The sequence below is a fragment of the Balaenoptera physalus genome (assembly GCF_965194825.1).
Source record: "Balaenoptera physalus genome assembly, chromosome: 12".
In the NCBI taxonomy this organism is placed as follows: domain Eukaryota; kingdom Metazoa; phylum Chordata; class Mammalia; order Artiodactyla; family Balaenopteridae; genus Balaenoptera; species Balaenoptera physalus.
This window is the reverse complement of record NC_138897.1, coordinates 23426689-23489538: the sequence shown is the minus strand read 5'-3', so window position 1 is coordinate 23489538 and position 62850 is coordinate 23426689. Positions and strand designations below refer to the sequence as shown.

General features: G+C 40.9%; 1 long non-coding RNA gene across 1 annotated transcript; it reads right to left on the bottom strand.

Annotated features, from left to right (window-relative positions):
- Positions 1 to 28515: 28515 nt before the first annotated feature.
- Positions 28516 to 61293, bottom strand: LOC309639458. Its single transcript, XR_014251665.1, has 2 exons — positions 39772 to 61293; positions 28516 to 39724 (listed from the first exon to the last, which is right to left on the bottom strand). It is a non-coding gene; the product is annotated as an uncharacterized lncRNA (long non-coding RNA).
- Positions 61294 to 62850: the final 1557 nt, after the last annotated feature.

Sequence of the window (62850 nt, the reverse complement as noted above, 5' to 3'; positions counted from 1 at the left end):
AGGCAGCAGAGGCTGAAACTCGGAGCCAGTAGGGGATTTCGCGCAGGCGCGTGCAGTCGAAGCAGACACCTGGGTTTCCTCGGTTCCCCGCATCCCTCTGGCCCACCTGGGTGGGGTCTTTTAACCCATAGTGGGAGCGGCCTTGGAGCGTAGCGTAGCATGGGCCCGGAGGGCGTTGTTGAAGAAGTGATTTCCCACTCTCAGGGTAAGGGCCTAGAGAGAGTCATCGAAGGCGGGGCCAGTGAAGTGTTCTCCTATCCAGCCGCGGGGGTGGTTTCCTGAGCCGCGTGGCTCCTGGGCCTTCCCTGCACCACTCCGGAATGCTCCTCCCGCCGGGCAGGGCCCTCCCACGCCCAGCTGGCCCGGCTTCCAGTACCAGGCCGGTTGGTTACATGAGGAACCTTAAATGCTGGACTTGAGTTCTTTGGGGCTTTTCAAGGAAATTAAATAATCTTTTTCTCCTCCAAGACGTTCTTCCCACAGTATTGTCCGGGTGATCCCACACAGTGGCTATCTTTTATAGGGGTTTATTTTTAAATGGCGTGTTAAAAACAAATTTATTACTTTCCTTCATCTTAGGCTCTGACCGTCAGCCCGCCCCAACCCGCTCCCCTTTACCTCCGCCCCTTTAGTACCAGGTGCTCTCCCCAGGTTAGTCTTAATCACCAGCGTTGTCTTAACAGAGGTAGAATGTGAACAACATAATGTAATTTTAAGGTTTCTAGTGTCCCCATTATAAAAAGTAAGAGGAAACAGTTTTAATAAATATACTGAGCTTAGTATATTAAACATATTATCATTTCAACATGCAATCGATATAAAATTATTGATATCTTTTATAGTTTTTCGCGCTAAGTCTTTGAAAATGGTGTGTATTTTACACAAGGATATCTCAATGTATGTTCGCTTCACACTAGCCATATTTCAAGCACTGAGTACTAGTAGCTCTAGACCTTGATTTTTGAATTATAAATTGAGATCCTTTCTATTTTGGATTTATTATATCTTTCTCCCTCAAAATCGTTTCTTATGTGTGAGCTTGAATGAGCACCGACATTTCTAAACTGTCTAGGGTGTTACAAAGACACCCTGAGAGAGTCCAAGAGAAGGCTGAAACTATGCCTTCTGTTTCTCTGTTTTGTGCCCTTATGGCCATGTGCACAATTCTACTTCAATTTATCCACCCCTCCAATCAAAGGCATAGTGAATTTTAGCTAACATTAACCTTTCCTGTTACTCCACTGTTTCCCTAGTCCTTCTATAACCCTGTATGTTGCTTCTCTAACAACTCATTTGTAGGAGTAGCCTCTGGAGCAGTGATTTCAACCCTGGCTGTACAACAAAGTCAAGAAGGGCTTTCAAAAATGGTAAATGTAGAGCAGGAAGAAGCAAACCCTGGATGTTGGGATTAACTGGATCTAGAGTGGGAGCCTGGACATGTTTTTAGAAAACTACACAGGTTGTTCTGAAGCTCACCCAGAGTTGAGAACACTGATCTAGGGTGTGAGTTTTGGGGTTTACAGGAGGAATCTTGCTATTTACTGAAAAGTGATCTTTTTCTCCCCTACCTTCCCAATTAGGTACAATTTTCACTGATTTACTATATCTACACCCTTTTGGTGATATACCCCAAGGACATAATGTTTAATGGCATCTTAATAAAGGTACTGATTTTTTTTTCTTATATTTACCAGTGGATATCTTGTATAACTAGACATTTACTTATAGAATATGCAAATATGCTTGCCGTCTGATATTTCTGTTTAAACAATAATCATTATTTGAAGGGTAGATTTCTCTAGCAAAGCAAATCTCATTTCAAGGGAGAAAGTAAACTAAAACACAAAGCAGCACTCCCAGTATATTTTTGTCAGGAGGAAATGCATAGCAGAATTACAAATGAAACTCAGAAGTTCCTTTCTGTACCTCTTTTCATGAGTTGTCATTTAATGCTCACTGCTGGTCTTACCTTCTCTTCCCAAGGATTCAAAGCAAAAGCTGTAGCAGGACTGATAGTTCCCCATACATTTTCCTTTTGAGAGGGAGAGATGTAAAGAATAGATTCCTGTAAATAAGATCCATTTGGCTAAGATTTTTTAAAATGCCAAGTGGTTTAATTTATGTGTTCATAATATAAGAATTGCTTTCTGCTTCATTCTCATATAGTAAATGAGGTTTCATAAGTTCCCATACACAAATGTATACATTCATGCATTAATTTATATTTGATCAATATTGTGATTTATGAACAAGCTAGGAGTTATTGAAGCTTGGAGACCTTCCCGTTTGGGTCTAAATTTATTGTCTTGTATTAAATCTTGCTTATGAAGCAAATTTAAGATTTTCTTTTGCTCTAAATATATGACTGGGATTCTTTCATTTAAATCCATTGAACACAGTAATCCCCTTCACCCTCCCCCAACCACACAGCACATTAATTTGCACCTGAATTAGTTTTCTCTTTCATTCCTATGCTGTTATGACATAGGTTGATAACACTGCTGTATGGAAGAGTTGCTTTAAAGATCTTAGGACAAAAAGGAAACTACAGAAGTGGCAACATTTTATCAACTAGCAGGCTGACTGCTAAACTAGCCTGAAGGCTAGTTTAAAAATGGAACTGTAATGATATTAAGGTTGGACCAGTTGCAAACTAAACGGACCTTAACAAAGATGTTTGTCCTAGTAAGAAAACCGAGATAATTAGATATAACTTTGAAGCAGTGCTGTAAAGACAGCCGCAAAAGCATGGTGAAAGATTTGGCTGACACCCTCACCTAGAACCCCAAAAGAAACATCTGTTTTGTTTTAAGGCAGGATGAGTTTCTTTATGGTAGGATGTCCCCTGGGAGCAGCAATACCCAGCTCTATAAATCTTCCTCAATGAACATGTCATTCTCTTGCTTGCAATGGCTCCCAGTTGTCTAGGAATAAAGTTTCCTACCTGAAATTCCAGGCCTTCTGTACTCTGGGACGTTCTTCCAAGTGCTCGAAATTGTTGCATAAACACACTCAAATCTCTCCTATATTAACAAATAGAAACTCTTCCTTGATGCTACATCCACCTCTTGGGACTTTTCTCTACTCCAAATCAACTTCTCCAACAGCTGCCTGCTCTCCTTTGCTGCACACTGCAGAGCGCCTGCGGGCTCTTGCTGCTTCATTGAAACTATCTTCATCTCGTCATTGTATCCAATGAGCACTTTTTATACTTATTCCATTTAACCTTTCATGGCAGGATTGACACTGATGACTGCTCCTCAAAGCACTGTCTTCCTTTGCCTTCCTTCTGCTTTCCTTCCTATTCCATAGTCCTGCCTCAGTCTCCTTCGCAGGCCTAGTGTCCCTATCACTCCTGGGTTATTTATCTAGGATTTGTCTTGGGCCTGCTTTCTGCTTACTCCATAATCTCCACCTAAACATCCTATCCTCTCCTAAGATATCTGCTACCTTGTTGACAAGTTCCAGACCTATATTGTCATTCCTGATCTCTCCATGGAGCGCCAGACCCAGAAATCCACTGTTTTATGGATGTCTCCACTTGGCAATTAAAATTCAACCTCAGCTTCCCAAACTGAAATCTCAGTTAAAGTGCTTTTTAGCTTAGTATTAGATAGCACCACTATCTACTCAGTTCCTCTGGCCTTGAGCCTGGTGGCCATTCTTGACTTTTCCTTCAACCTCCATAGCCAGTCAAGGCCAAATCCTGTGACTCATACCTCTCAACTCTCAAATCCATCTATCTTTGTCCATCTTTACCACTATTACCATGGTCTAGGCCACTATCATTTAGACCATGATCTATTACAGTAGTCCCCCAAGCAATATGTTTACATCCAGCCTTGCTTTCCTCCAATTCATTTTCCATGCTGCAGCTGGAATGATTTTAACTCAAATTTACTCCACCCACTTCCCTGCTTAAAACCTTTGTTGTTGTCCTTAGGGTAACATCCCACTTTCTTAACATTACTTAGAAGGTCTTCTACATCTGGGCCGTTTACCTCTTTAACCTCATTTCATGCCATTCTTCCTCTTCCATTCTTGGACTCAGCCATAGAGACATTCTAAGAGCCATTCATGTATTCTACATACTCCTAATCTGCCTCTAGGCTTGGAATATGGCTCTCCTCTGCCCACTCTCAGCTTAGCTAACTCCTACTTGTCTTTCAGAGCTCAGTTTATGTATCACTTCCTCTAGGATGTCCTCTCTAACCTTCTAGGTAAGGTTAGGTGGCCTTGTAGTGGGAGCCAATTGCATCCTGCATGTCCCTAGCCACAAGCTACATACCTTGTTTAATTGTCTCTCTTCTATTTTCATCCCAATGAAGACAGTACCTACATAGTCCCTGGCACGTAAGAGAGGCCAGTATGTACTTACTGACTAATTGAATATTCTGCCAAATAAACTTAATACTTCAGCTAGTCTGAGCTTTTGACCATTTTTCAAACATGCACTGTAGTCTCCCATATTTGGACCTTTTCTTGTGCTATTTTTCTGAGGTTGCTCTCACCTTTTATCCCCACCCTCCCCATCTCTACCTGTTTTAAGGCCCCAGCTTAAAAAGTTGACTTCTTTCAACATATTTTCCTAATCAGTACAATCAGGGCTAGTCCTTCCCTCCCTCTCCCCACGAAAATGCACATGAAGGCAACATTTTGCATATATCTTCTGAATGCTTAAACAGCTCCCTTTAAAGTCTATCCATGAATCTTTTTGGGTTCCATAGACCTCTGACTCAGACTGGCTAGATGTTCACTAACTCACTTCCTCTTCTTCCTGAGCACACAGCCAGACTATATTTCCTGGCCACTATTGCAGTTGGGAGCAGCCATAGACTGAGTTTTACCAAGTATATACCAATTACAGACCTAGACCTGAAAAATCCCTCACACATTATCTTCCACATTCTTTTCCCATCTCTGACGTAGATGAGTGTGATGACCACATGTTAAAAATGGCAGAGTCACAAGATGAAAGGTGCATCACCACATGGAAGAAAGGTGCCCTCCAATTAGATATAGGTGTTTTATTAGACTTTATGTGAAAGAAAAACATATTTTTATTGAGTTTGAAGTATTATATATTTTTGTGTACATCTGTTACAGCAGTTAACATATCTTAACTAATATAAAATGCTGGGTTAACAGGGAATTCGGCTCAGTATTCTGTAATAACCTAAATGGGAAAAGAATTTGCAAAAGAATGGATACTTGTATGGGTATAACTGAATCACTTTGCTCTACACCTGTAACTAACACATCATTGTTGATCAACTGTACTCCAATATAAAATAAAAATTTTAAAAAATGCTGGGTTAAAAACCTCTGGTTTGTAAGGAAAAAGTAAAATGATCAGTGGTTAAGGGGTTAAGGGGGAAGCAGGGATAAATAGGTGGAGCACTGAGGATTTTCAAGGCAGTGAAACTATTCTGTATGCAATTATAATGATGAATACATGTCATAATACTTCTGGCAAAACTCATAAAATACACAGTACCAAGAAAGAACACTATCGTAAACTATTGGCTTTGGGTGATAATGTGTATCAATGTAGGCTGTAGATTGTAACAAATGTGCATTCTGGTATAGGTTGTTGATGGCGGGGGAGGCTGTGTCATTTGAAGCCAGGGCATATATGGAACTCTTTGTATTTTTTCCTCAGTTTTGCTGTGATCCTAAAACTAATTTTAACTTAGGAAAAAAAAATACACAAAAACATATAAATATTTTACACATTTATGATATTTAGTTTGTACTACTTATTTGCTCTGATCACAGACTGCCTGGGACTCTCCCAATTTGTAGTGTAGAGCCTGATAGTATTTATTGTTAATCCACCAAGATGACATAGCAATCCTAAATGTGTATGTACTAAACAACAGAGCTTCAAAATGTATGGAAAACAAATGAATAAACAAAACAAAAAAACCTGATAAAGCTGAAAGGAGAAATAGACAAATTTGCAATTATAGTTGGGGCCTTCAACATCCCTTTCCAGCAATTGATAGAGCTATTAGCTGTTAGAAAATCAGCAAAAACATAGAAGGACAGAGTAACAGCATCAGCCAACAGGATCTAATTGATATTTATAGATTGCTGCATACAACAGCACAATACACATTGTTTTCAAGTGCCCATGCAACATTCACATACATACACCTAGGCTGTAAAACTAATTTCAGTAGATTTAGAAGAATTGAAATCATATACAGTATGCTCTCTGACAATAATAGAATCAAACTAGAAATCAGTAGCAGAAATAAAACAAGAAAGTATCTAAATACCTGGAAATTATACACTTCTAAATAATTCATGGGTTGGGACTTTCCTGGTGCTCCAGTGGTTAAGACTCTGTGCTTCCAATGCGGGGGGTGTGGGTTTGATCCCTGATCAGGGAACTAAGATCTCAGATGCTGTGGGGCATGGCCAAAAAAAAAAAGGAAAGAAAAACAAAATTCATAGGGTCAATGAGGAAGTCTCAAGGGAAATAAAAAAAATACATTGAACTGAATGAAAATGAAAATACAACATACCAGAATTTGTGGGACACAGCTAAAGCAAAGCTGAGAGAGTAATTTATGGCACTAAATGTTTATATTAGAAAAGAGGTGGTGCAGTGGTTAAGACTCTGCGCTCCCAATGAAGGGGGCCCAGGTTCGATCCCTGGCCTCGGAACTAGATCCCACATGCATGCCACAACTAAGAGTTTGCATGCCACAACTGAGGAACCAGCGAGCTGCAACTAAGGAGGCTCCAAGCCTCAACTAAGAAGCCGGCGAGCTGCAACTAAGGAGCCTGTGAGTCACAACTAAGGAGCCCATGAGCCACAACTAAGGAGCCTGACTGCTGCAACTAAAAGAAGCCCACAAGCCTCAACTAAGGAGCTGGCGAGCTGCATCTAAGGAGCCCACAAGCTGCGACTAAGGAGCCCAACTGCCGCAACTAAGACCCGGTGTGATCAAATAAATAAAAATAAATAAATAAATAAATAAAAACATTATAAAAATGTAAAAAAAAAAGAGAAAAGAGGAAAGGTCTCAAATCAATAATCTAAGTTCCTATCTTAAAAAAAAAAAAAAAAGTGCAAAATAAACCCAAAAACGCAGAAGGAAGGAACTAATAAATAGCAGAAATCAGTTACATTGAAAATAGGAAAACAGTAGAGGAAATCAATGCAAGAAACTGATTCTTCTAAAAAAAATCAATAAAATTAATAAATCTTTAGCAAGAGTGACAAATATGAGAGAAGACACAAATCACCAATATCAGCAATGAAACAGAGAGTATAGCACTACAGATCCTGCAGCAATTAAATGGATAAAAGGAGAATACTACAAACAATTTTATGTTCATAAATTTGACAACTTGGTAGAAGTGGTCCAATTCCTCAAAACCCACAAACTATCAAATTCAACCAAGACAATCTGAATAGTCCCATAATGATTAAGAAAATTGAACTCCTGAAAAGATAAGGAAAAGCTCCTGAAAAGGAAATCTCCAGGACCTGATGGTTTCACTGGTGAATTCTACTAAATATTTAAAGAGGAATTTAAGACCAGTGTTATACAGTGTCCTCCAGAAAATAGAAGAGGAGGGAATACTTTGCAATCATTTTATGAGGTCAGTAAAGATGCTAAAACCAGACAAAGACAATACAAAGAAAACAAACCTACAGACAAAATCTCTCATGAACATAGACACAAAAATCTCAACAAAATATAATCAAATCAAATCTAGCAACACATAATAAGAATCATACACCACCACCAAGTGGCATTTCTTTTTTTTTTTTTTTTTTAAACTGATTGGAAATTGAATGCAAACTAAGACCACTTGACTGTTACTGAAATGAATAGCCCAGTTTGCTTTTTTTTTTTTTTAAGAAATTCATGTTCTTTTATTTATTTATTTATTTATTTATTTATTTATTTATTTATGACAGTGTTGAGTCTTCATTTCTGTGCGAGGGCTTTCTCTAGTTGCGGCAAGTGGGGACCACTCTTCATCGCGGTGCGCGGGCCTCTCACCATCGCGGCCTCTCTTGTTGCGGAGCACAGGCTCCAGATGCGCAGGCTCAGTAACTGTGGCTCACGGGCCCAGTTGCTCCGTGGCATGTGGGATCTTCCCAGACCAGGGCTCGAACCCATGTCCCCTGCATTGGCAGGCAGACCCTCAACCACTGCACCACCAGGGAAGCCCGCCGGCATTTCTTTTATATATTTAAGGCTGTTCCAGTATTTAAAAGTCCATCAGTGGTAAACATATGTTCACACAAAAACTTGGACAGGAATCTTCATTGCAGCATTATTCACAATGGCCAAGTAGTGGAGACAACCCAAATATTCTCAACTGATGGATGGATAAACAAAATGTGGTATATCCATATAATGGAATATTATTCAGCCATAAAAAGAATGAAGTACTGAGATATGCTACAACACAGATGAACCTTGAAAACATTATGTTAAATTAAAGAACTAAGTCACAAAAGGCAACATATTGTATAATTTTATTTATATAAATATTCAGAATAGGCAAATACATAAAAGCACAAAGCAGATTAGTGGCTGCCAGGGACTAGGGAGTGAGGAGAAAGGGAGTGACTGTTGAAGAGTATGGAGCTATTTTTGGAGTAACTAAAATGTTCTGGGATTAGTGGTGATGGTTTGAAACTTTGTAAATGTATTACAAACCATGGGATTATATACTTTAAATGTGTAAATTATATTGTATGTTAATTATATCTTAAAAAGCCAATCAATATAATCTACCATATCAACAGTCTAAAGAAGAAAAATAATATTATCCTATCAATTGATGCAGAAAAACATGTCACAAAATCCCATACCCATTATGATAAAAACTCTCAGAAAATAAATATAGGGGAACTTCCTCACCTTGATAAAATCTACAAAAAGCCTTTACTATTATAATTAATAGTAAAAGACTGAATACTTTTCTCCTAAAATCAAGAACAAGGCAAAGATGTTCACTCTTACCACTCTTATTAGACATAGTAATAGGAGTTTTAACCAGAGGAATAAAGCAAGAAGAAGAGATAAAAGATACACAGATTGGAAAGGAAATAATATTTACTTACATATTTGAATTATCAAATATAAACAAAAAGTGGAAGACAATTTCAGTGAAAAATTTCAAGTTTCAAAATAAAAGGAGAAAAATCACCAGAATTGACCCCCAAATTATATGGAACTGATTCTAAAAAGCTCAATGTAAAGGAGTAGTTATCACAAAAAAGTGCAGTCAAGAAAAGCAACATAAAAAAAGAGAACTGAAAAAAAGAAAGAAAAAGAAAAAAGAAGAGCAACATATAGGCACCAAAAAGTTGAGAAAAGTAGAAAAAAATGTAATTGGCTAAATGAAGAGTTAAGCCCACTGAAACAGAAAGATAAGCTATGGCATATACCACACAAAATATGTAAAACAGTAATAATTGATTAAAAAAGTAAAACTAGAAAAGCTAAAGAAGAAAATGAAGTACAAGTTGTAGAAAACAGGGAAAGAGAAAAATAATGAAATGAATCTGGAATCAGTAGATAAAAGTTGATAGAGAAGCCAAGGAAAATCTCTTTATAAGATTAAAAAGGAAATCTGATAATACATTGCAAATAAACAACATGATTTGAATACATCTTAAGTTTATGTTTAATAAATAATTATGTAAAGAAATTTGATTAATACACACATAAGTAATTGCATTCTTTTTTCTTAAATTTCTGCCCTTATTTTGGATGACATCAACATAACTTAGGATTCTTTACTCTCCTGCAGTCTCCACTTCTGATTATCTACCTGTTTTCAAAATTTAATCATTCTGAAATGGTGGTTTTTCTAACTTCCGAGGTTCATCAATTCAGAATTCAGCATCTCTACCACTAAGTTCTAACCCACTGGGGCACAGTGCAGGTTTCAATAGGGTGGTCAGGGTAGGTCAGTTGAGAAGGTGATGTCTGAGTAAAGACTTAGAGGTTAAGCCGTTAGCCAAGTGGAAATCTGGGGGCAGCGCATTCTAGGAAGAGTGTCACATCTAGAGCAAAGGTCTAAGTTGGGAGCAGATCATGCAGGGCTTTGTAGGCTGTTTTATATAATAGGCTTTAGTTTTACTCTATGTGAAATGAGAAGCCGTTGGTGAATTTTCAGCAAAGAAGTGATATTTTCAAAGGTGTGGAGAATCTTTACTGTAGGAGGCATGAATAGGAGTGGAGTCATAGGAACTGTAGGATTCAGGACATTTTTTTTTTTTTAATAAAGATTTTATTTATTTATTTATTTATTTATGGCTGTGTTGGGTCTTCGTTTCTGTGTGAGGGCTTTCTCTAGTTGTGGCAAGCGGGGGCCACTCTTCATCACGGTGTGTGGGCCTCTCACTATCGCGGCCTCTCTTGTTGCAGAGCACAGGCTCCAGACGCGCAGGCTCAGTAATTGTGGCTCACGGGCCTAGTTGCTCCGCGGCATGTGGGATCTTCCCAGACCAGGGCTCGAACCCGTGTCCCCTGCATTGGCAAGCACATTCTCAACTACTGCGCCACCAGGGAAGCCCAGGATATATTTTTGAAGATGGTGCCAGCTGACTCCGAGATCTTGACCGACCTTGGTGGCCTCTGCTGTGGCTTGAGTCCAAAGGCCTGTTCTGTGATTTGATGTTTCTCATGATCCTTACTGCCAGTTCTCCTCTTCAGCTTCGCAACCTTCGAAGTCTTAGCTTTAGGGAGGAGGAACAGCCTAGTTTTCCAGGCAGCCTATTGGCTGGTTCCTCTTCCTTTAGTGCATAATTGTAAATCTCTCTGCTAAACATCCTCCTTCCGGACACTGGTCCTAGAGGGGATGTGAATGACTCCTAGTTGGGAAAAAAAAAAACCCCAAAACAAACCCTACTAATACTTTCAATTTTTTCCTTAAATTTTTTTCATAAGATTAATTAAAAAATGTTTTTTCTTAAAATTATATTTTACAATACTTTAACTTTTAGATGGGAATTTGATGCTCATTTTGCAGTACTAGAGGGTTAATTTCTATAGGTAAGGAGAATATGGAAGCATTTCTTCTTCCAGTTTTTAGCAGAATATTTGAACCGTGACCAAGAAAAATTCCTCTTAAGGATGAGCACGAAATATATGCTTTCTCTATCAATCTAATCTCTGACTCCTTTATTTTAGGTCATGTGTAGGAGTTGTTGAGTTTACAGTGGACAGAATGAATTTTGAAATATGCCAGCTGTCCACTAGGACCTGGGTTGAAACCATGAACTTATTTTATTCAGGTCCCTGTGTAATTGTGATAGAGTCATTGGTCCCCATGGTCAAGTTTGCACTAAAGTCATTGCACAGCAAAACCTCCCCAAGGCTACATTTTTATGTTTCATTTTCAGACTGTTGCTGCCAAAGGAGCAATTAAAATTTGTGAATAATGTCTGTTTCCCCCTTGATAAATAGTGTGGATGGCTTACAGTCTGTTCATATTCATGGAAAGGGATTTAACAGGCTATTGTGTTAGTAACAATGTGGATGCAAATTATAAACATTTATCATCTCAAAGTTTCATACAGTTTTCAAAGCAGTGTCAGTTGAAACAGATGCTCTAAACCCCCAAAATAAAACAATCTTTAGATGATTTCTCCAAAGTCTCCAAAAACATTTTGTCTCTCTGTAACTTCTATTTATTATATCAAATACTATTGTAAAATCTACTAGAAAGTGATGAGTAATGGATAAAAAGTTTAATGTAATGTCCTCTAAAATTTATTTCCTATCTCTCTAGATGCTGTGAGCTATTATTATATCAATAACACCTTCCATATGCTGGAATGTAATAACAAGTTCCCTCTGCATGTTTATTAGCATGTTTATTAGGAGGTAAACTACATATATGCTAGTGAAAATTACCCAATATATTTATCTATTTATCTTAGAATTTTACAATTGCTGCTGTCTTCACTCCTGAAAATCACTGATCCTAACAGGAAAGTCCAAAGATTTGAAAGTCTTAAAGTCGAACGGATATTTTGACAAGAGGGGAAAACTCTTTAAGAATCATTATTTAAATCTCCTAACATAGCAGGTTGGAGGAGACAGACATGGATCAACAAGTATTGACTAATTTCTTCTTTTTTTAAAACTTATTTAAAAAAATTTTTATTGGTTGCTGCACAGCTTGCGGGATCTTAGTTCCCCAACCAGGGATGGAACCTGCACCCCCTGCAGTGGAAGCGCAGAGTCCTAACCACTGGGCCTCCAGGGAAGTCCCGACTAATTTCTTCTTATAAGGCCTTGGACTAAGCATGTGGAAATACAAAGAAACATAAATCGTGGACTTGACCTCAAGAGGCTCATAATCTACTTGGCAGGATGGTCAAAAGTTAAAACGTACATGGGCAGAGAAGACAATCTAATAATTAAATGGATATCAGAGAAGCATATTTTAGGCATTTTGAAAGGAAATATTTTTGTGAGATAATCAAAAGAGACTTTATGGAAGAAGTGGAATTAGGCAGAGATTCAGGGGAGGTGAATTCTCAAGAGGTGAAAAGGAGGGCGTGGCAGCGTATTGGTGAGAAATACCCCACATGAAGGCAAAAGAGAAGCTTGCAGGCTTGGAAGTAGTGGTGGTAGGATTGGGAGGTGAGTAGACAAGTTTGATTAAAGTGAGGGATAGATCTTTGGCAATGAGAGGAAGCAAAACTTGGTAATATGAAAAAGGCGAAGACATTTAGACTCTACTCTGAGGCCCATCTACTGTGGGGAGGTTGGTTACTTGTGTAAGGATTCAGGCAGAATAGAGGTTAAGTCCCAGCTCCACCACATATGAACAATATGTTACTTAGTGATTTAACTTCTCTGAACCTCAATTTGCCCTCTATCCAATGGAGATTATGTCTACCAGGCAGAGTTGGGAGGGCTGCGTGAAATAAAACATTTCATTGTCACGTTAGCTGTCATCTCCTCCCTAGTAAATGGGCGGGGCAGGGAGGCTACAGTAAGTGCTTGTGAATAGGAAAATGACATCATTAAAGGGATGAATGTGGCATTTGGGAAATACTGGTTTTGTGATGGTGTGCGTGGTGAACTGAAGAAGGGGAGCATGTGTGTGTTGGAGATGAGGGGAACCAGGAAAACAAGCTTAGTAGACCGAACACAAAGACACAAGGTCCTAACTAGACATACTGGCTATGGACAAGCCAGTAGAAATGATGAAGTGATTGTCAGAAGGGAGAAATGAAAGGATTTGGTGAAAATAGAGCCAAATGTAAAAATGAAATCCAGAAGAAAAATTGATTTAGGGATGAAAACAAAGGTATCAAACTAGTAGAAGAAAGTATCAAGGTTTAAAAACTTCTAATGGATGTTTGTATTTGGTTTGTTTCTGCTTTGTTTTGCTTTGTCTGCCCAGTACCCTGTCCTACTCTTTCCTTTTGGTTAGCTGCTCTCTTCTCCCTTTGAACACATGTCTTTATCTGGCAAATCAGAGCCCTTTATTTTTTTAATTTTTAATTTTTAAATATTTATTTATTTATTTATTTTTGGCTGTGTTGGGTCTTCGTTTCTGTGCGAGGGCTTTCTTTAGTTGCAGCAAGTGAGGGCCACTCTTCATCGCGGTGCGCGGGCCTCTCACTATCGTGGCCTCTCTTGTTGCGGAGCGCAGGCTCCAGACGCGCAGGCTCAGTAGTTGTGGCTCACGGGCCTAGTTGCTCCGCGGCATGTGGGATCCTCCCAGACCAGGGCTCGAACCTGTGTCCCCTGCATTAGCAGGCAGATTCTCAACCACTGCGCCACCAGGGAAGCCCCAGAGCCCTTTATTGTCTTGGCACAGTGATTGGTCTGGAGGTGAGCATGTCATAAGGCTGGGCCAGTCAGAGTCCTTCCCCAGGACTTTTCTACATGAGGATAAAGACTCTTGACCTCTCTGGGTGTAGAAGCTAGAAGGATATCTAGAGAGAGCTGATGGTAGGAGTATATGAAGTCAAATGGAGAGCACAGGAGATTAGAGGAGAAGCAGAAGGCGGGATTTGGAGGTTTGGTGATGTTGATATTAGTTTCATTTCCCAAGATCCACAAAGTTGCCCTGATTTCTGTAGGATCTCTTTTTAAATTTCTGTGAACTACGATCCTTCTAACAAATCCCTTTCTGTTTAAGCTAGGTTATGCAAAAGAAATAACGATAGATGATAAAGTTTCTGCAAGCCAAAATATTATAAACAAAATCAAGTCAAATAAACTAGGAAACATTTGCAACAGATACAATACGTCAGAAAAGGTAACTATTCTTATTGCATGGAGAGAGTTTATGTATCAATAAGAAAATATTATCATTCTAAGAAAAAAATGAGCAGAGGCCATGAACAGACCATTTGCAGAAGAAGAAATACAAACAGTCAACAAGTAAGAATCTGCCTCTGGCTTTCCTGGTGGCACAGTGGTTAAGAATCCGCCTGCCAGTGCAAGGGACATGGGTTTGAGCCCTGGTCGGGGAAGATCCCACATGTCGCGGAGCAACTAAGCCTGTGCTCCGCAACTGCTGAGCCTGTGCTCTAGAGCCTGCAAGCCACAACTACTGAAGCCAGTGTGCCTAGAGCCTGTGCTCCTCAACATGAGAACCCCGCGCACCACACAAAGAGTAGCCCCTGCTCGCCACAGCTAGAGAAGGCCCGTGCGCAGCAACAAAGACCCAACACAGCCAAAAATAATAAAAAAAAAGAACCTGCCTTAATAACAATCACAGAAATATAAATCAAAACAGGAAAATATGCAACTTCACCAATCAAATTTCAAGGTGAAAAATATGGTAAAAATGCTTGGATATAATGTGGGTGTTTGTATCATTCTAGTTTTCTTAAGGACTCTTCTGCTTATGTATCAAGAACCTTAAAAATGTTCATAACCTTTGAAATATTCTTCTAGGAATGATCCTAAGGGTATAATCAAAGATGTGCACAAAGATATATATCCAAGGTTGTTTATTGCAGTGATATTTATATTAGCCTAATTGTCTAACTGGGTGATGGTTGAATAAATAATGAGGAATGGGTAGTCATATGATGAAAAATTATGAGTCAATATAAATCCCATTTTTGGAAAATACTCCTTGACATGGGAAATGCTCACTATATAATGTTAATGGAAATCAAGTAGGATGTAAAATAATGTAATATGGTCCCAATTATTATTATTTGATGTATGTGTATATGTATTTATATTTTAGGATGTGAAATGGGACTTCTTCTATTGTCTGGAACTTTTGGCCAAAGCCCAAAGCTGAGTAATTGATAACAAGTATCCTTACATTCTCAAGAAAGGGGTTAGGCACAGTCCCACAGTATTTAAATTAAAAAACAAAAGCAGAAAGGAAAAAGTGTAGTAGTCACTGTTCCTACCAGGAACAGTCTATATGAGATTTCTCAGAAAGGATGATTTGAAGTGAATTTTGGGGGATAGAATGTGCTTTTCAGCATAGACCCTTGTGCCTGATACTGCCGTGGAGGTATCCAAAGGTGGGAAGTTGGCTGGAGCGGTCCGCAACAGTAGGCTAAGAGAAGGGGTAGCAGTGGGACACAGGCCTTCCTTTCACCCTTGGGGTAAGGGTGTGTGGATTTTTCCATGGCGTGAGTGGGGTGGGACGAGGAGAATGAAATACCAGATCATTCACTGCCTCCTTTTCTGCTCCAAGTCCCTGAAGTACAGAAAGGCCTGGGCTCAGGGAAGAGAGAAGCATTGACTTGATCTAGATCGAATGGGACTTTTTCCTTCCTGCACACGAAACAGTTTCAGTCTCTGAAGGTGACAGAAAGGAAAGCTATGGGCTCCTTCTGGATCATGGCTAAGGGCAGAGAATGGAGAACTGATGGAGCAAACTGGATGGCAATGGTCGGAAAAAAAAAGTCAAGCCGCTTCATCTTTGTACTCCACCTCGCCCGTCCTGTTTACTCGTCACTCCTAAACGCATCCATCAATGTTGGAAAAAAACCACGCCAAAATGTTATCTGAAATCATCTCTGAGTGGTGAGAGTACAGGTGCTTTATAATGCTTTCTTTATATTTGTTTCTGTACTTTTCAAATTTTCCAAAATAAAACGTACACTTTTTTTTTTTTTTTAAATTTATTTCTTTATTTATTTTTGGGTGTGTTGGGTCTTCGTTTCTGTGCGAGGGCTTTCTCCAGTTGTGGCAAGCGGGGGCCACTCTTCATCGCGGTGCGCGGGCCTCTCACTATCGCGGCCTCTCTTGTTGCGGAGCACAGGCTCCAGACGCGCAGGCTCAGCAATTGTGGCTCACGGGCCCAGTTGCTCCGCGGCATGTAGGATCTTCCCAGACCAGGGCTCGAACCAGCGTCCCCTGCCTTGGCAGGCAGACTCTCAACCACTGCGCCACCAGGGAAGCCCCATGTACACTTTTATAAGAATAATAAAAGGCATATATCAATAAAAGAAAGATGGAGAGGAAATGGCTCAAGAGAAAAGCGAAGAACCAAGATCAAAATTTTAAAAGGGAAATGAATCGTCTCCTACTTAGTCTAATGAGCACGTTATAATTGTATTTCTGTTGAAATGCCTTTATATCTCTCCCTCTTTTCATTTTCATGCCACCAGCTAGTGCTGAGCCTTCCTCCTCCACCTTAGAAGACTGCAGTGACCTCATAATTGATGCATTTTCCTCCTATCAACATCCACACCACTGATGGAACCATCATCTCTAAACATGTTCTCCTCTTTGGATTCTTCCATTGCTTCCTGACTGTTCCAAAACAACCCCCAGCTTCAATCAAGGACAGTTTCTTTACAGTCTTTTTATAGTAGGGCAGTTTCTTTACAGTAGGCTAAGCTGAACCCTTCTTGGGCTCTAGTCAATTTCCAACATCCAAACTGACCTTTCAGTGTATTCAGGTTATAACTGTTTCCTGGAGCTCACCTCAGTTCCCACCCTTTCATTCATTTCAGGAGGCAAGAGGCACTTGGTTTGGAGGTTGGTTACATGTTAAACAGAATTCTGTACTTTTCTGAACATATAAATTGAATTTACCCAAAGACTTACAAATCCTACAAGTGATGGGACCATGCAGTATACTTTTGTGTGTATATCCCATGTCACATACTACATTGTTTAGCACATAATCATCTCAGAACATATTGTTGAATTGATTGAATTTAAGTGATTATCACAAAACTAATCTGTTAATTCATTACCAGAACTACTAGGATTCTGGTATTTAAAATAGCCCATTGGTTTCTTTCCTGAATGATGTAACCTTTCTAAATCTTTCTTTTCATTTGTGGTATGTGGTCATGTGAAAGTAATTTGACATCATAATATCTAAAATGTAGAGTAAGAGAGTGAACTTAGACAAGAGAAAACAACCCTTATTTAAATCCATTCGTACTTGTATTTGAAACTTAAAATGAATTCGTACTTTCATATTACTGTTGTCATTTTAAAATTACTTTTTTGAGCCTCCTAACAATAGTTACTAAAAATACAGAAAACTTTTCTACCTGTTTCCCTACTTGACCACCTAGGAAAACATTTTTCTCTTGACCTTTTTGAGCAGATCCAAGGGAAAAAAATAGAGGCTCTTACTTGTTTTCTCTACACTTATATTTTATTTGTAAGTAAGGTTACCCTGACTCAACACAAGCCAAGGGTTAATTAAAGTGCAAAAAAGAGAGGGAGATTGGACAGAGACTAAGGTCAAGTTTTCTCTCAAGTCTACAAAAGGGCTATGTCCAGTGGGACTGACACACACAATGTTTCTGTGGGCTGAGTATTTCAGAAGCCATGATATAGAGTATTAAATTTGATTTGACCTCATTAACAAACGTAGCACTGGTCACAATACTGATCTACTTTCGTTTTTTAAAGTTTTTTCTTTTTTTTGTAACTCCATATTTGACCTCAAATTGAAACCCATGACACATTTTCTTTAGTCCCCACCCCACCTTCTACTAGAACCCCCAACTCCATTGCCCTCAGCAGCAGCAATGCTGTAGACCAGGCCTGTCTGCTGGATTGAAGTTCAGGGGGGCAGCCTCATCTCTGGAGGACCCTGAAACCCACAGGCAGCTTAGCTCTTGCACCCCAACCCCTCTGAACTCTCCTCCCTATACAGCCTGGTTTCACCTCCCAGAGTCACACCCTTCCTACTCCACTTTCTTAAAAATAAAGCTCTCTAGACCTCCGGCGTTTCCCTACCTTAGGGTTGGCAGGCTGCAGAAGGTGAAAGCCGGGTTGTTCCTGCTGATGGCAGCGGCAGAGGTATGTTCATGGCCGGAACTCAGAACTCGTTTAACCGTAGAAACCGAGGTGTACTGTTAGGTATGTTCTAGAGTACACTTAGAACTCCAGATGAGGTACGTGAGTCAAATGGACTTGTGTGAATTCTCCTGGGCATCTGCCTACTACTTTAAGGTTGTTTCCTTAGGAAAATGGCTTTGAGTTCCAAACAATTGACCATAAACTGTCTTTGTGTAGAGGGAGCCTGAAGGGCAGAGGCTTAAGTTGTTTGCCCGCTGTGAATTGACACAAGGGTGGGTCCCTCTGAGGGGCTCAGCCCTCTCTACCCCGACTCCAGGCCCAGGACTTCTGAACAGCTAGGGAAAACCAGGAGCCAACTTAGAGTGAACACCAGAAAGGGAAACAACAGACCTGAGTGGGGAGAGGATGCACAGGAACTTGGTGCAAGGCCCACAGCTGGGGCAGGAAGGGCAGGAGCTCAGGGAAGGTATGGGTGAAGGATTCCACAAGGCCTTTTGGACCAGCCTCTAGAGACAGTAAGTGTGTGTGTGTGTGGCATTCCGCCGTTCAGTTGGAACATAATAAATTTGTAGCTACAATCAAGCCCACCCCAACCTGGTGATGACAGGAGGTGTGACAGTAGCAGCAGGGAAAGCAGGAACCCTTATGAAATGATGAAAGTTTTGGAGCCACCATAAGGTAGGAGGAAGAATGATCATGGTCATTTATGAATCTGTGTGGGGCCCCATAGGATCAGAAGGAAGAGGTCCAGGGGCACTGGGATCCAGGGATTGAGATGGAGGGGTCTGATCTAGGTTTAGCAAGTACTTACTGATCTGGTGACTCTTGATTGTGTCCTGGGAAAACCTGGCTGCTTTTATATTCCCCTTGGTGTTTAGCAGAGTGCCATGCATAGTAAAGCAGCCCTTAGTAAGTGTTACTGACAGCCTAGACAAAACTAAATAAAATAGAATTAATATATAATAAAACTAAATATTTTGAGGCTCAGACAAAAGGCAAAAAGTATTACTGCTGCAATACTGAAGACACATGGTGTAGGTTTGGAAGCTGACTTTAGCCTTCGTTGTTTATTATCATAACCGTTGAGTGTGCCCATCCAGTCTTTGCCTTCAGAGGAACTGAATAGAATTAGGAAGAGAAACCAGCCTTTACTGTGACAGTTTAACATTTGTTTTATGGTCTTTAAAAGTGGTCTGCTGGGGCTCTGAGCCTTCTCTCCTAGCTGAGAGTGTGGTGGGTAATAAGGTGGAAGACGAATCGATGGCAAAATCTCAATAGTGAAGGTGGCAGCGGTGGTGGTGATGCTGGGTAGGAAGGGATTTTTGATGAGAGGTGTAATGCGTATTCTAGCCATTAACTCCTGTAGCTGGAAGGAGCAGTTCCAGGTGCTGGGAGTGGAGTATGGCTGCAGAAATTGGCCCGTCTATCCAAAAAATTCAGCCTACGCATTACATCTTGGCATATGAGTTGGCGGTGGAGGGCAGAAACCGCAGACTAGCTTGCTCTAGTCTAGGTGGACTGTAATAGACAAAAATGTATGCAACCAAAGTACTTCATAAATGCCAAATGCTCTTACTCATGAGAAGTGCCATTTATCATCCTTTGATTTAACAAACATCTGTTGAGCTCATATTATGTTCCAAGACCGTGGTCAGCCCTCTGGAAGTACTGGAGATGGCCTCAAGTTTCTGTGCTTTTATGACTATAATTCCTCAAGAGCAGGGACTTAGACTATCTCATTCATTTTTTTTTTAATTTTTAATTTTTTAAAAATTCCTGTGGGGTCTCTTTCCTGGAATTTTTCAAAATGGTGGTGGAAACAGTAGCTCTCTTGCTTCTTAGATTCCAGAACTGCTGGCAGACATGTCCGTTGCCACTTGGAGGGCCTTGAGAGAATGAGCTCAAACTACAGCCAGAAGCCAAATGAGGGGGAGAGCAATACAGAGGGAAGAGAGACAGGGCAGGACAGAGAGTAAGTCCTGACGATTTTAGAATTTAGTTGTGAGGTCTTTGCCACCCCTACCTTTTCAGCATCTGGTTTTATGAACCTATGCAGTTGCCTAGGGTAATTTAACATGGGTTTCCATGACTTTCAGCCAGAGTCCTGATTTACACGATGTTCAACGCTGAACCCATCCATCTTCCTCTCCCAAAGCTGCATCTCTTCCTGTTTCTTGGTTAACAGTTATACTCACAGTCTTGTTCCTCAGGTCAGAAACCTCTGGAAGTCATTCCAGAATCCTTCCTTCCCATTACCCCTGATAGTTAATGATAATCACCAAGACCTATTGAGGTTGCCTCTAAATATCCCTTGAATTCATCTCCTTTCCCCCATTTCTACTGTCACTACCTTAGTACAGGCCCTCATGAACTTTTGCCTGGGGTTTTGCAGTGACCTTCTACTTGGGCTCCTTCTAGTTTCATACTTGGTAAATCCATCCTCGGTAAATCCATCCTCCCCATGGCAACTATATAAGATATCTGAAACGCAAACCTAGATTTATTAATACAATACCTAGCTTTCCCCTGACCCTATCGTCTCCAATTTCTCACTGCATTGATCAACAAAAGCTTATTATTTCACACACAAACCAAGTCCAGGCACTTGTGTCAGTAGCTATGACAGATTTGATAATGAGAAAGAGAGGTGGCCCGTTTCCATTGATTTAATCTTTAACATAGTCTTCAACACTTCATTTCCTAGAAGAGGAAGCCAAAATTTTGCAGGTTGTCATTCATTGCTGTTCCTACCTTTTTAACTCTACCCTTCCCCTCCCCCTTCCACCACAACTAAAACTCCATAAGAAGAATCACTGCTTCAGCCAGACTGTTCCATAATACAGTTACCTGCAAGTCTTTCCCCGATGGTGGCTTGTTTGCACAGATCTTTCTGCCTACAGAGCCCTTCACTTCTTTTCTGTCCATTCACTTGAACCTACCCTCAAGGTATTCTAATCCACACTGATTTCTTGCTCTTCCAGCACCTACATCTTATTGTTTGCACAACTCTTTTTATCACTTATCACATATTGCTTTATATTGATATTTGATTCTTCATGAGTATGTCCTATCTCTGTCATAAGATTTTAAGCTCTGTGAGGATGAAGACCAAGCCTTAAGCCTCTGAGTGCACCTAGCTCATTGTCTTGTGTATGGTGGGTACTCAGCACATGTTTGCCGATTTCCTTCTATTGGATCCATTCTCTTGAGTTATGACAGCCCCACATTTTGGTGAATTTTCAATAGAAGGGTTCAAAGAAGACAAGGCCAGTAAATTTAAATTTCCAAATGTAAAAGTTATTTGAGGTCAAATTCCTCAGTTCCCACAGAGGGGATGATCACTTCTGTGAGGTGCCTAGCCACAGTCCTAAGTTCTACTGAGCAAGTTCCAGGAGTCTGTAACTTTTATGTCAATGAAAATTATAATTACTAAGTACAATTACAATGCTATGGAAATCATGAATATTATAATTCATACATCTGTAAAATTGCCATTTCAAGGCTCATGAAAGATACAAGCTCAAGGCAAAGGAGAACAAGAAAACTTTGGAACTAGATTTCTGGTCATAATAAAGAAGTTACTGGAATTCCTCGGCAGTCCAGTGGTTAGGACTCTGCGCTCCCACTTCAGGGAGCACAGGTTCCATCCCTGGTTGGGGAACTAAGATCCTGCATGACGCATGGTGCGGCCAAAAAAAAAACAAACCCAAAAACAAACAAACAAAACAGGTTACTTTAAGAGTCTGGGATTATAATTTTTCTCTTTATATATATTCTTATTTATTTTTGAGTGTTTTACCTTAAATTAGAGTTCATGAGCATAGAAACTCTTCCAGTATTTCTATATATTTTATTTTTCTGCTCTCAAGATTCTCTCTCTCATCTGTCTTCATGGCTTTATTACAAGTATAATGAGAATTTCAGTCAATACCTTGACCATCTTGATATCTAAGGCATTTTTCTTCTAAAGATCTTAGACATAAGTTCCATTTTATTTATCCTCCCATAAAATTTAGTATTTTTTCCATTGTAAGTGGCATTTTGTACTTGGCATATGCAAGAAAGGAATTTATTGGCTCATCTAAGTTGAAAGTGTAGGGCTAAATCAAGTTTCAGGCACAAGTGAAGTAAGAGCCAAAGAGATGTCATAACTGTTTTGTTTCTCACCATCTTTCTCTTTTGCCAAGTGTTGCCTTTAGTCCTAGGCTTCATGTAGTAGCAAGATAGTAGCAACAGCTCAGGTCCTGTATCTTCTTAGGTTTTAAGACAGCGGAACGAGTGATACTCTCTTTCCTAGAAGTCCCAGCCAATGGATCTCATTGGCTCTCAGTGGTTTTGTGCCCACCCATAAACCAGTCACCATGGCCTTGGTTTCCTTGAACATGCTGAGGAGGCATGGTAAGCACCCCCTGGCCTCAAGGGTGTAAACTTCTCTGCCAGAATCTGATGTACTGATAGTGTGGGCGAATTGGCATTAATTTTTGTAGAAACCCACTTACTGAACTCTCAGGAGCCATCAACCTTGGTGACCACATCCTCTCTAAATAATGTATTTCCTTGGCTTTTGTGATGCTTCAGTCTCCTGGTCCTTCTTTTATCTTGTCACTCTCTCCTTTCTCTGGCCATTAAATGTTCAAGCCTCTCAAGGGTAGGTCCTAGGCACTCTTCTAAGTGGCCTCTATTCTAGGTGATTTCATTCATACTCAAGGCTTTAATGACCACCTAAAACCCAAGGATTTGAAATTTCCTCTGAAACCCTGAGGAAACTTTGCACTCCATCCTTCTATGTCCAACTGCCCATTGACTTTTCCATTTGGTTCTCTTCAAGTCACTTCAAACCAAAATGTTCAAAACCACATCCCCTGTCCCCCAAATAAACCTGTTCAGAGCACAGTGTTTTCCATTGTGGTGAATTGAATCTCTCCAACTCAGCAAGGCAGAAATCTTTAACACAGCTCTAGCCCTCACTCCCCATTGCTTAGCTGATCTATCACCAAGTCCTATGAGTTTGACTTCCTCAATATCTCTCAAATCCTTCCTCTTCTCTCCACACTTACTGCCACTTCCTTAGTCCAAGCCATTATCTTCAATCATCTAATTACTAGACATCTTCTCAACTCACTTTCAGTATGTTTCTGCCTTCTTTCAATCTATTTTTTTTATTTTCTGCTTAGAGCGCATTTTTTCAAAATGCAAATTCAATGACTTTCCATTGGTCTTAAGATACAGACTGAAATCCCTACCCTGCTCTACAAAATTTTGCTAATACGACTCCTCCCTATCTCCTCATCACCACGACTCTCCATACTCCCCTCTTGCCTTTTGCATGGCACTGCAGTGGCCTTCTTTTACTTTCTTGACACACCATGGTAGACACAGTAATGGCCCTCCAGAGATGTCCACATCCTATCACCAAAACATCTGAAAGTGACTTTACATGGCAAAAAGAACTTTGTAGATGTGATTAAGTTAGGGGTCTTGAGATGGGGAGATTATCCTGTATTATCCAGGTAGTCCCAGTATAATCACAAGGGTCTTTATAAGAGCAAAGCAGGAGAATTGAAGGCAGAGAACGACATCAGATGGTGGAAACAAAGGTCAGTATGATATGAGGAGGGGTCTCTGGTAACTGGAAGAGGCAGGAGACAGAGACTCCTCTAGAGTTTCCTTCCAGAAGGAATACAACCCTATTGACATCTCAGTTTTAGGACTTCAGAATGGTAAAATAAGAAATTTGATTCATTTTAAGACACTAGATTTGTGATAATTTGTTACAGCACCAATAATAAACTAATACACACACCCCTGAGCTGAATATCTTCGGTTTGTCCCTCCAGATTTATTCTCCACCTTTCTTTGTGCTGCTCTGTGCCTTGAGGCTGACCTGCATGTTCTACCTCAATGAGATCTCTTACCTTCTGACCCTGCTTGGGCTTGACCAATGGGAGATACACCCAGGAGGTTGGAGGGGAGAAGGAATGTGAAGTGGGGCTATTTATATCTCTTCCTACCACCTGTTGGGTCTCTGTGGGCTGGCTGCACCCCCTCTACTGAAGGCCACAGCTCCTGTCACATGGCCATATTATACATTTACCTGTTCTAGCTTCCAATAATTGCTTTATTCCCCTGTGCCTTTAAGCTGGGGGGCTGGTGGTAGTGGTGATGGTGGTGATTAACAGTTCCCTGCAGTTGCTAGCCTAGGGTACTGCACCATTCTGTACTGTTTTCCCTATACCCTGGCCTCATCTTATTAAATAGTCTATAAAAAACACTCCTTAAATTACCTAGTTCAAAGGGGCCATCTCTTTCCCCACATGATGCTGACTAATACAGACCTCAGTATTTTCTCTTATGCCTCAGGGCCTTGGTACATGCTTCTGCCTTTGTCAGGAAAGCCTTTCTTCCCATCTGTGCTCTCTTCCGGTATTAATCTTCAGATTCTTAAACAGAACTTCCTCAAGTCTTTCCTTCCGCTAGATGAAGTCAGGTATTGTACAATCTCATAACACTGTGTATCTATACTCCTTATCACTCATAGTTGTTTATGAGTTCATTTGATTATTGTTTATCTTTCCTTTAGAGCTGCATTATCCTATATGGTGGCAACTAGCTGTATGTAGCTATGGAGCACTTGGAAGTAGCTAGCTTAACTGACTGATTGAATTTTAAATTTTGTTTAACTTTGATTAATTTAAATTCAAGAACTAATAAAGTTATCAGAAAACTTTTAGCATATTTGGAACAGCTTAAGCATGGGGACCTACTTTATCAAAATTTATGAAATCTAAATACAGATACAATTTTTCTGATGAAAATTTAGTGTCTGAATAGAGAACGGCTATAAGAATAAAATATACACTGGATTTCAAAGACTTAGTACAAAAAGAATGTAAAATGTATCATTAATAATTTAAAAATATTGATTAAATATTGAAATGATAATGTTTGGATCTATTGAATCAAATCAAATATATCATGATTCTCAATGTCACTTGTTTCTTTTTACCTTTTCTAAACATGGCAACTAAAAAACTTAGAATTCCATATGTGACCCACATTGTTATTTCTCTTGGTAAGTGCTTCTCCAGACTAGAGTATAAAGTTCAAGAGGACAGTTTCCTCACCCTTGTTTCGCTTTGCATACTGCCTGATGCTTCTTAGAAGATGCTCCTCAAATATTTAATGCACGAGTGAACAAATGGGAAAGTGTGTTTAGTCCAAAAGAGCAGAGTAGTCTTCGGGAGCACCTCACCTTGAGCAGCAACAGATTTCTAGTCTGCCTCACTATGCAGCTTAAGAGTCAAAGTTTTAAGGACAACAATAATAGACCTATACATGTTTCTGCCTCCTGGAAGTTAAGATGCCTACAGTGTGATAGGCATAGTAGCTGCTGTAAAGTAGACCTTATCTAGTGATGGGGTGGTATGTGTGTTAGTAGTGGTGGAACAAACTTTGCTACATGTGGCAGGAAGCCAACTTCGAGGTGGTTTTGAGAGAGGTGAGAGCCAGCTGTACCAAAACGTCTCCTGGCACTCATATATAAGAATAAACCAGGGCTGCTCCTTGCCAGCCGTTCTCCCTTCCCTACAATGGCCATGTTACCTTTTTGTGACTCTCCTCTCCTTTTCCTCACTGATGTCATCCTTATCACTTTACTCTGGTTCTCCCAGCCTAATCTCACAGGGTATCTTACCCAAGACCCTGCATCTAACTGGGGATGCTTATTTTGTGGACCAGTAACCTTTTGCTTCTCTGAATGGGCTCTTCAAAGGGAGATGGGGCAGCTTGGTTGGGGCTAGAAATAGATCATTTGATTTTTGTTGGAAGGAAATCAACCATATTAATCAGACCTCTGTATTTCAGGTCACACATCTCCATCTTTTCAGCCCCAAGCACCTCTTTTCAACTTGCAAAATGTCATCCTCCCAGGTAGCTTATCTCTTGTACTCTGTTGAGCCCTCCTCTCTCTGAGAAGAAATGTGTACAGTCACAGTCTTTATGATTAAGGTCCCTTGAATGTTGACTCTGCCTGTCTGGCTGGTAACGTTGTAAGTTCTGAGTCATGGCGAGGCTTGTAAGGGGACTTCCCTTGCTGGCCCAGCCCTGCTGCTTTGCCCGTCTCCCTGCATTTTTCACAGATCTCACACAAGCTGAATTCAGCAGCTTATTTTCATTCATTCCATCTTTACACTTCCTTTAGAGCAATGACCTACTTAAGTTAAAGGGAAATACAAACCCCCAAGGAGATTTGCTGACAGCTGTTTCCTGGGTAGAATTAGGTTGGGTCTGCATCTGAGAGAAGCTTATGAGCTCTAAGAATCATGTTGGCTGAGGATGGAAATGGAAAAGAAGGGATTGAAGGTTTAAAAAAAAGTGTTAGACACAAGTGTTCCTGGGGAAGTGACTGGAGATGGATGATGGCAGGGAAGATTGGGTAAGAGTTTCCCAAGGACAGATTTAAACTGGAGTTTCGATGGTCTGTTTAGTTCGCTCCCTCAGTTACTTTCTCAGAAGCTCTATCTACTCCTAAAATCAGAGTTCCAAAGAATATGTGTCCAGAAAGAGCGGATGAAGCCAAACCATTATTAGAAATAAAACACACTTCTGAAAGGCAGTAAATGATAGCACAGTGTGGATGGTAATTTAAGGATGAAAGATAACAGGCGGAAACAGCTACAGACCAAGAGCGGGGATGCTGGAATTTTTACCTTGAATTTGCCAGGGACTGGCTGTGTATGTTAACCAAGTCATTTTGACTCCTCTAAGCCTCACTTTTCTCATCTGTAAAATTTGTGGTTCAGACTAGATCCTGGCTAAGATGCCTTTAGTTATTAAATTCCTTGAAAAACCTAAAATGATTTACCTACTGGCTCATTTAGCTTAGTAAAGTTGTTTACAAGTAGACTGATTTATGTTTTATCCTTTTTTCTTTTTTTGATGGAGGTATTTAGTAGGATGGCCAAAAGTTAGGGCATAGAAAAGATCAAAGATCCAAATAAGCCCCACACCAGACAATGGCCTTTGGATCATGGACGGCTGATTGGCTGTGGACTTTTGGTGCCCTCTGGTTATGAGTCATCAACCTCATCACCCCAGGCATCCAGTCCCATGAGGCGATCCTTTTCTCTCTCATCTATTTGTCCGGTGCGTGGGAAGACCAACTACCTCCAGGCCTAACAGCCCAGAATCTCCTGGCTGAGCCCTAATGTGCACTTTGCGTGCTGTTTTCATTCAATTGTAATGGCGTGAATAATGGAGTAGGCTCTGAATAATGTTTAATGCTAAATTCCACACTAAACCATCTGGTGTATATTAGAGCAGCTGGCAAAACTAGTTATAGAAGATCAAAGTACTCTTAGGTCAGCTTATAAGCTTAAACTTAAGTGTAACAGAATTTAGTATTAAAAGAGACTGGAATCCATCTAATCTAATGCTAACACTTTAGAGATAAAGTGAAGATGAAACAACTTGCCCAAGGTTACAGGTTAGTAGTGTAAAATCAGGACCTGAAAATACTACCGGATTCTCAAGTCTGTGTTCTTTCTACTATAATCTATTGCTTACATAAGAACCTGAGTATATTTTAAATATGATTTATTAATCTTTCGTAAGACCTGAGTGTATTTTTAATACATTTTGTTAATTTTAAATATTCAATGCATGCACTGCAAAATTTAAAAGACACAAAGGGTTTACAGTGAAAATTTAGTCTCCTAGCCATTACTGTCTCTAACCACTTAGTCTCCTCCCTCTTTGATCAATCTGGAGTTTATTTTAGTATAATGTGTGAAGTAGGGATCTAACTTTATTTTCTTGCAAATGATGATCCAGTTATCTTACTAGCTGATAAGGTGTGTTTCCCTTATTTATGCTTCTGTTTTGGAATTTTCATGTTTATTCTTGCTTGTTTTTTCTTCTGGATGAATTTGAGAATCAGCTTGCACATTAAAAAAAAGTTGTTTTTTTAAAAATGGGATCATGTTAAATTTATACATTAATTTAAGGGAGATTTGACAGTGTTATGAAGTCTGCTGTAGAACTTCAGGACATACTTTTGTCCCTGATAAAAAGATACATGGTAGGAGATACTATCCTTTCTGCCTTTTGAGGTGGTTCTGTGAGGGTGTGGTTGTCACACCTTCAATCAACACACCTTACCTCACTCTTTTTTTTTTTTTTTTTTTAATTTAGTGGGAGATTTTTGAATGAAATTGATAAGGGCTAAGGTCTTTTTTTTAAAAAAATTATTAGCACCTTTAATTATTATTTATTTATTTATTTATTTTGGCTGTGTTGGGTCTTTGTTTCTGTGCGAGGGCTTTCTCTAGTTGCGGCAAGCGGGGGCCACTCTTCATCGCGGTGCGCGGGCCTCTCACTATCGTGGCCTCTCTTGTTGCAGAGCACAGGCTCCAGACGCGCAGGCTCAGTAGTTGTGGCGCACGGGCCCAGTTGCTCCGCGGCATGTGGGATCTTCCCAGACCAGGGCTCGAACCCGTGTCCCCTGCATTGGCAGGCAGACTCTCAACCACTGCGCCACCAGGGAAGCCCTTACCTCACTCTTATACTAAAATACATTCCAGCCATACTGACCTCCTTGCTGTTTCTTCAACTCAACTGGCATGTTCTCTCTGCTCCAAACACCCCCTCAGCTCAGATATCTGCATGGCTCGCTCACCTCCCTCAAGGGTTTGTGCAAATGTCAACACCTCATTGAACCTACCCTGACTACTCTATTTAAAATTGCTGTTGCTTACATTCCCAGCTCTCCTAATTTTCCATACCACTTATCACCTTCTAACATCCTAGGTAATTAATCATTATGCTTATTATTTATTGTCTGTCTCCACCACTAAAATGTAAGCCTCAAGAGGGCAGAGATTTTTGCCTATTATATTCACTGCCATATTCCAAATGCCTAAAACTGTGCCTGGCATATAGCAAGTGTTCAATAAATATTTAATTGAATTAAAGGCAAAGAAGGTATCTACCTAGTAAGGGATTTTATTAAGAATAGACATTACATTTTTATCAAATATGAAATACCTTTTCAGTATCCATGGAAATAATCATATGACTGTTTTCTATTTTCATTCCCAGACATGGTAAATTATATATTACATTTCCTAATAGTAGAATATCTTTGCATTCCTGAAATCAACTTAGTCATGGTATATTATTCTTTTATAAGGTGCCTGATTTTGTTTGCTATTGTATTCATTATATTTAGATTTTTGAGTTGATACTAAAAGTGAGATTGGTGTAAAGTTATGTCATGACATATTTGTTTAGTTTTGTTGTTACTGTTATGTTAGCTTCAAAAATAATTCAGAATCCCCCTATCCACATTTCTGTTAATGTTTTAGAATCCATGTAGTATGGACTTTATTCTTTCTTTGATGTATAGTTACTTATGCATTCTCATGAATATAATCTCTGGGTCCTCAAATTTTCTATTTTGTTATGCTTAGTGTTTTATAAAGTTAGTTATATTATTTTTCATTTACACATTCAAAATTAAGCTAAAGTTAATGACCTCAAGAAAAAATCACCTCACACCATACATCCTTTTTAACCAGGTTTCAATTAACTGGAAAGTTTGTGTAATATTGTGTAATGAACCTCTCTCCCTCTTTCCTTCTTCCCTCCCGTTCCCCTCCCTCCCTCCCCCCTCCCTCTCCTCCTTCCTTCCTTCCCTCCCTCCCTCCCTCCTTGCTTCCTTCCTTCCTTTTTCCCCTCTTTCCATCCTTTGACATAATCTAATCTTTGCTCCAGTTTTAACTTTATTTTTTGCATAGAAACATTAAAAAAACCCCAAAACCCAACTCCTAAACTATGCATTTTCCTCCTTCAAAGCTCATACAATCCTAAAGCTATAAATTCCTTGTCTTCTAGATGATAATACAGAGGCCCAGGAAGTTCAGGTGTCCTGCCCACTTTCATTCTCACAGGAGAGTCAGAATTAGATCCCAGATCTCCAGTGCCATTTGCATTACACCACTGCTCCTCTCATTTGGTTGTGTGTGTGTGTGTCTCCCCTGTTCTGCTCTTCTTTCCAAGCCTTCTCCCTTCCACAGACAAATATTAAATACCAAGTATGTGCCAGCCACTGTTCAAGGTGTTAGGAGATATGAAGATGAACAAGGCAGTCTCTGTTTTCTAGAAAGTTACAGTTTAGTGAGGGACTCAGACAAGTAACAAATAATTACAATACAGCACGAAGATGGGTGCATATGAAGGTGATCAAAAGATACAAACTTCCAGTTGTAAAAGAACTAAGACATGGGATGTAATGTACAGCATGGCAACTAGTTATTAATACGGTATTGTTATTTGAAATTTGCTAAGAGGGTAGACCTTAAAAGTTCTCATTATAAGAAAAAGAAATTCTTTGGAACTATGTGTAGTTGTTACCGATCAGGGTCCTTGGGCTCTACCCTGCTTTTGCTCCCGGAACCTCAGAAGTGGCAGTTGTGTTTTGGCCTTTTTGTATCTTGTTTATAACTTGCCCCAACTGCGCATGCATGTGGTTATTTTTAGTCCCTTATAGTTTCTTTGTATTCTGTTGCTGGAGGAGGTGAGGAGATGTTTGTCCAGGTGCAAGCACTGCAGTAAAGGGTCCCAGGTCCCGGGTCCCAGCCTGGTTCATAGTGACAGATGTTAACTAGACCTATTGTGATGATCATTTCCAATGTATACAGATATCAAATCATTGTTATGTTGTACACCTAATGTTAGATGTCAGTTGCATAATTTTTATAATTCAATGAAAAACGAATTATATCTATCCCTTGAATATAAAATAAAAAATTAAATTAAAACATTTTTAAAATTAAATTCACTTGTTATGTATGGTGCATATCAAATGTAAATGGACAGAAAGCACAGTGGAAGGGGGTCACTAAATGTGAATGAAGGGTCAAGAAAAGCTTTACAGTTTTGGACTTGGGCCTACAAGGAGGATTCTGCTGGTGCTTGCCACTCCTCTAACTCAAGTGTTCTATCAACAACGATGCGCGTCTAAAAATATTCTCATTCCGGGGAAGCTGCTTCTGCCTAGAGAACCCTGTGGTTAGAGGCGCTGTTTTCTCTGTACAATAATCTCCATAACTCTTCCTTTCTGTTGGTAAATACCAATCCCCAAACCACTTTGGAGGTCTCAGTTCCATCCTATAGGCTTCTGCTCTCTATCCTCTAGGTAGAACCATCTCTGTGGTAATGTTCACAGCCTTCAGCAATCCTAGGGTGGTAGAAACTTATTCTTGGGAGGGCAGAAGATGAAGATGGTTACTTGTATGTCTAAAAAAGAGTCCTCTGGTAGTTAGTCAAACTTCTAAATGCTCACTTAGTGCATTGAGGTAACATTATCTATTTATCTAGCCCAGGAAATTTCTCAGTTTATTTACTCTTATCATCATTCCTAAACTAGTTCTTTATTTAAGACATTGTGGGTGCCTGCTGTGTGCTTATGTCTGGATAAGGCATTGTGAGATACAAACAATTAGAAGACATGCTGCCTGCACTGTCTTGTTCTTGACTGCCCAAAGGAGGTTTCAGTCTAGTTGGGAAGATAAGACAAACGGAAACCAAAGATAAATAATAAAGTAAGTCACTGTATAATATGTCTCAAATGGGACAATTTTTACTACTGAATGCAGAAGAGGTAGTGATTGCTGTAGAATATACCAGTTTGTATTTGCCCCAGATTTGCACATCTTCAAGCCTGTGATGATTATTTTTAGGTGTCAAGTTGGCTAGACTATAATACCCAATTCTTTGGTCAAACACCAGTCTAGCTGTTGCTGTGAAGGTATTTTTTAGATGTGATTAACATTGAAATCAGTGGACTTTGAGTAAAACAGATTATCCTCTATAATGTGGGTGAGTCTCATCCAATCTGTTGAAGGCCTTAAGAGAAAAGCCAGAGTTCCCTGAGTAGAAGAAATCTTGCCTCCAGACTGCCTCCAGACTCAAAACTGCAATATCAGCTCTTTCCTGGGTCTCCAGCCTGCCGGCCTGGCCTATAAATTTTGGACTTACCAGCTGCCACAATCATGTGAGCAATTCTTTAAACTGAATCTCTCTCTCCCTATACATACCTCCTATTAAGCCTATTTCTCTGGAGAACCCTGACTAATATAAAGCCCAAAGATTCTCATCCTCTTTCAACTTGGTCTTTAAGGTAAGAAGATGTTTTCACTGAGATGCAATCTCATTCATTTCTTTATCCATTCCAGAAAAATTTTATTAACTATCTATTTGTATGGTGGATCAAGAGTGTAGGCTTTGAAACCATCCTGTCTAGGTTTATTTTCTAGTATGATCTTCAGTTTTCTTATCTGTAAAATGAAGATAATAATGGTACTCTCAACTGAAAAAAATGCACAACCTGAAAGTTGAGAGTTATGTTTTATTCGGCGGGCAAAACTGAGGACTTAAGCCCAGGACACGGCATCTCAGATACCTCTGAGAGTCTCAGAGAGACTCCTCTGAAGAGGCAAGGGGGGAGCCAGGATATATAGGAGTTTTTGTAACAAAGACCAGGTAGTCAGAACATCAAAAAATTACTGTTAATTAAAGAAAACCAGATAGCTCAAGTTAGGAATTTAGCACTTTTGTATGTCTGGGAAGATGCAAGAGTCTGGGCTCATTGAAATCATTCCTTTGATACGCACCTCAGCTATCTGGGGCCAGTATCCTGTGTTTTCTCATCTTGAGTTTCCTCAGGGTGCACCATCAGGGGTGGCTGCAGGGTCTGATGATTTGGTGGTGGGCATTATGTTTCTATCCTGAGTTCCCTCAGGGCTCGCCATTGGGTGGCTGTAATGTGATGGCTTGATGGCTGCAACATCCTTTGTTTACTGATAGGGCAGGCAATATTTTTCGTTCATAGTACCTATCTTTTATGGTTGTTTTGAAGAATAACTGAGTTAATAAAAACATGCTTAAGTGCTTTCAACAGCTCCTGGCATGCAGTAAGCACTCAATACATGTTAGCTATCTCTGTTATGACTGTATACCAGGGGAACTGTGCCTGGCTTTGTAGAAACAATGATAAATATCATATCCAGTGATAATTATTAGCTCTTAAATTGCTCATGGTCTGTTTGGAGAGTCAGAGAAACAAATGTACAGTTCTAATAGTGTGCTAGGAATGTGGATGGAGGTGTGCACAGGGCCACAGGCCGTTCAGGGGAACACAGAGTTGGTGTTCAGAACCCTGAGCCATCTGGACCAGGAAAATCCATGGAATTTTCCATGGAAATCAAAACTGAGAAACCATAGTGTATTCAAGGGAACTGTTTGCCTGAAGTAAAGGGTGTGAGTGTAAGCTGGTGGGACATAATGAGGCAGATAAGCCTGGGGCTAGATGACGGAGGCCTTTGTTGGCTAGAATAAGAGATCATCTGATCTTTATCTTGCTGATTTTTAAAAGCCCCATTTCCCCAAGTGTTTAAAGCCTTTTGAGGTATTCTAGACGGGGAAGCCATTATAGCAAAACAAACACTTACATGAATGAATGAATGAGTAAATAAATGCCTTAAAAGCTTATGTTAATGGGAGAACAATGAATTGACCTGAATTTCCTGTGTGGTGGGTCTCGGTTGGGTGATTTTGCCTTCCCTGGGGACATTTGGCAATGGTCAGGAGACAGTGCTACTGGCAAGTGGGTTGAAGCCAGAGATGTTGGTAAAAGTCCCAGGATATGCACAGGACAGTCCTCCAAAACAAAAGCCGTCAGGTCCAAAATGTCAATAATGCTGATACTGAGAAACCTTGCTGTAAAGAACCTGAGAAATAAGGTTGGAGGTGGATGAGCACCTTAGCGCACGCCTTTAATGCTGTGACAAGGAGTTTGGAATTTATTGTACAGGCCATTAGGAAGCCAGTGAAGGTTTCTGAATAGAGGGTGATGGTGAAGGTTGTGTTCTGGAGGATTAATCTCTGTGTGGAGGGAACTGAAGGAGTTCAGGACATGTCACCCCCAAATAGGCCACTTTGGTATATTGATTATTTTGAGCCGAAGGCACTTGAAAAACATCAAATGCAGGGAGAGGCTTTCTCTGAACTTTCCTTATCTACTCAAGACAGATCCTCCAAAAGGAACTCAGTTGTGATAGATCCCCCTGCGGGGAGTTTCCTCCACCAGGGAGGACTGAGTCTTATCACAGGAGAGGAAACTAGAAGCTGACACGGCACCTAGACAAACTTTATCACAAACTATCTTACCTCCCATCTGTTCTTCGAAGGGCCCATTTATCTTTCTTAAACACCATTTATGCTCCTTTAAATTGCCTATATTCCCTTTTGCCATTAAGATGATATAAAACTCTCACTGCTTTTTTGGATATTCACTTTTTTCCCCCTGTGATATCCCCATGCACATAATATTAAGAATTAATAAATTTGTATACTTTTCTCCTGTTAATCTGCCTGTTGTCAGTTTATCTAGTAGACCCAGCTATTGAAACTAGCAGGGTAGAGGGGAAGCCTTTCGTCTCATACAGGACATTGGAGGGTAGAAGGGACCGAAGCAGAGAATCGTGTAGAAGATTATTGCGATTGTTCAGACTCCAATGTTAAGCCTAAGTGTTTGGGAGAAGATGGAGAAGAAAATAATGAAACTGATGGACATAAGAAGGTTGGAAAGGAAACTACTTTGGAGGAAGATAATGTTTTTTTTTTAGGAAAACATTCATTTTAAGGTAACATTGCAATTAGTGCAGAAATATCTCCCATGCAGACCGACGTGTCGACTGAAAAAAAAATAGACAACCTAAAAGTTGAGAATTATGTTTTATTGAATATTTGGCAGGCTTTCTGAGGACTTAAGCCTGGGAGGCAGCCTCTCAGCTCTGAGGGACTGCTCTGAAGAGGTAAGGGGGGAGCCAGGATACCTAGGAGTTTTTATGACAAAAACCATGTAATTGGAACACCAAAAGATTACTGTTAATTAAAGAAAAACCAGATATCTCAAGTTAGTAAATTTAGCACTTTTCTATATATGGAAAGATGCCAGAGTCTGGGCTCATTGACATCATTCCTTTGATAGGCACCTTAACTATCTAGGGCCAGTAAGTATCCTGTTTTCTCCATCCTGAATCCCCTCAGGGTGCACAGTTGGGTCTACTGCAGTGGCTGCTGGCTTGATGGCCACAATATCCTTTGTTTACTGATATGGCAGGCAACATTCCCATCCACAGGTGTGTGCTTAGGAAAGAAGACAGGACTGAGGTTATAGGAGTCAACAGGCTAGAAGTGACCAGCAAAATAGCAGTGGACTAATTCTTTGGGGGAAAGTGTTGGCAAGAGAAAAGCAGTAGGTTGAAGACTGAGGGCAGTTCATGATGTCTCTTCTCTTTCCCTGTTTTGTTTATTTTTTCCTTAAGGGCCCCCATTTCTCACCCGTGTTGTAAATGAGAAGAATGGAGGAAGGTGCTGCTCCCAGATAGCCTCACTCCATATTGGTATTCAAGATCCTTAAATGACTGTTTATTACATTGATTAGCCAAGTGTTTCCTGGAAGTCTGACTCCCATTTGAGGAATAATCCCTGAAAATTAGCCTGATCGTCTTTTTTTTTTAGCCTGATCATCTTAATGTTTCTTGTTACTTTGATCCTCAACCAGGCTAGACAGTATATTTGTAATCACTAACAGAACATTGGCTAGATCCCTTCCTTTCCCACTGTGCCAACACACCTGAGTTGGTGGCATTCCATAGACTGGATATTTTTGGATCTTGATTGCTGCTTTCCCTAATGTATCTCCTGTATCTTACCAGTATTTTTCTCTCCCACATACCATATATATATATATTTTAACATCTTTATTGGAGTATAATTGCTTTACAATGTTGTATTAGTTTCTGCTGTATAACAAAATGAATCAGCTATATGTATACATATATCCCCATATCTCCTCCCTCTTGTGTCTCCCTCCCACCCTCCCTATCGCACCCCTCTAGGTGGTCAGAGAGCACCGAGCTGATCTCCCTGTGCTATGCGGCTGCTTCCCACTAGCTATCTATTTTACATTTGGTAGTGTATATACCACCTACCATATTAACTACTAACTAGAGTCTCTGCAGATTGAAAACTTGATCTGGGTGGATAGCAATGCAATGAAGAAGGAGAGGGTATTGAGGAAAATAAAAAGTCAAATTTATTTGGTTAAAAAGGAGAAAAGCCATTAAAATGGCTTTTTAGTCAAGAATTACATAGAACCTTAAAAAGGAAGGAAACCTGCCATTTGTGACAACATGGTTGGACCTGGAGGATGTTATGCTAAGTGAAATAAGCCCAATACAGAAAGACAAATACTGTATGATCTCACTTATATGTGGACTCTGAAATAGTCAAACTCATAGAAGCAGAGAGCAGAATGGTGATTGCCAGGGGCTGGGTAGTGGAGGAAATGAGGAGGTGATGGTCAAAGGGTAGAAAGTATCATTACTTTAATGGCTTTAACTTATTTACTCAGAATTTAGGCTTTTTAAAAAAAATTCTTTTTCTATGAGAAACCATGCTGCAGTGAACTACTTTGTGTGTAGATCATTTTACACATATATGACAAGTACCTCTAGAGAATACCTTCCTAGAATAAGAATTGTTGAGTCCAAGAGTATGTGCATTTGTAGTTTTGATAGATATTCAAAACAACCTTCCATAGAAATATACCCAGGTTAACCTCCCACAATGCACAGGATGGTTCTTGTGTTCTTAAACTTATTTACTGTCCTTCTGATAGATAAATCATAGCTTCTTGAACTTTTCTTTTTACAGTGTGACTGAATATCTTTTCATACGTTCAAGAGACATTTTTTTTTTTTTGGCCGCGCCGCTTGTTACGTGGGATCTTAGCTCCCTGACCAGGAATCAAACCTGGGCCCCCTGCAGTGAAAGCTTGGAGTCTTAACCACTGGACCGCCAGGGAAGTCCCAAGAGACATTTTTAAAATTAGCATTCTTAATGTTCCCTGGGCCTTGTGAATCCTAGGCAAGGTCCAGTTTATCCATAGGTCAGCTGGGTCAGTAGCCTCCTGCCAATGGGCAGGACCTTAGCTTTCCTTCCTCTTGCTGATGTTTATTGAACTGATAGGCCAAGAGTTCCCTCTTCTTGTGGCTCGGAAGGAGCTCTCCCTGCGTAGAGGGTATACTGGTCCCTGCTGGCCTTTCTACCATCCTGTGCTCATGCTGTCCCTTCTTTCTCACTAGAGCCACCTGCCTCAGACCACTGATGTGTGGATGCCACATTCGATGCCCAACCCTGGCCTCTGCTGCACTGAACCAGCCTTTACCTCTGACTTTCTTGGCTGTCTGTTGTCATCCAGGCCCATCTGGAGTTCCATTCTTTCCTAGCTGCCTCTGGTCACATAATCTCAATGCAGCCAATGCTCTGCTTAGCTACCCATAATGATGACCTCTATCCTCTCTTTGAGAGCATGCTATACACCCAACACTGTTGTCTTAGTCAGTTGCTGCTGTAACAGAGTACCATAAACTGAGTAGCTTATAAACAACAGAAGTTTATTTCTCACAATTCTAGAGGCTGGAAAATCCAAGATCAAGGCACCAGCTGAGTTAGTGTCTGCTGAGGGCCCTTTTCCTGGTGTATAGATGGTTGTCTTTCCCCTGAGTCCTCACATGGCAGAAAGGGTAAGGGAGCTCTCTGATGTCTCTTTTATAAAGGCACTAATCCCAATTATGAGGGCTCCATCCTTATTACCTAACCTCCTCCCAAAAGCTCGACTTCCCAATACCAGCTCACTGGAGATTAAATTTCAACATATGAATTTTGGCAGTGGAGGGGGTAGGATGGACACAAATATTTAGTCGATAGCGACTGTGCTAAGTGTTCAGTGCTTTGCAGGAATTCTCTCTTTAAGCCTTTACAAGAACCCTATTTATTTTAAGGATGAGGAAACTGAAGCTCAGAGAGGTTACATAAACTCCCCGAGTGCAGACAGGTAGTGAGTGGAGGAAGCATTGGAGGAGTGAGAACTCCTTCTCTCTTTCTGTCTAAAGTGAATGCTGTTAATTGCCCTAGTGCTGGTGCTAACCAGATCTTGACTTCCGGGGTTCGCTCTTCGTTGCTTTCTGGGGTTTGCCACCGTGTCTGTCCAGCTCATGTACACCTTTCTCTCTGTCTCTCAATCTATTAAAAATGACTTCCTCGGGGCTTCCCTGGTGGTGCAGTGGTTAAGAATCCACCTGCCAATGCAGGGGACATGGGTTCATGCCCTGGTCTGGGAAGATCCCACATGCCACGGAGCAACTAAGCCCGTGCACCACAACTACTGAGCCTGCGCTCTAGAGACCATGAGCCACAACTACTGAGCCCACGTGCCACAACTACTGAAGCCCGCGCACCTAGAGCCTGTGCTCTGTAACGAGAAGCCACCGCAATGAGAAGCCCGCGCACCGTAAGGAAGAGTAGCCCCCGCTCGCTGCAACTAGAGAAAGCCCACACGCAGCAATGAAGACCCAATCCAGCCAAAAAAAAAAAAAAAAAAAAAATCCTTCCTCTTCAAATTGGCCGGGTCTGTTTTCAGGGAGATGAGTGGGAGGGGAGAAAAACCACCGCAGCGGCCCTCTAGCCTAGGAGCTATAGCCCAGAATGACTCAGGTCTTGAGGTTTACCCTTCAGATTTCCTCTTCCTAAGGCACCTACATGCTGCGGCAATGGAGCGGGAGGGAGGGAGTGGAGAAGGACGATTAAGGGCCTCACATTGTAGAGAACCCATCACTCCATTCGGCACTCCAGTTGCTACCCAAGCTGGCCCAACCCTCCATCCCAGATGCCTCCCTCAGGGGGATTTTTCTCTCAGGAGCCTCTTTGCCCTCCTTGCAATCTGGTTTCTATCAGGAGACCCAGGGCATCAGATCCTTGCATAGGTGGATCCCTTATACCATGTGGTCTCAAAAGACCCCCCACAAGCAGTTCTCAGGGTCTAGCAAGTCAGGGGCTGTCCCTAGACCATTGTTTAAGGATCCTTGAACCTTGCAGTGGTCAAGAGGCTCGCTCTGTGCTGAACATAGGAAGGCCAACTACACATACAGAAATGTCTGGGCCTTAACCCTGGTTCCATCAGACCATCCCTTAACATAATCTGTACCCTCCTCTAAGCCTTGTCCTCTGGTCTTGCCTGGAGGAAGGACAATGGACCAAACAGGCTCTTAAAGTTGAATTCACTTTCATCTGTATTTCTGTCCTTGTTCTCTTAGTACCACTGTGTCTCTCTTCTTTTTATTTTATTTATTTTATTTTGTATTTAACTATAGTTGATTTACAATATTGTGTTAGTTTCAGGTGTACCGCTTCAGATTCTTTTCCATTGTATGTTATTACAAGATATTGACTATAGCTCCCTGTGCTATACAGTAAGTCCTTGTTGTTTATCTATTTTCTATATAGTAGAGTATACACTACTATAATATTAATCCCATACTCCTAATTTATCCCTCCACCTCCCCTTTTCCCTTTGGTAAAATAAGTTTGTTTTCTATATCTGCACCTCCCCTTTTCCCTTTGGTAAAATAAGTTTGTTTTCTATGTCTGTTAGTCTGTTTCTGTTTTGTAAATAAGTTGATTTGTACTATTTTTTTAGATTTCACATGATGTGGTGTGATATCATATGATATTTGTCTTTCTCTGCCTGACTTACTTTACTTAGTGTGATAATCTCTAGGTCCATCCAACACTGTCTCTTAATTGTCCATCTGATCCTAGGGCCACTGCCTTGGGCAGCTTCTCCTTCACTCTCTCATTCCAAATAGCTAGATTCACACCCTTCCTTCCCAACTGCCCTTCTCGGACACACACACACACACACACACACACACACACACACACACACACAAATTTTAAAGATCCAAGATTTTTGGAAAAAAGTCCTTTCCAATAGAAGCTTTATTTTGTAACTTGTGACACCAGCAATTTGGCTGGAAATGAGGTGGTGTGGAAGAATTCGGCCTAGTGGATGGACACAATGTGGGGGCAATATAGCCTTGGGGGCTCAGTACCCAGGTTCTACTCTGCTAACTTGTGTGACTTCAGGGAAGCCACTTTGCTCTCGGAGCCTCAAGTTTTCTCATCATCTGTAAAGGGTGGGGTTGGACCAGCTGGTCTCTGGACTTGTGAGGAGAGGCAAGCAATGGTCAGCCTTCAGCAAAGCAAGTTACCAGGGGCCCCAGCTTCTGGCCACAGACGGAAAGAGCACACATCTTTTCCTTACGCAGTCTACCACAGGCTCTCAATCTTGGCCTTATTGACATTTTGGGCCAGATAATTCTTTGTTGCACCGGGGTGGGCGGGTGTGTTCCCGTGTACTGTAGGATGTTTAATAGCACCCTTGACCCATGCCAGTAGGACCCGCCCTCTAGTTGTGGCAACCAAAAATGTTTTCAGACATTGCCAAATATCCCCTGGGGTTGAGGCAAAATCCCCTCCAGCTGAGAACCACTTGTCTACCCTACACAACTTGTATAGATTTTCTTCCTGGAGTAAGATCTTCCTTCCAAGGAAGCCAGACAATAGACCACAAAGGGTGCTACCCTCTCCCTCTGTGGGTTGTAATCTGAGGGCTGTGGACACAGACCACAGCAGGTTTAGCAACTGTGAGCTTATTTCCATTTCTCTGCTATTTTCTCTGGTCTTAAAGATCTTTACACTGGCTACCTGGCGAACAGTGGTGTCTAATGAGTGTTTTGAAGCTCTGGAGGAGATGGATGTTGGTGCACAGCAAATATGTTTCCTCTAAACTTTCTTTTGGAGAGACAAGGAAACTCTGTAAATTGACTACAAGAAGCCTATCGTAGTCTAAACTCTAAAACCTCGAATCTTTGCTCTCGGCTGCTTGTGACGAGGTAGGCGAGCCTTCCCTTGGAGGGTCCTGCGTGCTCGGTGGGGCTGGTCAGAGAGCATTAGGGATAGAGCAGCAAGATTTTGAACTGTGTCCAACAGTGGAAGCCAATGAAACTAACCCACAGAGCTAAGTCACTGCAGAGGACAGACCTACGAGCGAGGAGGAAATGTGGCTGGATGAATCCATTTGCTCCTCAGAAAAGCACATCACCCAGCGCAGCCTGAACAGATCCAGCTTCTGAGGGGCTCACAAGAAATGCCACTCTCATGGCATGCAGGTAAATTGCAGGATTGACCCCCATCCCTGCAATCAGTGTGCCTGTTAAGAGATCTGTGGTCAGGCTGCATGTCCAGGGTCAGCCTTGAGGGACAAAGGCTGAGAGGAGACTGCATGCCAAGGTCAAGTGCAGCCTGAGAAGTGAGTCAAGGAGGCTGGTGGGGAAGATACTGGATCTGGCTGCAAAGCCCAGTCCTTCTCTTTCCCTTGCAGTTACTGATTCTCTAGAGGGGGCCTCATGTATTTTCAGCAAAAGCTCACAGTACCACCCGGTCTCCATCCATCTGATCTTGCAGTAGTAGCTCCTCCTCCTCCCCCAAATTCCCACCCCAGACCAGCAGCCAGTCCTGTCTGTTATTCCACAGCGCTGACACTGCAGGTCAAGTGGAGACGGGAGTGGTGGTATCTGCAGATATGGATGCTAGGAGTGTTAGAAGTGGGGAATTTCTGTAGTTTTTATTCCCCCATCTGCCCCCCACCCAGTCTTTGTATGTTACTTGTAAGAACTATTGTTCTGAACTCTGGGTCTTTCCGATAGCGTCCCTCTCCCCGCCTCTTCAAACTTCTGATTGTCCTTTAAAGCTTAATTCAAGGCTACCTCCACTGGGAAGACTTCCTATCACCTTAAGCTGAGTTGGAGCCCCTCACATATGCTCCTATAACATCAGTGCTCTGCCTTTGAAGGCTTATCCTATTTAGTCTGTGTCTGTTTTCATGTTTATCTTTTCTCACCATTTGCTGAACTCCTTAAAGATAAAAATAAAATCTTGTATCTCTATATGCTTTAGACCTTTTAGTGTTAGCCCTAAATTTATTAACAAATAGCCCTACTATTTATTTAGTAGGTCCTAAATAAATATCTATTGACCAAATTAATAAAGAGAATTTAGGGGACCCATCAGAATTTCCTGCATAGAGTTTTCAAAATACACATTGCCAGATCTAACCCGGACATACAAATTCTCTAGGTCTGGACTGGGGTTCGTGGATCTGCCTTTTGGAAAAGTCCCATATGATTCTGAGGCTCACCCATGGTTAAGAACCACTGACCTCACTTAATCTATTTTTCTCCCCACTCTGAAGTGACAGAGGGGAAGGGACTTACCTAATATCACAGAGAATTGAACTGAGTACTCAAATATCCCTACCCTCAATTGTGCTCTTTCTTCTACTTTCTAAAAAAAATAGAAATATGTTGGGAAGAAGAGATTTGATGTGAGGCAGAAACAAAATATCAGCATGAGATGAAAGTTCTCTGGCTCTTCAACAATAATAATTACCATTAATGATAATGAACCCCATTGTAGTTGGAAGTAGAGACATTACTAATGATGGAACAGATGTTTGGGAGAAGAAACTCAGCACCACTCAGCTGGTGGCATTGCGGGGAAGGATGCAGCCCTGATCCACCCCCCTTCCTTGCTTGTAAGGCGAGTGGACAGCATTTGCCTAAGTAAACATCCTTACAAAGGGCCATTCTTGGATTGTTGAAGGGGGGAGGGGTGCAGAGTACGGTTAGTCCAGTGATCCCATTATAGACATGAGGAAAACTGAGGCTGGGGGTGTGGGTGGGTAGTGACCATCTCAGGTGCTGTGGCCAGTTAATGGAAAAGCTGGGCCTACAATCTAGTTTCCCAACTCTTTGCCAAGTACATGAACACTGGTTATTCCTGAACAATGTAATTAAATGTTTCCAGGTTGAGGGATAGCCTACCGATTCCTTCAGAAGTCCCTTAAGTGTCCCCTTCAGCCTGATCCCTTAACCTAGCAATTCAGATTTGATGGAGCCAGGGTCTCCCCAGTAAGGAATTCAGCTTCTTCTTTGGGATATTCTGCCACTCCAGTCAACTGGGCCTCCTTGGACCACTTGAGGGGATGGCCTTCCAAATTCCACTGGACTGAGGGTTTCTCACTTGTTTTGACCTTGGTCTTCATGATTGGAAGTGGACATTACCACCTCTCACCTCTCTCTAAGTCTGGAGGAACAAACTCTTTACTCCAATCAAACCAGTTTACTTGCACACTTCCGAAAATCCACTTTCTCTGCTGCTTCCAACAGTTTCCTCCACCTTGAGCGCTCCTCCATGTCAACATCTCCACTTATCAAAATCCTTCCCATCCTGGAAAACCTCACCCACATACGTGTCACCTGCGAGGCAATCCTTGTCCATTCTGGTCTCAGAGCTCTCCTCTCTTTCAGCACTTGCAGGAGTACGTATAGTTCACACCAATCAGCTGGTGTGTGTCACAGTGCCTTGTTCTGGGGTTGGGAACAAGTGTCTCCCTGCTGGACGATAAGCCCCCGGCACCACAGTTTATGTATGTTATTAATTCTCTGCAGAGTACGTGCTGCAGGGCAGTTCAGGTCAACAAATATTTATTGTGCTTTGTGGTGCTACCTCAGGACTTCTTGTTATGGGGAAAAAGAAATGTATTTATTGTTCAAAGCTACTTTTATTTGGGTTTGCACTTCCTTGTAGCCAAAAGCACTATAATATATATACCAGCTAAGTAAATAGATGTCGGGGTGGACACGGTTTTTCTACAGTTTATTTCAACTTGGGGAGTGTATGAAGGAATGAGAGAGAAAGGAGGAATTAAGAGTCTGTGTGTGTGTGTGTGTGTGCGTGTGTGAGCGCGTGTGTGTGTGTGTGCGTGTTAAAGCACAAAGCTAAAGGAAGCACAGAGTGAATGTGTACCCATGGGAGAATGCAGGAGAGAGGAGGGCATTTCTTTTATATGCAGATTAAAATAATGAACTCCTCGTACAGTGTTACCCCAATATGGATTATTAAAATCTAGATATTCTTTTTAACAATAAACATTTCTCGAGTGCCCCAGGTAGGCTAGGGGTGTCTTATAACACCCTATTTCTTAAAATTTCAACTTGCCTCATCCAAACCAATGCTTCCTAACATGAAATTTGATTTTACTCTCAATAGATAAAGAAAATAGTTTTTATTCTCCATTTAGGTCAGAAGCAATTTTGGTAGCAGTTCGAACACTCCTCGGGGCACCAAGAATAACTAGAAGCTTATCTTTGTGAATGTCTTTTTTGAGCCTGTTTCTCATTCTCTGGTATTTTTCTTTTCTAGTCTTTTTAATTTTCTTTCTTTCTTTTTTTTATTTTGCAGTTTTCATTTATTATTCATCACATCTCTCTTCTTTGACATCCCTCCATGGTTTCCCTTTTTAGGTCTTACATTCATTCCTCTCTGGAATGAATATCTCATATTAATGGAGTGGGGGTAGATTTGGGGTCCTCAGAGTAGCAGGAGAGCAGTTTGGTAAAGGAGAAGGAAGTCTTAGACTAGGATTCAGCAGCCTGGGTTTGGGTGCAGGACTTTATCACTAACTAGCTGGGTGACCTTGGGCAAAATCCCAAGTTCCTGACGCCTTTGGGCCCTTATCTCTAAAAAGAAGGGTTGGACCAATATGATCTCTAGGCATTAACATTCTGTACTGTTTATAAAAAACAGCTTTATTTCAGAAGTGAGATTTGCACTTGTATTTGGAAATATGGGGCTTTGGTGATAATTAGCGCTGGATTTAAAAGTCGTTTTGTATTCTACAACTTTGTGGTTACTTGAGCTTTTTAAATGAGGGCTGGGATTTGGGACCAGCATTTCCCATGTTGTCATCCATCAAACACTGGAATCTTTTCCAGATAGGAGCTGACTCTGAAAGATATAGGGAGATAGAATAGTAACAGTCCTTGATTTGTGTGTGTGTATTTTTTTTTAATTGTGGTAAAGACACACAACATAAATCTACCCTATTAACTAATGTTTAAGTGTACGGTACAGTATTATTAACTGTCGCTGTAACGCAGATTTCCAGAACTTTTTCATCTGACATGATTGAACCTCTACACTCATTGCATAGCAATTCCCCATCCCCCTTCTTCCCCCCAGCCCCTGGCAACCACCATTCTACTCTCTGCTTCTATGAGTTTAGATATTTCATATCAGTGGGATTGTACAGTATTTGTTCTTCTGTGATTGGCTTATTTCACTTAGCATAATGTCCATAAAGTTCATCGTGTTGTAGCATGTGACAGAACTTCCTTCTTTTTAAAGGCAGTGTAATATTCCTTGACTTGTATTCTAAACTAGACTTTTTTTCTGAGTTTTATACAAATAAAATTAAACACGTATTCTGTCTCAATGCACTTTTCTGCTCTTGCGGGTAGTTCATGGTGCCCTCACCAATGCAAAAATTTTGGGGCAGATTGGCCTAGTACCCACTCACATATAAGGATGGTTCTCTTTACCTCTGATGTATTCCCAATATTGCATGATTATTTTTTTTAAACTATTTTTCATTAGAGTTAGGTTTACACAAAACAGAAGTCTTTATCTACAAACATGGCCTTTTTAATCGAACGATCAGACTTTTTTGGGACAATCTAGATTCTTGTCCTGACTCTGCACATCTTGGGAAGACTTCTTCCCACTGTGGGCCTCAGTTTCCTCATCTGTAAAATGGAGAGGTGAGACTAGATCAGTGGTCCTCACTGAGGGCCATTTTTCCCTTCGGTGAACATTTGGCAATATCTGAGGACATTTTTGATCGTCACACCTGCGGAGGGATTCTACTGGCATCTACTGAGTAGAGGCTTCCTCCCTTCCCACCAAAGAACTATCCAGCCCCAAATGTCAATAGTGCTGAGGTTGGGAAATCCTGGGCTAGCTGATATCTACCATCTCTAAAATGCCATGACTCTTTCCATCTCTTCAATTCTTCCCTTCACTCTCTCATTGGTTTGGGCCTAAAACACAAGTGTAAAGTAGGAGAATTTATCTAATCTCTCTCTTCTCCTTTCATACACTGTCCTTCCCAAGCTTTCATTCGCTTTCCTTTTCCTTCACTGTTTCATTATAATCTGGGGTGGGTTTAAGAGGTGTATTCATTTGGACAGAGTTTAAACTCTGGGTGGCATCAGGCTGGCTTGAGGGAGGAAGACGTCTGATTAGCCTAGGCCTTTGCTGTCACACAGCTTCCTTCTCATGCTTTGAGCCCACGTGTGCCCCCCTACCTGCCCAGTTATGTAAGCTGGGGTGTGCACTACAGTTTAGTATCAAAATAAGATGATGTTTGGTTTTCAGCCACTGTTAGATTTTGCTCTTTACGTTTTCCTATCCTGATAGTCCCTGTCTTGAACAGAATTTTAATGTGTAAAAGTAAAATAATAGGTATACCTGTCTATGTGGATTTAGTCCAAAGAACCGAAGACATCCCTTGTATACACCTTGCTTTTAAGACACAGTCTTTAGTGATCTCTGGCATGTCTTCTATGCTAGAAATACATTAACTATTCAAACACACAAGCCAGAACCTAGGTGTTATCTTTGAGAATTCCCTCTCTCTCATCTCTCAGACTAAATCCATCTTCAAGTTCTATCGATTTTGCCTCCTAAATATGCTCCAAATCCACCACTTAGTGCCTCCTCTGTCAATAACTCCAGGACAAGTTCTTATCACCTCATCCTGGACCACAGCCAGCTGCTCTTGACCCTCTCTAAACACATCCTTCCTCATCCCCTCCAGTCTTTTCTTCACACTGAAACAAGATCCACCATCTCAAAACACAAACGAGATCACATCTACCTCCATCGTAAAACCCTTCAATGGCTTCCTACCCTGCTGAGGACAAAGGCAGAGCTCATTTACAGGGCCTCCCTGCTCTCTTCCCCCTGCTGCCAACCACTTCTCCGGACACATCTCTCCCCTGCTTTTTCCTCATTATTTTCTACTCTCATGACAGTGGCCATCTTTCAATCCCTGAGCTCTTCATGCTCCTTCCTATCGCAGGGCCTTCGCACAAGCGTTTCCTCCCGTTCACTTCTCCCTCACTCCAACTTCTGTCTTAGGCTGGGCTCTCCGAGAAGCAGACACTGAGACTGGGACTTGAGTTTGTATAGTTTGTGTGAGAGGTGATCCAGAAAGCACTGGTAAGGGAGTGGGGGAAGGGAGATGAGCTGGGAATGAAAGGAAGCCAACACCAGATGCAATGATGAGGAGGTCCCTGGTGAGGGCAGTGAGGCTCAGCTTCACTGGGGACTTCTAGAAGGTGGTGTAGAACATGCCTTGGAGTTGTCCAACCTGAGGGCTGAGGAAGCTGAGACATTTGTATACTACTTCCTGTTGGTCACTGTTTGAGGGCTATTCCTGGGAGTGTCAGCTTTCTGATACTCCTGGCTTGCCTTGTGTGTGGGCTGAGACTACCCTATGGCCAGAGAAAGCACTTGGGCTGCGCGCTGACATCATCTGCTATACCATGATGTGCCCTTCTTCACCTGCTTAATTCCTACTCATTCTCAGATCTCAGTTCAAACATCACTCTTTCAGGAAGCCTCTCCAGACCTTCTTGAGGAAGTCAAGTGCCCTAATTATTAGCATTCACAGCACCATGGTCCTTTCCTTTGTAACATATGTCATAGTGTGGTTATTTCATTAATATCAGTCTCTACCACTACATCGTAAGCCACACGAGGACAGGGACTAGGTCTGTTTTTACTCACCTGTGTCTTTACTGCTACCATGGTGCTCAACCCAGGCTTTGTGGAATGCAAGATGGATGCTCTTTAACTTTGTTCTTTTTTCCTGTTAACTGAATATACAGTTTTTCTTTTAAGCACATCTAACAAGTCACATATTTGGATTATATTCTTCATGAAATCTATTTTATATTAGGATTCGAACTTTGTCTTACTCAAGTTATAGAAAAGTCACAAAGGTAAAAAACAAAATTCCAAACAAGTGCTGAAATACTTCTGTATAGACATAGATGGAGGTGTTTAGATATGAAACTATTGACTGGCAAGCTGTGTTATCCTGATGTGGCTCACAGTTTATATGAAAGGTGATTTTGGCGTGTTGCTATTGAAAAGGAGTGTGGGTTCTACAAAAGTCTAACGAATGAAAGCTAAGGACTGCACTCTGTGTTCATTGATCTCTGCTATGATTCAGGGTAGAACCAGCCCATAATAGCTTTGGGGTATGGTCTATTTCTTTTAGAGAGAAACTCCTGTTGCTTTGGTAAAGGGTGGATGTCATTGCTTCTTGGGAGTACATTAGTCAGGATTCCAATACACTCTACTACCAGGGGAAACGTGGGGCAAAAATACGGGAAAGATGGAGTGGGGAGTTTGTAATATAGGATCAAGGTTAAAAGAAATATAATAGGTAACATTCCACCTCATTCTTTCTTTCTTATTCTCATCTCCTTCTCCTCACCTCATTGATTCTCTTTTTGTTTTCCGTATTTTCTTCTGCTGTAACAAGGCTACTTCCGTGTCAAAGAAAAGATGACTACTGGTATCCCCAGGGATATATAATCTAGTAGCCTCAGTAACAAGAGGTAATACCTTTCTCCTAGTACCCAAATGCCAGGGAATTGATTGGTCCTGCTTGAGTAACATGTTTGTTGCTTGGACCAGTCCCTGTGGTGAGCGATAAGGAATACCATGATTGGCGAGCTTGGATGGAGGGTGGGGATATTATGAGTGGCAGCCCCACGAGAACCACATGGAAGAAAGAAAGAAGGTTGACATTACTGAAATAAGGGGGAAAATGCTGGGCACAAGAAAACAACAGATGCCCCTATAAAAAAGAATTGGTTTGATTTTTCATTAATCCATTCAGACACTAAATCGTTTATTCCAAAAATACCTAATGGTTCTCTGTTAGGACCAAATACTGTCAGACATAGAAACAGAAGATAGTTTCCCTTCTCTAGTAACTCAATATGGTGGAGGAGATGCATAAGCAAAGAATTATAATAGGTATCAGCTTTCAAGAGCTTATTCTATTAGAGTAATGCAACTGCAAGAAATTAAAAAAAAAATTTCTTAGGAACTTCCAAAGGAACTGGGAGCTACCATGAAAATGAGAACCATGTTTATTCCTTCTGACTCCAGCCATGACAAAGATAATTAGTTACTCTACTGCTCTAGGCATAAGGTGGAGGGAATGGGGAGGAGGAAACTCAAAAATACATTGAACATCTACTCAGACAAAGAGTCCTGCCAGTAAGGGGAGATTAGGGAAATTCCAAGGATTCTCTGATAAAGAAAAGCTCTTAATCAACTCTTCCTGGACTTTGAGAATCAACCCCTATGTCTAGAGCTATAAGAGTCAACACCTTTCTGGTTTGCTAGGAGAATTTCTTAGCAAAACTTGACTATATGCTAAGCTTGTAAACCATCAAACATTTACAATATTGCAATTGTTTGAACAATCTCACTTTTTAATAGTGTTCTCAATCAAGTATCCTCCTGTGGAATTTCAGTGGCCTTGGCCAATGTTCCATGAAGACACCATTTTCTGCAATTCAATATTCAATTTGGAAATTCCCCTGATCTCACCTGCTTGAGAGGTAAAAAATATGGTTCATAATAACAATAACCAAAGGCAATCGCTGCGAAGTGACTTTATTTCCCACTGAAAAACAACAATGATTTAGGGTGAAGTTGGCCAGAGTCGTCTGATCTAGCAATAAAGGACTGTTTTCTTTAAGTTCTACATGGCCTTTAACTGTCTTACTGCTGTCTAACCCCACACAGACCTCCCTAAACACACATTTCCAGTACTCTACTTGTTACAGCCCTCAACACTTAGGCCTGAGAACTTCCAGTAGGGAGATAAAGGGCTATAACTCACACAAGTTCTGAGATTTCTTGTGGAGAAGAGACCTCCATCACTTCTGCCCACGAAGCAGGCCTGTTAGTAACATATCGTGCACTCTGACACAAGGTAGCCACACCTGTCATCTCAAGCTTCCTAAAGCAGGTCAATCCTCCGAGTGGTTTCAAGGAAAGTCAGCGGCAGGAAGAGAAAGTACTTCTTTCTTTCTTTCTTTTTATAAAATTAATTAATTTTTATTGGAGTATAGTTGATTTACAATGTTGTGTTAGTTTCAGGTGTACAGCAAAGTGATTCAGTTATATATATACATATATCCACTCTTTTTTAGATTCTTTTCCTATATAGGTCATTACAGAGTATTGAGTAGAGTTCCCTGTGCTATACAGTAGGTTCTAATTAGCTACATTTTTAATATAGTAGTGTGTATATGTCAATCCCAATCTCCCAATTTACCCCTCACCCCTTTCCCCCCTTAGTAACCAAAAGTTTGTTTTCTACATCCATAACTCTATTTCTGTTTTGTAAATAAGTTCATTTGTACCATTTTTTTAGATTCCACATATAAACAATATCATATGATATTTGTCTTTCTCTGACTTACCTCACTCAGTATGATAATCTCTATGCCCATCCATGTTGCTGCAAATGTCATTATTTCGTTCTTTTTTATGGCTGAGTAATATTCCATTGTCTATATGTTCCACATCTTCTTTATCCATTCATCCGTCAATGGACATTTAGGTTGCTTCCATGAGAAAGTACTTATTTCTAACAGGAATAAATCTTATTATTGACTTTGCCATGAAAGACCAACTTGGATAAGCAACTTTAAAGATATACCAAAGTTCTAGCATATGTAATAGCAAATCTGTTAAAAGTAATAGGAAAGTCATTTGTTATCATCTAATCCAACTTCCTACTGTGACAGAAGGGAGCAATAAAATTATTTTTCCAAGATTGCACCATGGGTGAGGGGCAGAGGAATGGCCACGCTCATTCTGTGCCTTTCTGGTACTTTCATTTTGGTACTGCTAAGGATGCTTTTATCTACAAGTGACAATAATATTACTTTGAACATTTCTTAAGCAAAAAGAAAAATTTATCACCTTACATAGTAAGGTTGGCAAGTAAGAGTTTCCAAGGTTGGTTAATTTACGGTCTTTATCATGTGGTCAAGGATTTAGGCTCTTCCATTATTAAATCCTTCTGCTTTGCTATTATCAAAATGTTGGAGTTTAACCTCGCAGAATTGCAATATGGCTTAAGTATCACTTCTCTATACATCATCAACCAAAGGCTAGAAAAGAAATCCGCTCCCCCATTCTAGAGACCCTTCTTAAAAATTAAAAAATTTTAATTGTGGTAAAACACACACAACAGAAACTTTACATCTTAACTATTTTAATGTGTAGAGTTCAGTAGTGTTAAGTTCACATTGTTGTGCAACTAATCTTGAGAACTTACTTATCTTGCAAAGCTAAAACTCAATACCTGTTAAACAAAAGTCCTCCATTTTCCCCTCCCCCCAGCTCCTGGCAACCACCATTCTATTTTCTGTCTCCGTAAAACTGACTATTTTACCTAATTCATGTAAGTGAAATCTTACAGCATTTGTTTTTATATCTGGCTTATTTCATTTCGCATAATGTCTTCAAGATGCATTCATGTTGTAACATGTGCCAGAATTTCTTTCCTTTTTAAGGCTGAGTAATATTCTATTGCGTCTATATACCATATTTTGTTTATCCATTCAGCCATCAACGGACATTTGGTTTTTTTCCACCTCTTGGCTATTGTGAATAATGTTGCTATGAACATGGATGTGCAAATATCTCTTCCAGTCTTGGGACCCCTTTTAAGAGTAAGGAGAACTTTGGCAGAATACCCCAATGAGTCCTCATATTTCATTGGCTGGAATTGCACCAGTCAACAGCAAGGCAAATGGATTTACTGTGATTTGCTTAGGCTAGAGGTTCTCAAAGTATGGTCTGCATATCTCTATGGATCCTGAGATCATTATAGGGGGTCTGCAAGGTCAAAACTATTTTCATAATAATAACAAGATGTTATTTGTCTTTTCTACTGTGTTGACTTTTCCAGTGGTGGTGATGCAAAATCAGTGGTGGATGGATAAAACTCCTGGTACTTTAACGTGAATTATGGTAATGACATCAAATTATGTTAGTAGTTAAAAAAAAAAAGCCAGTTGCACCTAAGAATTACTTGATAAAGTGGGAGAAACTCTGAATTTTATTAAGCACACATATTTTAAATATTTTGTGCAGGCAAAAGTATGATGATTGTCTCAAAGAAAAGCACTTTTGACGTGGTGTTACAAGCTGAGCTAGTGCTCCCCCCGCCCAACCGAACATCATTTTTACTTGAAAGAACAACTATCAGACAAACTATGGCTATTCAGACATGGGTGTTTGGCAGATATTTTCTTGAAAATGAACAAAGTGAGTCTTTTACTTTAAGGAAAACAACTGACAATATTTACCACCAATGATAAAATTAGAATCTCAAGCAAAAGTTAGAATTTAAAAAAACTTTTACCTGGGCACTGTGATCTTGACAACTTCCCAATCATTAAGGATTTTTATGATGGGAATGGTAGTGATATAAATGAGTGTGATTTTTTTTTTTTGATATTGTATAATGAAACATGTCAACATGTAGAAGATCTGCTTAGCTTAGTAAACCAATGTCTCAAATGATGAATGCATGATGCTACAAAATCATGTGCGGGTAAAAGAGCCATTCAAAATTCAAGATACATCCGTGGATTTTAATGTAACAGAGTATGAAAAGTTTAGTGAGTTGATTTCAAATTCAACATGGTGGCTAACGTTTAAGTATATATCACTTGTCAGGTTTCAGTGTAATATCAGAGAAGAATATCCACAATTATTGGGAGAAGCTATTAAAATACTCCTTTTTTATCTACATATCTGTGTGAGGCTGGATTTTTAAAATTTGTCTCAACAAAAACAACATATTGCAGCAGATTGAGTGCAGAAGAACAGATGAGAATCCAGCTGTCTTCTATTAAGCCAGACATTAATTTGCAAAAATAAAAACAATGTCTCTATTTTCACTATTTTTTGTTTTTTCATAAAAATGTGTTAGCATGTAATGGTTTAAGTGAATAAGTATTTAAAAATTTTTACTGTTGTTTTAAGTGAATAAGTATTTTAAAATTTAATTATTCTTTTGTTTGCATTCCTTTAATTAAGATTGAGAGCATGCTAGTTTATAGTCCTTGAAAATGTATGAATCAAATTCAGTTTTAGTTAATTTTGGAAAAATAACTATATACCACCTGAGGCTTTATGAAGGTAGGATGGCCCCAGAGGAACCCTGAAGGCTTCTCCTCTTCTTCTTTCCTCAGAGAACGCCAGTTTTATTTGGGTAGGAGTCTAAACTGATGCAGCCTTTATTATTTTAGGGAGGAGATCTGGAATTTGGTGATATCTATCAAAATTTCAAATGCTGATTCCTTTTGATCCAACACTTAACTGTTTGAAATTTTTCCTGCAGATATACCAAAAAAGTATGCTAAAATGCTCATTGCAGTATTGTTTTAAATGGAAAAAGGCTGGAAACAACCTAAATGTCCATCAATAGGAAATTGATTGATTTAATACACAACATCCATACAACGAAGTGTTAGATCATTAAAATAAACAACGTATGTATTGTTGTTGAAAGATCTCCAATATATTTTATTAAAAGCAAAAAAGTAATTTCATAACAATGGGTAAAATATGATCCGTGCTCCAGTTTTCTGTTACTGCATAAAAATCATCCCAAACTTACTGGCTTCAAACTACAACAATCATTAAATTTGCTCACAAATCTGCAAGTAGTTAGAGTTTGACAGCAACAGCTTGTTTCTGCTCTACCCAGAGTCAGCTGGCATGGCTTAAAGACTGGGGGTGACCTGATATTTGGGAGCTGGAATCATCTGAAGGTTTTCTCATTCATACTTCTAGCAGTTGATGTTGACTGTCGCCTGGAACACCTACACTTAGCCTCTCTGTGTGGTTTCTCGGCTTCCTCACAGCATGGGGCTGGGTTCCAAGAACAAACATCTCAAGACATAGGAAGTGGAAGCTTCCAGTTTCTTAAGTCCTGGGCCAAGAACCTGGCACAGCGTCACTTCTACCATATTCTATTGGTCAAGCAGTCAAGGAGCCCAGATTCAAAGGGAGGGGAAATATATTCTCCTTTTGGATGGGATGAAAGTCAAAGAATTTAGCATTAATGTTTTAAAACCTCCATGATCCCATTTGGGTAAAATCTTAAAAGTGTATACATGTAAAATGCAGATACATGCAAAAATTTTTTTCAGAGAGGATAAATGAAAAGGTGTTAACAATGACTACCTTTTGTGGAGAGGGAATATAGGTTGACGGTGGAGAGAGCAGAAGACTTTCATTTCTAATTTTATACCTTATTGTACTATTTGAATTTTAGTCCATATGGATATAATATTTTTATTAAAAATTTAAAACAACAAACCACCCAAACCAGAGTAGGAGTTTGTCTTTCCTCAGCCATCCCTGTCAATTATTTTGTGTACACAGCAATTCTGTGAGGTCATCAGGGCAGAAGTGACTGCTCCTGTTTTCAGATGAAGACCAGAGTTTAGTCTCAACTTCCAGTTCAATGTCTTTTCCTTTTGCCATGTAATTAAGAAAGACCCAGATCTATACACGTGAAACTAATATAATATTGTAAATTGTGACTATATTCAGAAAAAAAAAAAGAAAGACCCACGTCTAGAATTGAGTCAGTCCATTTGCAGGGGAATATTTCAAAATGGCCGTCTTAGCAAGTGTTGGGAAAAGTTTAGGCTAGGGTCTTGATGCTGAATCCAAAGCCATATGGTGATAATGGTAACTTTCCCAGCATCTAGCACATTGCCTGTCTAAAATCAAAGTTTACTGAATAAAGGAATGTAAAAGTCTCCTAGCTGGTCAAATCTACCTCCTCCACCCTCAACCATAGTTAGACTGATATGATAAAGTGGAAACTTGATCTTATTACTCTCTTGCTCAAAATTCTTCAATGCCTTCCACCTTCATTTATAGGAAAATAAGAAATCTAACATTTATGGTATGTGGTGGGTACTATATTAAATGCTTTGCAAGAATTAACTCATTTAATTCTTTCAGTAACTGTGATGTACTATTGGCACTATTTTTGTTCAGGAAATTCATTCTACAGATGAGGAAAGAAAGGCACAGAGTAGTTAAGTAATTTCACATAGCTAACAAGAGGAAGAATGAGGTCTTAAACCAAGGCAATCTGACATCACAGCCTGTGCTGTGAACCACTTCATTACTCTACCTTTGACCTTCTTTCTTAGCATTATTGACAAGCTCTCCACTGCCCACAAGGGGTACCACAACCACAAAGATGCCGAGATAGTGTGTTAGTCAGGGTTCTCCAGAGGAACAGAACTAGTAGGATCTATATCTATATCTATAATCATCTATTTTTTTGTGTATGTATATATTTATGTATTTTATTAATTTATATATAAAAGGAGATTTATTATGATGAATGGGCTCACGTGATTATGGAGGCTGAGAAGTCCCATGATCTGGTGTCCTGTGAGCTGGAGACCCGGGAAGGCCAGTGGTGTCACGCAGTCCAGGTCTGAAGGCCTGAGACCTGGGGAGCCAATGGTGTAAATCCCAGTCCAAGGGCAGGAGGAGATGAGACGAAATGTCACAGCTCAGCAGTGAGGCAGGAATAAGGCGATTGCTCCTTCCTCCACCTTTTGTTCTATTCAGGCCCCCCGTGGATGGGATCATGCCCACTACACAGGGGAGGGCAGTCCTCTTCACTGAGCCCCCCGGTTCTAATGCCAGTCTCATCTGGAAACACCTCACAGACACACCCAGAAAGAAAGTATAATCGGGGCACCCGTGGCCAGTCAAGTTGACATATAAATTTGCCATCTCAGATGGAAATCAGTGCAGTGTACAGGGCTGGTCAGGCTAGCATGGAGCCAACAAAGCGGGAGAATGTTGTTACCTCAGGACAGAGGAGCAGGCGGGGCCAGAGCAGCTTTGCTGACCAGGGCAAGGGGTTTGGATTTTATTTAAGGTGGGATGGAAAGTCCTTGGAGGATTGAAAGCAGAATAGTGATAAGATTTGATGCATGTTTTAAAAAGATTCCTCTGGCATTTGGGTGGAGAATGTGGGCCACAGAGGAATCAGGAGACCAGTCGAGAGCTCCTGCAGTAGGTCCTGCAAGCCTCCTCTGTCCCCATGTGCGGTGCCGGGACATTCCTAGTCCCTGGTTTCCTTTGTCATTTCTTCTATTGTCTATCCTGTGAACACCTGCCATCTTTGAAGATGCAACCACAGCATCCCTTCTGAGGTTTTTCCTGACTCGTTTCCCCCAATAAAATTGTGCAGGTCCTTCTTAGTGCCCACAGGGAACCCACTTTGAATATTTTATTTTACCACTGTGGTATCATACAGAAATATATTTGGACTTTGTTCCTGGTTCCTGGCAAAGAGGAACTAAAACCCTGACATTTCCCGAGTGGTAGGAGTGTCTTTTGCTCTTCATGATGAGCCCCTTTCATCACACCTGAACTTATGCTAATAAGGTAACCTAGGGAGGGGTCTCTAGGATGGAGCTGGTCACCCAAAAGGCCCCATGATTACAGTATTGGAACTTTCAGCCCCACTCACTCACCTCTTGGAAGCGGAAGGGGGCTGTAGAGTGAGTTTCGTAAAAATTATTGAATGAAGAGATTCAGGGAGTTTCTGGGTTGGTGAACAAATCTAGGTGCTGGGAAGGTGGCATACAAGAGAGGGCACAAAAGTGTCACATCCCTTCCCCCATACCTTGCCCTAGGCTGTTCCATTTGGCTGTTCCTGAGTTGTATCCTTTATAGTAAACCAGTGAATGTAAGTTAAGCACTTTCCTGAGTTCTGTGAGCCAATCTAGCAAATTATCAGATCTGGGAGGGGCTGTCCAAAGCTCTGACTTTGTAGTCAAGTTGGTCAGAGGTGAGGGGACCAGACACTTGTGAGTGGCATCTGAAGCAGGGGAGGCCTTGTGGGACTGAGCCCTTCAACCTGTGGAGTCTCATGGTTAGCGTCAGAATTGAATCAAATTGTAGGATGCCCAGTTGGTGTCAGAGGATGATTGTTAATGTGGAAAACCACTATGTTTGGTGTCAGAAGTGTTGTCAGGGGAAAAAACCTCTTCAACTGCTAAATTATTTTTTTATGTTTCTGCTTCCCCTTTAATAACCATGAACTCCTATGGGGAAAGAAAAAAAAAAAAAAGGACCATGCCATCCTCATCTTTGCACGTTATCTCAGAACTGTCCAGTATATTGCACAAGCTCAATAAGTATTTGCTGGTAACCGAAAGAGCAAATTAATTGCTATCTGGAGCAAATTATTGCTAACTGCAATTTTACTCCTTGTTCTTTTAGAACACAATACTTCTGAATTTTGAGAATTAACAATTTTCTGATTTTTATGAGTTTTACCTTAGTTATGGTATAGTCCAATATTTAATATCTACAGTATATCTATCTTTTATATTGAAGCATGCATTTATCTTTCCTGATGAATAACTGGGTAAACTCCTTAATTAAATAGATATTATTTTTCCTTTTCTTTTTATAATCCCCAACAGCTGGTAAAATATTACAGCTGTTCCTAAAATGTTTTGATGTGGCTATAATTTCTCTTATTGACTCTGGGTGGAGACAAGGATTGGACTGTATTCATTCTGTGGTTTTTCTCCCCTCCTAGCAGAAGCCCTTGGGCAGCTGTCTGCGTTACTGGGGCCAGGGTGGAGGCCTGAGCTACTGTTTGTTTTGCTGCATTCTTGGCTGGAGGTCAAGCCCTGAGTTTGTTCTGAACTTGGGGAGCGGCTTCTTAGGCAAATCTGGCCTGTTCGGCAATTGTCAGGTTCTTTGGGTAAAAGACTAGCAGCTTCAGGTGATTAGAGGGGAATATAGTCCCCCACAAGCTGGCTAGTGGTGGGATGTTACAACGAAAGCAAATCTTTGACAAAATTCTGCCAGATACACAAGCATGAAAGCAGACATGTAACCTGCTCTTGGAAACTCAGAGAAGGCTCCTCTCATTGACTTCATGAGTGTTACTTCAAGGTGAATGCCATGATTTCTGATGACTTTGGAAGTCAAGTCAAACTCAGAGTTCAAAGTTGCCTGTCCTTGCCATCATAAATCATTGCATCCACGTTGAATTAACGTTTTCACACAAGGTACTTGTTGGGGTTCCTTAGAGCACAGGGACTTCTCTAATTTTCCCAAAGGTATTAGGTCCTGGGCTTGCCTGATCCTTATACTTCATTCATGTAGGCATGGAAGGGCCTGGATAATTTTTTTAAAAAATTTTAGTAGAACATACATAACATAAAATGTTACTATTTTAACCATTTTTAAGTGCCACAGTTCCGTGGCATTAAGTACATTCACATTGTTGTGCAACCATTACCACCATCCTTCTCCAGAACTTTTTCATCATCTGAAACTGAAACACTGACCCCATTAAACACTCAACATTCTCCCCCAATACCCCAGCCCCTGGCAACCATGATTCTACTTTCTGTTTCTACGCATCTGACTGCTCTACGTGCCGAATATATGGAATCACACAGTATTTGTCCTTTTGTGTCTGGCTTATTTCAATTAGCGTTAATGTCTTCAAGGAGCCTGGATAATTTTTATAGCAACCTTATTTCTTGAATACCACTTATTTCACCAAAATAAATTATTCCTAACATCCTTTATGCTATTTAACAAACCTGTGGAGTAGATTTAAGTAACAATGTCTGAGGGGCTTAGTAGCCACCTCTGAACTGTGGATTCTTGCTCAGGGCTTTTCATATGCTAACTAATCACCTATAACACATTACATAGCTCATACTTTTCAAAGTCTTTCTGAAGTAAATTACCACACTGACACTATGCCATAGTTAAAATTCAAAAGCTCCTGCCGGGGCTTCCCTGGTGGTGCAGTGGTTAAGAATCCGCCTGCCAATGCAGAGGACACAGGTTTGAGGCCTGGTCCAGGAAGATCCCACATGCCGCGGAGCAACTAAGCCCGTGCACCACAACTACTGAAGCCCGTGCTCCTAGAGCCCGTGCTCCACAACAAGAGAAGTCACCGCAACGAGAAGCTTGCGCACCGCACAGAGGAGTAGCCCCTGCTCGCCACAACTAGAGAAAGCCCGCATACAGCAATGAAGACCCAATACAGCCAAAAATAAATAAATAAAACAAATAAATTAAAAAAAAAAAGCTCCTGACAGAGGTAAGTGCTGTGCTGAGTGTTAATTAGGAAGGGACTTTCTACATTGAGTAGCAGATCACATTTTGGTTCTGGAAGGCAGCAGGGTTTCACAGATGGGCTTCAGGATGTCTGGAGTTTTGCACAAACTCTGTGTGTGTGTGTGTGTGTGTGTGTGTGTGTGTGTGTATGTGTGTTTTTGGGGTAAGAGTTAAGGATTTTTATAAAATTCTCAGAGGGGTGTTCATGATCTCCCTAAAAATGTTATGAGCCATGTTGAAAGGGAAAATTCTATTTTCTATAGTGTTTGTGAGGAAACAGATGGCAAATGGTCCAGATATCAAGGTGGGGTGGTGCAATGCACTGAATGTTCATGTCCCCTCAAAGTTCATTTGTTCAAATCCTAACCCTCAATGTGATGGTATTAAGAGGTGGGGCCTTTGAGAAGTGATTAGGTCATGAGAGCAGAGCTCTCACGAATGGGATTCATATCCTTATTAAAGACCCTAGAGAGCTCTCTCGCCCCTTCTGCCATGTGAGCACACAGTGAGAAGAAATCCATCGATGAACCAAGAAGAGGTCTCTTACCGGACATGGAATCTGACGGCACTTGACCTTGGACTTCCAGAACTTTGAGAAATAAATTTCTATTGTTTCTAAGCCACCCAGTCTAGGGTACTCTATCAACTGAACTGACTAAGACGGGTGGGAATATTGAGAAGTTCAGGTTTATTGCTTCTGAATTCTTGTGCCACTGAGCCCCCTGGTTGATGGTTGCTCTCAGCGCTAGGCTGAACTGAAGAGAGAAGCTATGATCCTCCTTGCTCCCAAGTTTTTTGTCTTCTGATTACCTCCTCTAAACAACAGGTCTCTGCTATCATTGGTGTCTGTGCCTCCATAAAATTACACTGGTCAGTAGGTCTAATTGCCACCTGGTGTGTGTGTGTGTGTGTGTGTGTGTGTGTGTGTGTGTGTGTGGTCCTTTAGCCTTAATTATGGTATGGCCTTCAGTATGAGTGTCCGTGTTTTGTAATTCCTCTTATCAGAGTCAGCAATCTCTTATCAGACCTGCAGCCTTGAAGCTTTTCCCTACCCACGAGGGTAGGAGCATCACACAAATTTAGGGGGCACAGTTCACTTTCATCCTCTGTGAATGGCACCTCCTGGAGTTGGGTAGTACAGAGGCCTTGTTAATTGCCAGTGCTCTCTTGTGTGTGTTGATGCCACTGAGGTCTTCACTGACACCTTTTTTTTCATGGCCAGTGTGCTCTTTCATATGTATATTTAGCATGTGGAAAAGATCAAAGAAGAATCAAGAATAGGACCCTTGCCTCTGTGTTCCAAATTAGCAAGGTGATCGTTGACATTTTGAAAAGATTTTTACAGTGATCAGCTAATGAGGGAGTTCAGGGAGGTAAGTAACATCAGGAATCTTTCAAGGCTGATAATTCCCTAATTTTTCATTGTAGCCTTTCCTCCCCAGACTTCTAAATGCTATGGCAGTTTGGCAAGCTGATATAAATCTTTCCTTCCTACCTGGAATGCTCTTCTTCACTCTGCCTGTTTAATTTCTCTATATTCTCAAAATCCCAGCTCAAGTCCCACCAACTCCAAGAAGCCTTCTCTAACCACTTCTACCCACCATGTTCCCTCTTCTGAATTCAGTACCACTCCTAGTGTGTACTTCACTATTAGCACTTACCAGGTATGGCTACACAGTGTTCCTTTTCTTTTTAAATATGTGTGATGGGACAATATTTTGATGTAGTATTTGGTATAATTCTCCTCACTGGTAATTTTGGTTGCTCTCCAGCCCTCTCTTCCCAGTGAGGCTGAGGCATCTACTGAATCGGGGGTGCAGAATTAGAGAAACAGTTCTCAAGACTGCTCTCACTTCTGACACCTGTTGCAAGTTCAGGGTGTTCCCAAGACCATCCTCAGGTTTAATACTCACTGAAAGCGGTTATGCTCACAGTTATGGTCTGTTACGGGGAAAGGATACAGATTAAGGTCAGCCATGGGAAGCGGGCATGGGGCAGAGTCTAGGAAAATTCCAGGTGTGGAGCTTTTGGTCATCCTCCCCCACTGTCATGGACAGGGTTACTTTTCCGGCAAGGATGTGCGATAATGTGTGTGGAGGATTGCCAACCAGGGATGCTCACCTGAGCCTTGGTGTCCGGAGTTTTTGTTTGGGTTCCATGGTCAGTGATGGCCCATGTGGCTGACCTCAGGCTCCAGCTCCTTCAGAAGCTGAGCTGATAGTGCTTATCTCAAGCCCTCACCAAAAATCACATTGTTGGCCTTTCCGGTGTGGTTTGATGCCCCCAGGTAAGCAAGGACGTTCCTATAAGGCAGAACTTTCCAAGGGCTTAGAGATGAACTCCCCAGGGGCCAAGGGTAACGGTCAGACCTCTCTTTGGGCAAAGTTCAATCCTTTATGACACAGATAGCTTTGCAGAATCTAGCTGAAGAGTAGAGACCAGTTTCAGTTCCTGGCTTCCAAGATAGGGTCTCGAAGTGCACTTCAGAGACACCAGTTGTGATTTTCATTTGCAAGATTTTTATGTGCAGAGCCAGCTTCTTTGAGAAAAGTGGGGTTTGTGGGTTCTCTGAGAGCCAACGCTGGAGGTCTAGAGTTTAGAATTTATGCAGGTGAACAATAGAAGAGGGAACAAGGTAGGATGTGATATAAGGTGGTTTGTCATCACACAGGAAGGCAATAAGGACCCTTCTTTGGCTGGGAGGAGGAGCTCAGGAGATAGAGAGAGGAGGAAGGAGGGGGCTTTGGCTTGACTCACCTGTGGGGTTGAAAACAGGGGATGGAAGTGAGGGCAGAAGCTCCCCAGATGCATTTGAGGACCTGGGTGCAGAAGGAACACCTACTCTTCCTTCTGCCTGGAAATCTTGGAGGAGAGCAGCTCACAGAATTATACCAATAAACTACAAAGACGGAGCACACATAAAGCTTTCTGGGTTGTAAGCGAATAATATCCCCACATTAAAATGACACGTGTGGGACCATACGCATATCCATTATTATGCTGTACAATACATAGACAAACAGAAGTCTGCCTACATCGATGGTAAGAATTAGTGTTATTTTTTCAAGCACAATAGGCAATTTACATCTTTCTTGTCTTTCTTGGTTAGTTGTATAATCTCTGAATAAATATAGTTGTGGGCAATTTATAGATGATCACATCTGACTATGTCTTCCTTGCTCAGATGTGGTTGATAAAACTTCCTGCTCCTTGGCCTGGCATTCAGGCCCTCAGAGTTTGCCCTCAGCCCTCCTGCCCACCTTTATCTTCTGTTCCTCCTCCTCAGGCTGTCAACCCTCCACTAAACGGAACTCAGCAGCTCCTAGAAGTGCTTTCCCTCCGCTGTGCCTTTACTCAGGCTGTTGTTTCGTCCTGGCCTGACTTTCCCCATCTCCACTGGGCTGAAATTCCACTTCCTCTGTGAAACCCTCCTCAATTTTCCAGATCTGAAGCTGGCCTC